Source organism: Lactuca serriola, chromosome 9, assembly GCF_051521515.1.
Source record: "Lactuca serriola cultivar US96UC23 chromosome 9, Lser_US96UC23_V15, whole genome shotgun sequence".
Lineage (NCBI taxonomy): Eukaryota > Viridiplantae > Streptophyta > Magnoliopsida > Asterales > Asteraceae > Lactuca > Lactuca serriola.
The window spans coordinates 216,712,545-216,784,164 of record NC_136416.1 but is presented as its reverse complement, the minus strand read 5'-3'; the positions used below and the strand labels follow the sequence as shown (position 1 = coordinate 216,784,164).

Here is a 71,620-nt window from a genome sequence, read left to right as displayed (position 1 = left end):
ATATGTAAAATTTTGGGAAAATATATATACCTTCTTTTGAATCTTTATATTTACCAAGTTCTTTTCTAGCAGTTGAACGCCTTGAGTATGCTTTAATATATCGATCATCTAGATTTAAGGCTTCTGTACAATCCACCTCAGCTTCCTGGAATCTAATGAAATTGAAAATTAAAGAGACAAAAATAAAAATAGTATATTAAAAAGAAAATAAGAAGTAAACAAATAATAATAAAAAAAAAAAAAGTTGCCTTTTGAGTTTAATGTAAGCCATTGCTCTGTTTGCATAAGCTACTGCAGTTGGTGATAATGCAAGACTTCTAGAATAGCAGTCTATTGCTTCTTTATATTTTCTTTGCTTGAAATACTCATTACCCTGTAAAAAAGGAATAAGAGTATATTACAATTTGCAAAAACCACCCGTAGACTATTCTGCTAGTTGCAGTTTCAGTCCTTTGATTCCCATTTTGTAACAGGTCCAGAAACAAGTAGTCTCACTCTCACATATATGTTTGTGAGAGTGATAATTGCTACATTTTTCACTAGAGATAGAAGGACTGGAATTGTAGTTGGTGAATAGTTCAGGGACCAATAATGTAAATTTCTAAAACCACAATCCATACCAATTCTTTCTCTGAATTAGCATCTATGGAACAGTCATCTTTTATAAAGCTTGATATACTGCTAACATCTTCATATTTTTTAAGGTAATCTTCTCCTCTTGTAGTACTTGGATTATTTACAGATGTTGATTTACTTGTTTGTCTTTTCTCCACTCCAATCTTCTGAGATGTAAATCAAGTCAGTATGAGATGATCAAATAGGGCTAAATGCAATAAATAGCAATGTACTTTCAGTTATTTGTTTATTAAATGCAATAACTGGGTAGAATTTTCAAAGTACAATGTTCTAATAGGAAGAAAATGAAAAGAACATGCTATAATAAAACAAATAAATAAAAGTTTGTTGCTATTGCTTGCATTTAATTTAACCCTGTTCAAATACATCATTTATGTAAACTAGTTGCATACATGTTTTACAATGACTATTTAATCCACTTACCTTTAAACTTCCACTTCCAGGCTCTTTTGATTCACGTGATCTTCCATTAGTTCCAAGATTGGATGAATTACCAAAAGCATTTTTCAGATTTAAAGGTTCCTAGTAATAGATCAAAAAACAAGGTGGATGAAAAATCAACAAAGAGATGAGATTATGCAAGTGTGCTAAGTTACCATCTTTTCCACATCAGATTGTGATTTCAGCTTCTTGTCTTTATCCTTGAGTGAAAGTTCCCAATCCTGCAAGTTATTCAAAAATCCCTCGAAATCCTGGTAGAACAACCAAGCTATTCAAATTACAAACATTATAGATGTTGAAGAACTGTGTGACTGCGGGATTCTAAACAACCTGACAACAGTATACAAGTAACTAAGATTCAAAGCTTGTGGGGACTTCAAACAGCCAAACTAAACAAGAAGCATTGGGAAGTGTACAAGAAGTATCAAATGTAAGTCCTCCGTGTGTGTATGCGTGTGTTCTATTAGGTATAAAGCTCAGTGGAAGTTTTAGACTATCTGTCTATGAAATATGAGCCTAATATATCCCGCATTCTAACGCGTCATATCTTATCGTTTGAACTGAAGGAAAGTTACCATCAATCCGACAGAATAAGGATCAAAATGAACTAAAGAAAAACAAGAAAAGTTGAGCATTGTTTCAACTCAAAGCTGACTTTTTCCAGTTAACCGCTCCATAGCCACGTACGAGTGTCACAAAAACGCAATAAAATCCTCTCTTACAGGTAAATCGCACGGAAGTTCGAAGTTTACGAATAATCGATCCTAATTTTCAATTCAGTGCACACTGCAAGTAGAGCGGACGAAGAAGAAAGAAAATGGAAACAGAAACTGATTACCAGGGGATTATCTCGATCGTGCTTGCTTGGAACCCTAGCCATGGCTTGGCGAGAGAGAGAAAGAGAGTCTGATCAGTATAGCTGGGTGCTTTTCTTCTCGATGTTTCTGGCGTCAAGTTTTCTTCGGGTGTCAAAGAAAGGGGTTTAAGTTTAACAGCTACAGAAGAATGTGTATTTTCATCCCTCTTCTTTCATTGTACACACTTTCATCCCTTTTGTTTGGTTTCTTACACATCCATTTTCACATACATTGATTTATCATTTATGTAGTGATTTATGTAGGGCTGCGACGAAACCGATTAGTGGTATTCCATATGGTTCTGGTTCTCTCAATCCATTATTTTTGGTTTTTGGTTATTTAGATTATGGTTTGGTTTCGTACACATTTTTAGATAGCATGCTTTCTAATAGAACTAAACCGGAACCAATTAGTGGTATTCAGTCTGATTTTTTGTTCTTATTTCACTTCTTACTCGGTCTTCGGTTATTTTGGTTTTGGTATGCCGGTTACATCCCTATTTTATAGCATCTAGCTTTTCTGATATGTTTTTTGGTGTTAAGCATATCGCCATATATATAAACCAAAAGGTTTAACAAAAGTCAACTAAGGAATTGTTTGATAGTTTCTAACTGGATTAGAGCTGACTGAGTTAGAAAATTTAACTAAGTAAACTTCTGACTAAAACTTGTTGTTTGATTTTGCATCGGACTAATAGTACAAAATAACTATATTACCATCTGACAACATTTTTTTATGATTGTTATTAAAAATTGTCCTATAAATATTATATCAAGTCAGACACCTTTATCCTGTAATTCAATCAAATAATAAACCGAATGAGAGGCAAATGGCTTTAAAACAAATTGAACCTTTAAGCTGTATTTCGATTTTTTAATCTTCCGCTCTAATAAATGGAGGTTTTTTACCACATGTCACACTCTCATTCAATTAACTCGGACCGTCCCTCGTTTGATTAAAAGTTTCATGTTTCATCACTCGTTAGTTTAAATTTGCACGTTTCATCCCTTGCGAGACATGAAATGACTATAATACCCTTTTCAATTTATTTTTCGTTTATTTTTTATATTTTTGATTATCTCCTTAATAAATGAAGGTTTTTTTTACCACTTGTCAATCTCTCATGAGTTTTGACACTTGTCATTTTGTGGTAATTTTAAAATAAATATTATCTACTTGTTAATTTTTGGTTTGTTTTCATTTTTAGTTAAAGTCATATACTTATATATGTAAATGTAAAGTATTAAATATCATATATATGATATTAAATTGTAATAAATACGTTTCTTTTTTTTCTTATTTTAAAGTTGTACATTAAAAAATATTTCATTTTATACTTTAAGTTTAATCATTTTTAAATCAACACGTATAATATACGAGTCTCACACCTAGTTTTTAATAATTAATTTTTTTAAATTAAATTTAATATATATTTCTTTTTTGCTTTGCTAAAGAAAGCTTAAACACTACCACCAGAAAAATGGACCACCACCGGAAATCCTCTTGACTACCACCACTGACCACCACCACATTTCCTTTCATTTTTTCACGTCCGAAAAGTACCACCTCCGTCGGAGATGTGGAATACCGTCGGAAAAACACAGACACAAAACACAAAGCAGAGAAACACATTTCTCTCCCTCTCACCTGATTTTCTCCTGAAACCCTTGAGCATTCATTACCATCAGTTTCCTCAATCTTTTTCCCAAACATAGCAGAGAAACACAAAACACACAGACACATACACCTTGTGTGTTTCTGCTAATACTATACAGAGAGAGAGAGAGAGAGCAAACGAGAGGTCACCATCACCATCTGTGCACTAGGGTGTTGAGAAAGAGGGGAGATGTAATTACGAAATTATATCAACAGGAGATGTGTGGTTTTAGATCTAGCATTTTGGGGGTTTCATGATGGATTTCACTTTGGTGCTTTTAAATTGAGCATACCACCACTAGTAATCAGAGATGGTGAGATGAGTTTGGAATCTATAAATCCGATGGTGGTGATGAATAAGAGCCTCCGTTGAGTAGCGGTGATGAATTGGAACAAATTCACCTCCTCTTAATCTTCTTTTGTAATGGGAGAATCAATCACCAGAAAGATATGGAGAACACATCTCATATCTTTCATTCTTCTCTCGAATCCTTCAAGAACTTGTTGAGATTTGCAAATCTGAAACTGTTTTTGAAGTTCATGAAGTTGAAGTTGAAAACTTTCTTGAAGTTAAAAGCTGAAATTGTTGCACTTTTGAAGACCTAAGATGGTGGAGATAGTATTGTCGGAGAAGCATAAGGGGGTCACCAATTTTGTTCTGGGTGGAGTTCGAAGAAATGGGGGGAAGGAGACAAAGTGCTTAGGGAGTTAGGGTTTACAATATATTTCTTTTATTAAAGATAATAAATAATTATTTTATATAATAAACAAATCAAAAAATAATAAATAAATAGAAAAGAAATTGAAAAAGAAATAAATAAGGGCAAAATTGTCTTTTTATGTCCGGAGGGATGAAACTTGCAACTTTTAACGAAACAAAGGAGAGTCCGAGTTAATTTTTAAAAATAGGGACTGAACGTGTATTTTGACACCTACACAAGGGCCGATTCGTGTAATTTACTCTCAATTTTATTTAATATTTAAGAAATATCAATATCTAATAATTAATATTTAATTATGTTGTCTTTAATTGCCGTTGTATTTTTTTTTTTCAAACTTGACAATCATTAAATTTTTCCTTTTTGTTTAATTGGGATGCAATTTCAACCCATTTAATAAATAGATTGGGTTCGGTTGAGAATTATTAGTTAAACACTTGGGTTGAGATTTTCAACCTGAAAATAACCCAACCTGACTCATTGCCACAATTGGCCTACTAATCCATGTTGCAAAAATGGCTAAATGATACTAGGTCAAGTCTAGTGTGGCCTATAGACTAGTAGGGGTATACAGGGACCCAAATTGTAAAACAGTTAAAAAAAGAATTTTAAAAATGACTAATATCATAAGAAAATAGGCAAATATGACTAATGGTCATATATCAATGATTATTCCACAAAAAGTTTCTATTGAACTTGTTTGAAATATTACTAATCAATAAACAGCCCCTTGTACTGCCTTGTAGCATTGGAGACTGCACAACGGGAGTTTTGACCTTGAATCTCTGTACTTAAATGGCTTTGAACAAGATGGGCCCGCACACTTTTCCCGTGGAGGAGGGTAACTGCAATAATTCAACTTACAAAATTATAGCAACCTACTTCTATTTCTTTATCTGATTAATAGTTAAAGAAGGTTTTCCCTTTAACTTTTTCCTTCAAAATGCTTCGCCATTTCTCAAATATATTTTAAACATCATACAGCATTTTATCTAGAATTTAATGGGAAATAAAAAGTAAATAATATACCTGCAAGGCCTGGATTCAAAAATGTTTGGCAATCCAATATCATCAGAAAATGTGACAACTGTTCCAGTGGGACGAATCATCAATCTAACAGTGTTGGATGGGAGTGTTGCAGAATTTGAAGTTCTCTCCTACACCAATATAACTCCAATCAGAAAAAGAAAAAGAAAAAAAATCCACCCAATTATAAAAGAAAAACAATTGCTTAACAGTTGGTAGATCTTTTTAAAGTATAATGATGTTATAATATGTAGACAGGTATAAGATAGTAATGGTAGGCAGCAACCTGGGCTAACTCCTCTTGCCTCTGCTTCTGTTTCATTTCTCGCTTCTTTCTGCTAGAATCTTGACCCAATATTTTCCTAATGGCCTCAGCCTGTTATAATTATAAATAAATCAAAGAGAAACAAAATATGATGAGAAACAATAAGCAAATTAATTTAAAAATAAAAATGTGAATAATATAAAGAAAAGACAAACCTCGGACTCACGTGCTGCCTTTGCAGCCTGTATTTTCCTACGCTGAGCAGCCTCAGCTTTTTTAAGTTGATGTTCTACTTCAGATAGTTTTTCTTTTTGCTCTATAACAATAATATAAATAAATAAGCATTAATAACCGAATATCCCATGAAATAGAACTTGTTACATTGTACTGTGTTTAGTGTGCATTGTATTGGGACCAGGACTCCTGTCAATTAGACAAAAAGTAATATTTTTTCTCTCACCCAAAAAAGTGGGACAGAAACTCATTCTTGATCTTCCACTTTGCAAAAGACATAAATGCCCTTCTCATCCTCAAAATGTTCATCCAATCCAAATCCAGTCTTGTCCCGTGTTGTTACACGGGGCAGAAGCAGACAAGAAAAGGACAGGACAAGCTTTCCAAGGCTATTTTCCATAAAGAGGATAAGAAGGGCATTTACGTCTTTTGCAAAGACGAAAGATCGAACGGGCGTCCTTGTCTCCCCTTTTTGAGTGGGAGAAAAAATTACAACTTTTGTCCAATTGACATCAGTCCCAGTCCAACGCATACCAATAAGGGCATTCAACGTCATTTTGGATGGGATAAAAATTTGCTATTGACATTGGTCTCAGTTATAAAAAATAAAAAAAAATAAAAAAAATAAAAAAAAAAAATCTATGCTTACTTCTAGGTGGTGCAGGCGGTAAACCATTGGGGAACTCAACCACACTGGCGGCAAAGTCGCCGGAGACATCTCTGCCGGATTGAAGGGCTTTCCGGCGAGTGGTGACAGTCATTTCTCTACCAGAGTCTTCACCAGCAGACGCACGTTCTTCCCCTGTGTAATCAGTATCTTCAGATTTCAACTTTTTCTTTTCTTTTTCTACTTTTGATGACCCAAGACTTTCCATTTTAAGAACACTTGAAATCTTTCTATGCTTCTTGCTACCACCTTCGTCTTCTTCATTGACTTTTGTGGATTTCAGCTTCATCTTTGCAAGGTAACGCAACTCAGCATCATCATCATCTTCATCATTGGTATCATCTAATACGCGCTTTTTGGACACACGTTTTGTGTTGTTAACTGAATTGTGGTTTTTAGATATGCTTTCTTCTGTTGAGGGGCGTTTTGATGAAGAGGTTTTTCCAACAGAAAAACCACTTCTAGAGAAATCCTTCCATGGAATCCCTCGTAACCCACTACCTGTATCTTGAGGATTTGGATTTTCCTGTTTTCATAAAATAATCCAAGTTAATGTGTTAGGATAACATAGTGTGTGTTGAAAAGAGAACTTGTGGACTAAATGTCTAAATATTCCAAATTTATCCGATTCTTGAAGAGTGAGGTTTCATGGAATGAATTGATAATATATAAGTAGCAGTGATATAGGAACAGGGAAAGATTGAATTGAAGTCCATAAGCTTATTGAAGTAAAGTCGAATTCCATCTTGGAATTCAATTCCATAATCATTTGTAACCAAATGTGGGATTGGAATGGAATTGAATTCCAACACCAACCAAATCCCACAAAATATGGTTAGCCAAACATGTCCTTAGGATTCTAGAAAACAGAAACACACACACGAACACATACACACATACACATATACACATATAAATGAAACATTGAACAGGAATATGTGATAATTCTATAGTTAAGACACATGAATATATAAGAAGCTGTAGCATAATACCTGAGAATTCTGTTTCTGCTTTGGGCGATGCGGAGGCTTCAAACTAGAAGGTTTTGCATGTATAGTTCGTATGACACCCCCAACTTTAAGCTTTACTTTCTTCACTACATTATCAACTCCCTTTGCATCTGAATCCACATCCAATGATCCGGAATTATGACCATCATCAAACTTTGTTTCTTTATAGTTTGATGCAAAAACTTCACTAGTATCCACACCAGTGTCCTTATCATCACTACTAGTCTGCGTTTCAAGTTCAGAATTGGTGTATGAAGCCCTTGAATTGCACTGGTTCAGATTAAGTATCTTCCTATGATAACTAGTGTCGTGACCACCACTATCATCGCTTGGTCGTTTGCTTCCATTGTTTGAAGGTGGAGAAGATGACAACGGTGAGTTGTTATTCTCTGGTTGAATATCATTCCGAGGGCGTCGATCACTCCTTTTCTTCCTCATGGTTTGATTCATATCATTGAAGCTAAAACCTCCAGAACTTTCCATGGTAATAGCAAACGCTTAACGGATTCCAACTGCAGGCACACCCCAAAGTTACACGAGCAATATTAATTCATGAGCAAAAGGTGTGAAAGATATCAATAATCATACAGCTAATAGCATTACGCCTGGCCTTTTTCACTGATCAATCGTTACTCGGACAAAGGAGTTTGGTAAATTATGAAGATACACACAAAAATTGCGCAGTAATTCGTACGATTTGGGAAAAAAGATAAGATCGAAAAAAGCCCAATTCTAATAGATTCTATAAAATCAACAAGAGTGCAGCAGACATCGTGGAGCTTGATTGATTACCTTGAAAGCAGAAGACAACGGACGTCGAACGAGAGAGATAGGGTTACAGTTAGGGTTAGGGTTAGAAGGGTCTTAGAGAAAAGTTGGGCATCTGCGAAATAAGGTGTATAACTAGTAGCATCGACATAACCCGTCATCTCTTCCAATTATACGATTATACCGCCATTACCACCACCATCCCATGGATCATGGATGCCTCCGTTAACGGTGATTTTACCCATTAAGGGGTGTTTGGCAATTATATATTTAAATTTGCGTTTATGATATCTTTGTTTGTTTTTTTTTTATAAAAGGAAGAATTTTATATATGTTATTACTAAACAACAAAATATTGTATTTGTTGGGTTTAATTTTGAAATATCATATATATTTTTTAATATCATATATATTTTTCATAATTTTTTAAAATTTCTGTCCAAATCTTATTTTTTTAATATTTTCAAACATTTTATAATCTTATTTTGTAACTTAAAATCATTATAATTGTAAAAAAGAATTAAATGAACAATATTATCTGTGCTTCTTTTAATTCTTGGAAAGCCTTGAATCAGATCAAACTCACAACTGTTTATATCGTCTATCTTCGGCCATGGAAAGACCATTGTCCACCGGTTTACTTGTGACCGCCATCTCCGATGACTTCATGCGTCATCGTTCAATTGAACTCCACATGTTAGTGTCGTTCACTATTTCTACTAATTCAAGATTTTAGTTTCTCGAATCAATTCGAAATTGACGACTCTTATTCCGGTGTTAGTGATGCATTAGGATAATTGAAATTGATTATACCAAAACTCAAAGGAAAATTGCACAAATTCTCTCTGTTGGAGGTTACATTGTCATAGTGAAAAGTTGATTACTTCCTCACGATCCATTTCCTTTAGAAAAACATTTAAAAAAAAAAAAAGTTGATTATCATAGAACTAAATGGAACTTTGAAGAAGTCATCATTATATTAGATTTGATGTCATTTCATAGAACTAAATGAAACTTTGAAGTCATTTCTTGTTCGGAAAATTTCTTTTCCATAATAAGAAGGAAAAAATGGAAACATTTATGTTTCAAATAGTTGACAATAGAAAGATAAAAAAAAGGTAAAACTACTAGTTGTTTCAAGTCAAATAGATCATGCACGGCTAGAGGGATGACTATTGTACCAAATCCATGCATTTGGAAGATCGCATTATCAAATCACCGAACATTAAAAAATACCATTAAATCTACCGATAGTTGCAGAAATAATAACTTTAGTTCTTGATTCACAAACATCAACAGTTCTACGGTCCTCTCTGAAAATCCAAACCGGAAAATTTGTTTCAATTTGCTAAATAACAAGAATATCATGCGACCTTTAAATAAGTAACCGACTAAAATTGTGTTGTTTTTCTTTGAACTTTGTTACAACCAATTTTAATTCTTTTAATGCATCGCCAACGCCTGACTAAAAATCATCAATCTCGAATGAATGTGAGAAACTAAGATCTTGAGTCCGTAAAAATAATGAGAGGCGCTAAATTGTGGACTTCAGTTTGATTGGTGAATATGGGACCGAAAGAGTCATTGTAGATGGTGAACACAAGTAAACCGACCTTTACAAAGCTTCAAGATAGGCAACGTTAAGCGTGTGTTTGTTTGATCTGATTCAAGGCTTTCCAAGAGTTAAAAAAACAAGGGCAATATTGTCTGTTTAATTCTTTTTAACAATTATAATGATTTTAAGTTATAAAAAACCATTATAAAATGTTTGAAAATATATAAAAAAAAAATTGGATCTGGAAAAATATGATATTTTGAAATATTATAAAGAGTATATATGATATTTAGATATTTAGTAGGGAAAATACGATATTTAATCATTTAATAATGGTATATATGGAATTCCTCCTTTGTAAAGTATGTGTATAGACCATTGGGTATTGGGTTAGTGTTATAACACCGCAAAATTATCACCTTACATGTCACAGTATTTGGAAGTATTTTTTTTCCAATATTTTTACCGAACGAGTGCTCCATGATTTTAAATTCATTACCAGAATATTGAAAAGATCCCCTACTAATTTGATCCTCATGAAATCGTTTACCACCAAAACGAGGAGGTTTTGAAAAACTCAAACTATTCCTTCCAAGCTCCTCGTTTTGAACTTGATCCGTTGAGGGAAATAACAAAATAAGTTATTGACCAAGTCAAATCGGACTAATTTTTTATATTTTAATCTCACTCAAATGAATGGAACAAAAATGAGAATGACAAAAACTCTCTTGCCCTCATTAACCTTTTTATCGCAAACATATATAGATTATAAATTTACTAAGGTTGTCGATGAGTTTTCATTTTATCAAACATATTGTTAATATCTTGATTAGCAACATCCGCAAAAACCACTTTTTCCATATAAGCAACCAAGTTATTGTTACAAAATATAAGAAATATGTATATTAAAAGGGAAAATAGTTGTTAGTGTCTCCTTTTATTATTGCAACAAAACAAACAAATGGGTGGGACTGTTACATCTCTTCCTCACAATCTTAGCAAACTAAATATTAGGATTCTAAGACAAAAGATTTGGGGACAAACAAAGGGGTGGGGCACTAGGGCTACTACATCCTTGCCAACATATGGCTTAGAAGTTAGAATAATACAAAATATAATACAGTAAACAATAACCTGATTGCTTTGCTCAAATCTCAATTGCTCTTGATATCCCACTCCCGCTGCCAACCGCCAGGTTCAATTAAGAGAATTAGAAATTAGAAGACGACGATATTGAATCCCTTCTAATTTGGCGTTGATTTGAGCGAAAGGAATTTTGGGTTTCCGACTTCTTCAATTGGTTTGAAAAATGTGGGCTTGGGCCAGTAGAAAAACAAATTCTTTTTTTGAGAATTTGAGGGTATGGTAAGCTGTATCACATCCTCCCAATATGGATTCCAACAAATATCTCTTTCTATTTGTTGTGACATTACTACAAAGCGGCAAGTTTTCCTTTTTCGAAAGTCAAAAGATATGTAGAAAAAGAATAAGAGGATAAACACACATGGCGGGTTTGGAGCGAATCGACCTTGATCCAAACCCTTTTAACAAATTTCAAAATCTGATTCAAAACCCACTCCGTAACCCGCAAGGTTTTGGATAATCAAATTCATACATTTATCCACCAAATCAACGGATATCTAAACGCGCCCCGTAACCCATAAGCTTTTTGAATTATCAAACATAGTTTACTTAATTCATAAAATAATATTTCTTAAATAAAACAAATGTTGATTTCGAAAACACATTACGTACTCGAGGACTTCCGATTGGAATTAAAAATCACTATTGTAGTAACTTCTGATGTATTTTTTACTGTCAATTGTAGTGATAGAGAATAACAATGACAAACTATCTTTCAGTCGATGAATGAATTTATTGATTTATGAATGAAATATGATGATTACTTGATGAAATATAAATAAAATGGCATCATAATTCTTAGTAGAAGACTGGAAGTCTAGAAGTTGACTGCTTGATTCTTATGTATAAACAGTTTGGACATTGGCATTTTCCCTTTGGACTTTCGATTGGAATTAAAATTAAACTTTAAGCAATATAAAATATAAACCAATAATTCAAAAATTATACGGGGCGGGTTATAATCGGAGCGGATCAGTGATGATCCATACCCGACCCTTTTAATAAAAGAGTTAGTGGGTATGGGTCGTTAACTGGTAAACGAATCAAAAACTATGCTCCAAACTCATATAATTCTTAAGGATTTGGATCGGATCAAGGTTAAAATTCGCTCCATTGTCAGGCCTACACATATTTAAATAACCTTGGCTGGGGGCTTTAGCTTCTAAGACCAAGTCCAACGGACCGGTAAAATGGTTATATGTCGGTCTAAAAAATCTGCAACCGGCGGCTATATTTAACACCAATTTGGTGAGAATGAACAGTATCCCACCAAAATGGTGATACATTATTTATGGCCGGCAAATATATTACCTAATATAATACAGATTATATATATAAATAGTTTATTTTATCAATTAAAATTGAATGGTATAAAGACTTTTTCATCGTCGCTTCTTTCCTCTGCATGTTGAAGATGGATTACGCTTGTAGTGTGTGTATGTGTATTTGTTCTTTCAATCTTCTTCATTTTTAAGATGAAAAACATAAACGTGAATAGGAATGCTGAAATTCAAAAATGGAATTGGTGGTTTTAGTTTCTTTTTTCGTTCGTCGAACCGAAGTGTGTGTATTTGTTCTTTCATTCAGCTTGAAGAGTTGAAGTAAATGAAAATGAAATTGTGGTTTAAAAGGAATATCAAACAGCGGATGGAACTATTTCAAGAAAGACAATGATATCTATAATAATTTGATAAATAAATTATAAATAAACATAAAAAGTATTACTTTGCTGTTATTATATTGAATATATGTTTTTAATGAGATTTTTTAGTGTGTGGTTGGAGGGGAAAAAAGATTGGTGTGAAAATTATACCATTTTAGTGTTTTTTATAGTGTTAAGGTTGGAGTTGCTCTAACATGAGAGCATTATCTTACCAAATATTATTTAGATGATTAAATCAAAATAGTTTAAATAATATGCCACTATCTTATATAATTATCATTTCATGGTTAAAAGGTACTAGAAACAAATCATATGAAAATAATTATCAAGGATAATATGGTAATTTAAATATCAAAGTATATGTTCTAATTTTACCAAACATTATATAAAAACGAGTCTAATTTTGTTCGGTCATGTTACATCTAATGTTTTAATTTTACCAAACATTATATAAAAACGAATCTAATTTTTTTCTCACGTTACATCTAATGTTTTCCAGTATTATGCTCCGAACGCTACCTTATATAAATATATATTTATCTTTTCCTTGTTACAATATTTTATTTTTTATTAATAACCTTCACTGTAAAAATCTAGCCAATAATAAGAATATGGTTTTAATATCTCTTTTATAAAATATATTTATAAAATATATTTATAAAATATACGTCTAGATATAACCCAAAATTTAGTTTATTTGGATAACAAAACTACTATCAAACTGTAATTTTTTATAAAAAATAAAAAAATTTAATTAAAAAAATACATTATACCTTATTTTTCATTTCATCTTTACAATGATTAACACATATACTTTATATTAATAAATTAAGATGGTGGGTATGGACATGTGTTGACGAACCTCACTCACCAAAAATGTTGTCTAACTCATATTTCTCATTCTTGATCTCACTTTACCATCATTTTTTACCATATATCAGGATCGGAGAAAATGGAAGAAAGAGAGGAGAAAGAAGAAAGGAAGAAGGGAGAGATAAAGGGGAGAGAGAAAGAACTCGACAAGAAATAGTTGAGCTCGACTCTACCATGATGGGAACCGCGAACCAAGGGTGGTGTTCCTGTACTTGTACTTGAGGTGGCGAACCGTATGGGCTACCGCACTTCAACGCCAATGTAGCGCTTCGTCAGCCCCCCAACAATGTCATTGTGTTGTGTCATATGTATAGCAACCGGGTATCCTGCTAGAAGGACAAAATCGTAAAATTTTACCCAAATTTGCGGCTTTAATGAACTCAAAACACATTAAAGGAAAATCGAATATTTTTTGAAAACTTAATAACTTTTTTGACATTAGCCCGAGAATTAACCTCTCAACTATTTACTTGAGAACCACATTTTCAACACAACTACAAAATATACCTTGTCTTTTACTATATATAATCTTTAAATAGATATATAAAGTATGAACGCAATAATTGGTTCACCCATTTCACAAAAGATTATTTTTAAAGTAGGCTCCCATTACATCCACTTCAGCAACGGCCATACGACTAGAAAAAAGCTTCTCAAAATTTGAATTTATAACCTGCTCAACGGACAAACTTCAATCAATCCTATCTCTCCAAATTCATCTCTACCATGAAAGTCATGAAAACCCTAAAAACCCTCAAGTTCTGGTCCAAAAAGAAGAAAAAGAAAAAGATCACCAATCTCCACCACCAATCTCCGCCACCATGCTGCTGCTGCCACCACCCAGTTCAGCCTTCAGCTCCGCCCTTACCCACCTGGATAGATTACGAGGAGCAGACCTACAATCAACATCTCTTGGAATATGAGGTAAACTTCTCTGAATTTTCAGGATTGCCAGTTTCATATCAAGCTCACATTGATCCACAAGAGGATATCATCGGCAATGTTCCACCTGAACCTGTGAATCCACCATTGTCATCAGAATCTAGTGGTGGTGGAATCGGTTGTTCTTATCAGCAGTATTTGATTGAGAATCCGGTTAATATAGTTCCTGTGTTGAAATCGAGAAAAACAGAGAGATCTGCTGGTGGCGTTGGATGTGTGTTTAATATTGGTGCACATCTGTTCAGGTGCTTCTTCCCATGTTTTCGGATTAGAGATGTCTAAATTATGCATTTATTCATAGAGGTGGGTGGTTACATAAGCTTTTTTGGATCGCTATTTCAAAAAAATAAGTCTTTTTTATTATTATTATTATTATTATTATGAAGGTTGTGTTATAGATGATTAGATGTATATGCATACAAGTATAAAACCAAAAAAATAAAATTAAAAAAAATTCAAGACAGACTCAAACTCTCAACTATTGGCTTGGGCTATAAACCATTAGTAGTCTTATCTATCTTTAATTTGTTTGTTACAAATAAAATACTTGTGTGGAATGGCCTTTTTTGCTTTGACATTGCTATTCATTAGATGTGCACTCATGTTTAATATATATTTAATAACACAGTATAAAAAAACCAAAATCGAACACGTACTCAAAACCTATATATGCGTTTTGAAAAATCAACCACTTTGTTTTAAAATATTTTAGAAAAACTTTAAGGTTTCATTCAGTTTTTGTTTTAAATCCCATGATTATTGAGCAGTTTGTTGGTGAAAGATTGCATTAAGGATGTGTTCAACAAAACTAGTTGGTAGCGGATAGCGAGTACCAAGTAGCTGGTAGCGGGTAGCTTTTAATCTATCAAACAAGTAACAAAACAGTTATGGATTTTGTAAATCAAATAACTTGAATGATCTCCCTAATTTAGATGGCCAACGTGAATCAAAATTAAAATCTAACTTTTACGAAACCAAATTCACCAGATAGACTACAAATTCAACATCAAATCATAAAATCAACTACATAAAAAGGAACTTGAAACTACGAAATCAGATCTGTTAACTAAAATACAATAAATAAATACTATAAAATACTAACTAGTTGATGATTGAATTAGCATCAAAAAACTGATTTAAACTTGTGATTGAATTAGCATCAAAAAACTGCTTTAGACTTGTGATCATGGATTGTTATGTGCGATGATTTTTTTACAATTCCTAGTTTGGTCGCGGTTGTCAACAAACTCTGATAACCCGTTTCGCAAAACACTCAATTAAAACAACCTCTTTAACCAAGTTGCGAACTTATCTAACTAAAACAAGTGCTTCAATTAGAATTGACTCACTACAAAATTATCAAACGAGCAATTTGTAATTAGGTGGGAGCCGTATTAAAGCACAAACGAAACAATAAACACAATGAACCCTCACGTAAGTTTGCGGAATTTACATTATACCAACATGATTTCATAATAAAAGTTAAAACTCTATGTGGATAGCTAAAGTCCAACTAAAATTGTAACAAAGAAATTAATAAAAATTTGAAATCATACGGATAGGAGTGTATTAAATCCAAATAACAATCTCACACAACGATTTAAATAATTAAACTAATTCAAACATCAAACCCAGTAGTTTAGCCGTCTTAGGTTTAGACGTTTAAGACGGCTAAACCCCGGAAACTATATAATCGCCAAAAATAATAAACTTCCAAACCAAAATAAAATTGTTTGATGCAAAGAACCAAAAAGAAGCTTCCGGTCGTCGATCCTCCTTGCTGCTATCGTGTGTCAAGATTAACCCCTAAAAAATACGTGAGTCGTCCTCTTTATTTCTAAAAGGTCACAAGTCCCCAATTACCAATTTGGGCTTCAATCCCATGTAAATCAAAATTATAGACTTAAGGGGTTGCCATATTGCTGTGTAGGTTTAAATGGTCTTTTGGGCTGGTTTTAACGGCTAAATTGGGCTGCCAAAACAGATTTTGGGCTTAACTTAATCCACAGTGGGCTGCCAATTTATGATGTTGGGCAGAATTTTTGATGACGTTCGCCCAAAGGTGCAACAAACATAGTCCAAATCCGATCTCCGCTGTTCATATTAAAGAACTACGAGTTAGCTGGACATTGGTAAAACTTAAGCTCGATCGAACCACATTTACCCCTCGATCCTATCTCTTTACGAAGACAACACATTGCTGCCAAATTTCCAAAAAATATTTAAATCGTTTCGTTTTATTGTTTTATCGTGGATGTTGTTACGAGACTTCAAAAGTGCTTGCAAGGTCTTCTATGTGACTTCTATTGGTCCTCAAAGATGTCATTGTCCACTTATATAAGTCTGCACAAACTAAGTTTAAACGAGGAAAATAGCTCCAAACAAACAATGTAATAAAATTTATGAAATGCATGCTAAATATACACAACATATCATGAATATAATTAAGAAAATATATTAAAATGATACATGAAATCAACCTAACAAATCTCCCCAAACTTAAACATTTCTTGTCCTCAAAAAAATAACAAGTCGGGAATGAACCGTAAAGAATAAATAAATAAATAAAACTAATAATTAAATGTTTCAAAACTATGCATGGAAAACAAAACATGATCCAAATCCACAACCTCGCCCATATCAAACAGTTAAGAATATGCAAATACACCAAATGCATTGAACCAACTTAGCTTTGCTACAAATATATACATTACAAAAAATTAAGACTTAATTATTCATTATCACAACCCAACAAAATCAAAAGTTAACGACACTTCTTCGAGGTCACCAATATTGAATTAGCAATTGGAACAACATATGGTCTTACTTTCGTGAAAACATATGTGATGAAAAATATGCCCAATCATCTTCATTTTGCAAATCATAACAATGAACGAATCTAGCTATTTGTTGATCAACAACAAGTCAACAATCTTTTTCTAAAAATTATTTTCTAAAAAGTCCTTATGATTTACCCAGATTGGTTACCTGTTTTGCACCACTTACACCAGCTCAAGTCAATAACAATCAGTCCCAATGTCATAAATTCAAGTTTAAGTCCAACGATGTAACACCTGATTCAAGGTACTTTTCATTTTTTATCCTTGGTGTGTAAATAGTTTGCAAATTTGGTCCCGAGGGGGCATTTTTTCCATTTTAGGAAAAGTGGGAGTACACTGGGTGTCTCGTATGCTGCACCCAGGGGGACAAACCCTAAATTTTAGGGTTTAGACCCTATTTAAGCAACATTATGACCCATGATCCCCTCATTTCTCAGCCTCCATTACCCTTTGAGCCTCATTTCAGAACCCTAACCCCTCTAGAGAAGATTTGACCCTCTTTGTGTGTGTTTAATTGTGTGTTAGTGAGCTTTGAGGAAGAAGGGTTTTGAAGAAGGAGCTTTAACCAAAGGAGATCTTGTAGATCCATATTCTACTCATCATTTCCAGCTTCAATGAGGTATAAAGCTTGGAACTTGCTCATTGTATGCTTAGATCTAGTCTTTATGTTGTTTTGGTCACTTTTGGTCCCATGAATGAGATCTAGTGTGAATTTGTAACGCTCTAAAAATTTCAACAAATTTAAACTTTTCAAAAACAACCCAATTTCATTAAGTTGTTACAAAAGGTTTTCAATACATTTATTATCAGAGTATTCCCAGAACCATATCATAAAACATGAACATGAGGAGCGGTACGATCATACATTTGCCTTGCCACGGTCCCTGAAGTACCTGAAACATTAAACCATAACGGTAAGCCCGAAAGCTTAGTGAAATACCCCCAAAATACCAACCACATATACCATACACATAACATATCATATCATAACAGAACAGCCATGCACTTCGGGTCTACTGTGTGACTGGTCCGCCGCACCGGGCCTTCAGTCCACCTGGTCTGCCCTCCGAGTCTAGCCATATACATCAAGTCTGCAGTATGGTTGGTCCGCCTGCGTCGGGCCTTCAACCCACCTGGTCCACTCTCTGAGTCTACAGTATGACTGGTCCGCCCGCACCGGGCCTTCAGTCGGCCTGGTCCACTCCCCGAGCCTCGGCACGTCTGGTCCGCCCTCCGGGGCCTACAGCCTATCCAGACCGCTCGCTGGGCCTTCGGAATATCCGGTCCGCCCAGGGTATGTTAGCCTACAGCACAAAGCAGGACCCGCCTCAACCCAACACCAGTCAACCAACCATGTGCACATAAACATATAATCATATAGCAATTCATCACTAATCAACCGATCTAGCAGATCAAATACATAGCACACTCTAACCAGGATACCGACCTAACCGGTCACTAACATAATATCATCCTATATATCCCAGGATTCGGACCTTAACCAGGTCTCTAACATACATCATCCTAACTACCAGGATGCAAACATATAGCGAAGCAATAACATAACAACTACCCAGATTTCCATCCGATAAAGGGTCGGCCTTGGTGCCTTAGACCCTGTTGATATAGTGAGGATAACTCACCTCGCAACTGCTGACTGAAAAGATAAGATCACGCTGCTCCAACCTCCGACACGAACTCCACCACTGCTCAATACCAAATGACTGAACTCAATAAATACCAATAATTACCAAAATACCCTTGGAATTCAACTAGTCAACTCTTAGTCAAAGTCAAAGTCCTCAGTCAAAGTCAACCTTCCAATGTGACTCTACTCGCCGAGTCACCCCATCGACTCGCCGAGTCCCTATACTCAGAAACTCCCAATACACGACTCAACTCGCCGAGTCGCCCCAAGACTCGCCGAGTCCAACAAACTCTGAGTCCCTTCATGCTCAACTCACCGAGTCATCCTTCGACTCACCGATTCACAGCTCAACCAGAAAAGATTAGGACTCCACGACCAGACTCGCCGAGTTCAAGAACAGACTCGCCGAGTCCAAGGCAATCTTCAACAGACTCGCCGAGTTGTTCTTTCAACTCGTCGAGTTCCTGCCTATCTTCATCCAACTCGCCGAGTCCACCCATGCGACTCGCCGAGTATCTCCAGTTCTTAACCCATGCAGTGGCTTTTCGAGCCATGCAGGGGTTCCAATCCATATATCTACTCCTCTTCAGACCCTCCATCACGTAAAGTGGCAACCTTTACGTGAATCCAAAGAGATCTAAGCCTAAAACGCTCTAGGGCTAGGGTTTGGGACAAAGGAACTTCACCAAAAACTCTTGGGCATAGACTTTATGGCTTCTTGGATCATTACCAGCCTAGATATGAGATAGCATCCTCAGATCTAACTCCAAACTCGAGATGGACCTTATTTATGGCCCAAAACCCCACAAATGATAGATCTAGGTGCACAAAAGCTTCAAGAACAGATTATTACCTCCAATACAAGCTTCCACTGGATTAGATCTCGGATCTAAGTCCCTCCTTTGCTGTAATCCCTTTGCTCTTCAAGTTCTCTTTCAAGATCCACCTTCCAAAGCTTCAATCTCTCTATCAATAGTGATCCACTCGATTTCTAGGGCTATAGGCTCTCAAGGGTGGTAAGGAGGCTGAAGAAGGAATGTTATGTTCTTTATATAGGGGCACAACCCCCGTATTAGGGTTTTTCTCATCCCAGCACCAACTCGCCGAGTCCACCCATGCGACTCGCCGAGTTGGTCACTTTATACGTGACCCGGATCGCGACTCGACTCGCCGAGTCTATCCATCGACTCGTCGAGTCGACCTTCCTTATTTACACTAAGAACCCTGAACTTGCACTTTTGAACTCGGGGTGTTACAAAATTATTCAACTCCATAAGTTAGGAATTGTTTCTCTTGATGTTTCTGAGGTCCATAGTCCATAAAGTTGGCATCTTGATGGTTGAGGATCAACCATGCAAGTGTTTATGTCCATTTGGTGAAAGTAGGGTGCTGAATCTAAGGTTTGAGTTCATTTAAGCCATGCAAAGGTTCCAAGTTAATGACTTTATGGATTAAGACATTCTCCAGGGCTTGGATCTGAAGTTTGGACGTCTGGTTGTAAGCATTAAGTTCTTAAGGGAAAAAGAGCTAGTACGTCAGGCGTACATTGTGTGTACACATTTGAGTCTCCGATCAGGCATGCGACCTAGTATGTCAGGCGTACTTCTGGTATGTGCAAGCCTTGGGCTTTGCAGTTTGGGCCATTTTTGGATTATTAGGGTTTTGGGCCTTGGTGGGCTACTAGCCTTTATGACTTTGGGCCATTGTTAGGCTTTGGTCTTCTTGGATTTAGGTCCATATTGGGATTTAGGTAACCTTTAGGAATTGGGCCACTATTGGGCTTTTAGTGCCATTGAGTTTGGGCCTCGGATATTGGGCCAAGTGAGGAAAGGGTAAAAAGGTATTTTGCCCTGGGTGTTAGACCAATGAACTATATTCCCAGTTATGGTTTATGACCCAATTATTAATTGGGATTTTATTTGGTTGGTTAGTGCGAGGATTCTCCGGTTCAGCAGCCCAAGCATCTATTGACTAACAGCAGACTGAGGTGAAACGTTAACATAGTGTCAAAATAAAAACCAATTCACCATTGAAACAAACTAGACCATATCAAAATTTAAAACCAAAACCAAAATCGAATTGGATTTCTACATATTGCTCCTCTTGATGCAGATCTAATACATGTCGACGGAAGTGAAGAACGAAGGTGTTCGGTGGTGGCTCCGGATTGCCAGCGGCAGTGGGTAGAGGGAATCACAGAGAGTGAAACTGAGGGCTAGGTTTAGAGTGAATAGTTGATTGATGGTGGCGTTTAGGTCAGTGGCGATGGAATCGCATGTTACATGTAGAACAACATCAACCCATTGGAGGGAATCATGATGGTGGTGGAGTCTGATATCTCACCGGAAAATAGGTCATACAACTTCCTCGTCACGTAAGATGTCGTGATAAAAACCTAAAGAAAACATTCATAAGTACTGAATGTATACAAAAACAAAATTGAATTATTTTGAAACAAAAAAATATTAAGGACTAAATGTGTACAAAAATATTAAGGACTAAATGTGTACAAAATGAGAAATATATTACCCTATTAAATTATTTTTCTCGACTAATCTGGAGTAACCGGTCATAAGGACTGAATGCGTACAGTTCAACAAGTTGAAGGGGTAAATGTGGACGAAAAAAAAACTCAGTGACCAAATGTGTACAAATCAAAAAATATATTACCCTTTTAAGTCATTATCCCTTTCTAAAGATGTTTATTGGACTTGAAACTGGTGTGGCTGATAAGTAATTTCTTTTGGATAACATGGTAGTGGAGGGACCATGGGGAGCTTCCCGCCCGGCGGAACACCACACCGTCGGTGCGGGGAAGGGTGGTGCGGGAATGGGTGAGGGGAGCCTCTCCCGCGTTCTCTCTTCAGCTGTGATTGGGTGTGATTTTTTTTATTTTTTGAAATTCAACCGTTATTCAACGGTAAAAAAAAATATATATATTTTTTTTGCTGCAACGGCTAAATGGATTTAAATCCTTTTTTTTTTCTAAACCTTTTTACACACCTATAATTTTTAGGTTTAATGTAAGTTTTATTTTAATTAACGAAATGCTTTTTATTTTTAATTAAATTTTATGTTTAGTATTAATTTAAAAATTATAAATCATAAAAAAAAATTATTTAATAAAAAAAAATGAGGGAAGAGCTTCCCACCCACTCATTGGGTTTTAGGTGAGGGAAATGAGGTATGGCCCACAAAAAGTGATGGAAGCTTCCCTCTCATACCCTCCGGTCTTAGAAGAAACGGGAACCTTCTTACCCAGATCATGACCCGTATTTCTCCCCGGAAGTATATAAACAAACAGAGAAGACAATGAGCTCGTAATCATTCTTTTCTATTCTCTCATACTTCATATCAGCTAGAGTTTCTGTCTCAAGAACTAGTCCATTTAGTTTTTTTTAACAGTATGGAGAGATTTTTATAAGCACAAAACTAGCAAAAAGCTAGGAAAGAGTTAAAAGTGGAAAAAAGTTAACCAATCATTCCAAAATATGTTTTTTGACCTTCTAAATTTGAACAAGAAAAAGAATATATATGAAATGCTATCAAAAATACTAAATGCCATCCTTCCTCAACGAGCATGAAATAAAGACAATATTATTTCTGAACTTCCAAATCATCCAACAGGTCATATCACCACCACTTCAAATCTTTTTTTTTTTTTATATTAACTGCCAAGTCATTGATCCATGACATCCATTCAAATATCGAAATGGAGTTGGGAAAAGCTATATTGCACCATTTGGAAACTAAACTCCAGACGCTACTTTACAAGAAAAGAAAAAGATGCTCAATGGTTTCCACTCCGGAGTTATAAACTGGATGGATATTAGAATTCATTCTAACTTTAGTTTTTTTTAAAACTAAGTTTTTACATAGAAAATATAAGATTTTTTATATGAAAATATGTTTTTTTTCTATACATATGATTTTATAAAGAAAAAACATATTTGAAACAAATTTTTGAGAAAAAAAGTTGTAAAAAAAAAAACTAAAGTAAGGATAAATTCATAACAAAATTTTAAAATTGGACCAAAAGGGTTAATTTTGAACCAAATTTGTAATAAAACTTAAAATCTGAGCCAAAAGTGTATATTTTGGACTAATTTGTAATCTATGCCAAAAATTAATTTTTGAAAGTTGGATGATCTGTTGACCGGATAAAAGGGTTAAATTGAATACAATTACCGGTTCTTAAGACTTAATTGAATAAAAAAAATATATAATGACTAAATTGATTATGAGGTCAATATGTAAACACTTTATTGCAATTTTCCCGTTTATTTATGTATATTATTGGTGTTTACTTAGGTTGAATAGCTTGATTTATGTGACAATTGAAGAGTTTTGAACTTGGTAATTGTATCTGTATTATTGGTGTTTACTTAGGTTGAATAGTTTAGTTCCTGTTACAATTGAAGAGTTTTGAACTTGGTAATTGTGTTTGTATTATTGGTGTTTACTTAGGTTGAATAGCTTGATTCCTGTTACAGTTGAAGAGTGTTGAACTTGGTCATTGTGTCTTGATTTGTTATAATAAAGTTGGACGTCTAAAGTGTAGTTGTGAGATTCTAAAGGGCTTTAGTTGTAAAGAAGTTGTTTGAGGGTACTGAGTGAAGTTACCAGAAACCTTGAGGGCTCATCATGTACATGCTGAAGTATAGTTAGGAGATCTATCGGTCAGAATCCATGACAATTAAAAGTACAATGCTTGCAAGATTGCATGATGAAGCCCTGCGCAATGTTTTAAAAACCGGTTTTTTAGTTGAACCGGTATGGTGACCGGTTCCCGGTTCAACCGGCTTAACCGGTTCGACCGCCGGGTTAACCGGTTTCTATAATTTTCATTTTTTTTCTTATTTTTCTACCCATACATACATACATATGTCATGAATTTGACGTCTACAAGTTCAAACATTAAAAATAAAAATAAAAATAAGTTGTAGATCAATATAAATACATTAAAACAACACATAACTATAAGTTTTATATCAATTCATATACGTCCAAAAGAAAATAAAGTATAATACCGAAACAAAATATAATTTTAAATAAATATAAATGCATCAAAAAACATCATAACATTTACCATATGTTTTTATTTAGAGAAATCTAAATAAATATGAAAAAATTCACGTTTATTGTTGAAAATATTTTTTACATGTATTTTTATTTAGTTTAACCGGTTCAACCGGTTTATATTGACCGGTTCAACCGGTTTTTTCTAAAAACCGGCCGGTTCAATCCGGTTCAGAAATCGGTGTAAAATCGGAGATAGTTCAACCGCTCTCTTCTCCGGTTCCCGGTCCAACCGGTTCGACCGGCCGGTTCAAACCGGTTTTTAAAACACTAGCCCTACGTCGTACACTTTTTTTTTTTAAATCGTGAAACCATGTAATTAAATAGTAACCGGGTCACATTTAGCTCTTTTTGAAAAGATTTTACCACTTAAATTTTTTGCATCATTTATATGAAAAAAATATATATGTTATAACTTGTTTACATTAATATTTGATTTGGCATTGACAAGGCAAATGAGTAACCAATGACCACTTATCTTAAATAGTTTATGTAAACGGTTGTTAGGATTAATAATTTGGAACCCGATTCAAAGTGGTTCTTGAAGGAGAATAATTTGGAATCTATCAAAGAACACATAGAAGTAAACGTTTCAAGCCGTGTATTCCTTTTCTGTGCTAATACATATAAAGCAAGTTCTCTAAGGCAAACACTTTATGCTAATTTCAAGGTTAAAGGAATCCCCATTTTGTTCCATCGACATGAGTCTCAAATCCAATACATATGTCAAACACAATCTCAGTCTCTGTCATTTCTTAGATGCTTCTCAAATTCTCTTCCTCTTCTCCCTCATCTTATCATCACAATCACGACTTCTCCGGTTCTCTCCATGACTACTTTTACCATCACCTTCCGAATTTTTCAATTCATCGGGAGAACCTTCGGGCTCCCAACGGTCACCCATCTCAATTTTCTCTGAGAGACACCCACCACCACCCTCACGTGACCTACTCCTCCCATTCCACCGCCGCTCCACCTCGCCGGATTCTCCGTCAATCTCACCGGAGCCACCATCACGACCACGCCTTCTCGACCTCCGACGATCGGTTTTCCGTTCTTTACGTCTTTTTAACTCGGCATCATCCGATTCTTCATCGTTAGATGATTCCGAGACATTTTTCGCATGTTGTGACCTACTTTTCGTGTTTAAATGTCGTTTTTTGGTGTAAAAGTCTTCATCGCAACTACTACTACTACTACTACTACCATGAGTTCTTCTCTTGCTTTTACGATAATTACTCTCTTTGCTCCTACTATGCCTTGAGTGAGTTTGTGAACCTTCATGATGTCTCCTCAACCGATCTCCATCAGAATCGGAATTTTCGTGTTCATAATTTTTATCGCGTTCATGTTTTCTGCTCTTTCGAACGTGGTTTTCATCATGGTGTTTTCTACTTGAATTTCCATTGTGTTGATTTTTTTCAATAGACCGATACCTTTTTTCGCGATAACTGCAAACAAAAAACAAACATCAAAACCGAAACTAATTCTGTTAGAATCCACAAACGAGATATGGTTGTGGGCCCCGGTTTTCTCAAATATTTTTTAAACACTATTTATCGAGGAAGTACTTAACAAGGAAAAAGGCAAACCTGACTCTATCTGATGTAAATATGCGATGTTGGTCCCTGGGAGTTGGTTGGTGCCAGGTGTCGTCTTCTGAATAACCAAATAAAGCAATCATCTTTGTGACCCAAAATCTTGGAGGTGGTTTATCACAATCAGCCCATTCATAGTCTCCACCAGGGTTGGTGAAACAATGTAAAAAATTACAAGCAGACCCTCGAGAACATGTCTGGTAAGTAATAATAGGAAGAAAAAATGTCAACAAAAAGTAGTGATTGGTATGCTGAACAAAAGACATCAACATATTGATTAATGGAGATACCTTAAGCCTTGATTTCATGTACTCCCCACATATAGCAACCTTCCATCTTGTTAGGCTAACAAACTCACATTTAACCTATCAAAAAATCATCAATTCCAAATCAAGAAAGCAGTTGTTAAAGCAAATAAGAACTAAAACTCTAGGGCTCCATTTGTTACATGATACACAATTGGACAAGTTTTTGTAGGTCTATTTTCAAAACTAAGTGAAAGTAATTCTGACAACAAAATATGAAAAATCTGAAAAATAAAAAAATAAAAAAAAAAACCTGTTTGCTTGCAAAATAACGACCATGTACAGAATTGTAAGCCATCACAGCTGAATCCAATGACTTATATTGGATGTAAACATTTCCTCTCAAATGAAAAGAACCATTTCTACACACCTGATCACAAATAATATTTCTCATTATCAAACACTCACAAACTAAAAATCAACAATAACACTGCCTATTATCAACAAAAAGAAAAAGAATAAATAAAATCTGAAAACTATTAATATGGCGTGTAGTGTTTTCAAAAGGAAATGAATGTATAACTTATACAACAGACCTTAAAATTTATTATTTCCCCAAACTTCAAAAACTCTGTATGTACATCCTCATAAAACTCTTCATAACTGCGCCCAACCTCTTCCTCTGTATACTGTAGAGGTCAGAAAATCAATAGAGTCAATTATTCAAAATGATTAAATGTAAAAAAAAAAAAAAAATGCATACAAACACACATATAGATTAATATGCATACATACATATATGTGCATGTGTACGAGATATATATGACATGTGTGTGCAGGCATATGCATATTTTAAAAAATGAATATGCATGTGTGAATATGTATATACAGGTGTGTATAATTTCTATGCACAACGGTATATCCATCTAATATATTGGTGTATATCTATAATGTATTCATGTCTGTATACACATATAGACATTCAGACATATACATGCATGTATTCGAGATGTATGTTTGTATACATATGTAAAAGACTTATATCCTATCTACATTTGTGTATCTATATGCATATGTGTGTGGACTTTAATGGCACACATGTTTTAGCCTAATCATACTGGATTCTAAAAATCATAAGTTATTTCTTTCTAAAATGCCCTCATTCTCATCAGCTAACTCAATTTTACAATAAAATTCCATATAACTGAGAAGAGTACAGTTGAAAAGCTTAGGCACAGGAACTAAGTAGAGTCAAGAATGGCAGATAGGAAATTTGACTTCATCAAACAAACTATGGCCTGCATAACTGTTCTAAAACTAAGAAACCATAATTGTCCTTTTGGCCACAAATCTTTCTAATTGATTTGCTTAGGAAACTTGTAAGTTGTTACCTGAAAGCTATTGAAAGGATACATATACTAAAAATAGATGGCAATGTTGAAGTCATTTGTTAGCTCAAGCTTGTAGAGTACAAAATCTTCAATTGCATGACAAATATGACACCTAAAGGGGTTAAGGAGCTAGAATCCAAAGGTGCAAACAACTACACAAAATGATCTTTTCTCAAACCCCTAGAGACACTAGTTGTCAGAATATCTAAAAATTTATTATATAAGCAATTACTTGTATAATAACGTTATTACAATTAAGATATTACCATGGAAAACATATTAAAGACAAGAAAGTTTGAGAGATTGTAGGATACAAATCGCTAATAACGTTTATCTCCAATCCTCAAAAAGCCAAATTCATGAACTTCCAGTGTGGATCTTGGGAAAGATTCTGATTACATAGAGTCAAGAACAACAAGAAGAGCGGATAAAATTAAACCATAGTTTTTTTTCTAGAGGATTTCTACACCACATAATCACACACAAGTTAGTTTAGTTTTATTGGTCAATGGTTAAATGAAATCCAAATTAATAAAGCATTAATACTATCAAAATATTCATCAGGATACACGAATCACAGGCTGAACCCAACAACAGACCTCAAGTCCCTCATCTTGTTCCCAAGCAAGCCCAGGTCCATTGTACATGTTCTTGATAAGCAATGTGGTTGATTTATCAGGGTAATAATGAACCCTATTGCAACGCATACCAAACCTACATGCTCCAGTTTTAATATGAAATGGACAATGAGCTTTATCCTGCAATATTAACAAGCAAAAACTAGTTGAGTACACTATAAAAAAAAAAAAGGTAACAAAATGAAGCAACCAAAGACTGACCTGCTCTGTTCCAAAGTTTGGAACTTGCTGGGCAACAGTGTCCAGCAACTCTGTTGGAGTCATGGGTGCATTCTTGAAAGCAGCATAAGCTTCAGATTGTGGAGGAAGTGGATTTGATGTAGGTCTATCAGGATCCTGCAAAATGAAATGAGAAATTACTTAAAGAGGTTGTGTGATTGTGTGCTGTGAGAAACACTGAAAAGGCTATTAACTTGTGTACCTCTTTTTGGATAGATTGATTGGCCTCTTTCTTTTTCACCTTGACTTTGTTCTTCTTCACTATTATTTCGTTTCCTTGCCATATGATTTCAGGAGGCCCTTCCTCTATGTATTCCCATTCATCATCATCTTCATTTGAGACTTCCTCTGTTCCTTCCTGCAAAATAATGCGGGACTTTTAACAGTTGTTCACTTCAATTGGCAAGTAAATAGCAAACCAGAATTCAATTCGAAACCTTCAAATCAATTCGTTAATTTCTAACCTAAATTGGGTAGAATCAATAGATTCAAAAAAGAAGAGAGTTTAGGTAGTGTAGAGACGAACCTGTTTCAGCTTTGATTCACTTTCAACAGCATTCCTTCGCTCTTCTTCTTCTTCCTCTTCCTTCTTCTTTTGTAACTCTTCGAGAAAAATCCGCTCTCTCTCCTCAAACTCCTTTCTTTCCTTCTCTAATCTCTCTTTCTCCCTCTCTTCTTCCAGTTCAATCTTTCGTTTCACTTCGGGATCATTGAGCCGAGCTTCCTCCTCGGTGCGAGCTTTCTCCGCTAGCTCCTTCCTTATTTGCTTCCTCTTGTCTTTCTTCAACGCCTTCCGCTTCTCCTTACGGCTAACAGCTTTCGGGGATGGATTACTCTCCTCCATGTTATCCGGCGTTCCTACTTCTTGATCGTCTGTTTGGCCGGTGGTGACCGGTTCCGTCATCTTCCGAGTGTTTTTGGTTATCAATAGGGTTAACTTTCTCTTTTACCCTCGCCGGAGAGAAGGGGATAATACGACGTTTATTATTCAGATTTAAAGCTTTTTTTTTTTTTTTTCTTTTTTGATTCAGATTTAAAGCTTTTTTTTTATTCAGATTTAAAGCTTTTTTTTTATTCAGATTTAAAGCTTTTTTTTTAGGATCGGATTTGAATTTGTGGTCCTGCAACTTTTTTTTTTTTTTTTTGAGTAAATTACATGGATGGTCCTTATGGTTTGGAGTAATTTGCGCGTTTAGTCCCTAACTTATTTTTTTAACTCAGAAAGTCCCTTATATTTGTTTTTGTTACGTGTTTGGTCTCTATTGTTTGTTTTTGTTACACATTTGGTCTCTGTCTTACCTAAAAAGATTATTAATTAAATATGAAAAGATGATGGGATAGGTAAGGTAAGGTGAGGGGTGGGGTTGGGGGTGTGTTTATTTAAATAAATTAAAAATCAAGGGCAAAATAGCTTTTATAGATAAGACAGGGACCAAGCGCATAACAAAAACAAACATGTACATTAGGGACCTTCCGAGTTAAAAAAATAAGTTAGGGACCAAACGTGCAAATTATCCTAAACCATAAGGACCATTCGTGTAATTTACTTTTTTTTTTCTCGGACAATCTTGTATATTTGTTACGATTTTGGTCCTTATTTGACTTAAAACGTACAAAATACCCTTAATGATTTCTTTTCAAGAAAATTACAAAAATAATCATTTTACCTAATCTAGTTTATCTAATGAACATGCAATTGAATATCCAAAGCTATAAACCCTAGATCTAGCATACAATTAATCATATTAACATAAAATAGGGTTTAGATCTGACCTTAGATTGTTATATAGCAATAACAATCAATCCTTAGCTTCAGAAAGCTCAGTGCCTCAAGTGTTGCACCTCTAATGGAGTCACAAACACCACTAAGCAACAAGAATGAAAAGGAAAGAGAGGGGAGGCACCAAAAACAGCTGGAAACCCTAATCCAAGTGTTAGCCACGTTTTTTGGTGCCTAAGGGCTCCTTATATACTTAGGCAATTAGGGTTATCTAACAAGGAAACCCTAATTTGATTGCTTAAGCCCTAAGCATCCCATAGACTCCTTCTTTAGAAGCCTTGGACGACTTCTAATGGGTTTCCCCCATAGAATTCGTCCACTCCACCTTCTATGGAGTCCATAAGTCCATCTATGTAATTATCTTATAATTACACAATAAGTCCCTTAAGTTTAATTAATCTCTTTTAGCCACAAAATTAATTCTTAATTAATTCTTGACTAATATTAATTAAACATTATGATTTCTCCTTTAATATATTATTCTTGTAATATATCAATAAATCATAATTAAACCTTTCTATCCTTAATTCATCCTACATATTGCTATGGTGAAGGCAACCCAAAAGGACCATACTCATAATCGGGTCAAGTACATACTAAAATAGTTATGGACTTAGACATTAATCCAACAGAAAATAACCAAAGAAAACCCAATATTACAAAAATAGCCACTAAAATCGTAGATGGATTAGGATCATCTCTGATTTTGTCTTCTCATTTGTGAACGTGCAAATTGTTAAAGCGGTGTTTATAAATGAGTTGTATATTTGCAGATGTATATATCCATCTGTGATTTTATCTTTTTTAGAGTGTAAGTACCTTAATTTTTTTTGGAACACTAATTTTTCTGGATTTATGTTGAGGAAAAGTCTATCGGATGGAGCTATGTGATAGAAATGTGATAATAATATGATTTGTGTTAAAAAAACGGATTTCTAATGCATCTTGAACTTGTACATTTGCATTTGTGAGGTTGGACATTCGGTTTCCATACATTATATTTGTAGCCTACCGATTTTTGACGCAAATATTATATAAATATGTTAGACAATTATGATATAAATATGATTTGTGTTATAAAACTAATTTATGTTCAAGTTGTACCTTTATATTGTACTTTAACAATTTTTTTCACTTGGAAAAGTCCGTTCGAGAGACTTTTTCCCAACAAAAATCAAGAAAAATGAGTGCTAAAAAAAATTAAGGTATTTATACCCTGAAAAAGCTAAAATCATAGATGGTCTTTCATGTGCACAGATGGACATATCCATCTGTAAACGTACAACTCCCTATTGCATGATATTTACATGGGTCGCAACTACGCCCAGCGTAGTGACCGAGTACGTGGGTGTACTCAGTCTGCTTTGACTTCCCTTGACTTTTTGGCTTTCTGACTTTAACCTTTGACCAGGGGTTTGACTAAGTTTAACTTAGGGGCATTTTGGGTATTTTTGAGTGGTAGATTGAGTTTAGGTCACTGTTTATTGTATAGGTGACCAATAGAGCCAACAGTTGGAGTTATGATCTATTTAACTACATTTTCGGACTGTGAAGTGAGTTTTTCTCATTGTACTTATGGGTCGAAGGCACCAATGTCGGCCTACTAGATTATGTATCCTGATATAATGGATTAATGTTATGTTGAGTATGTGTTAGATTGGTAGATCTGTATAATTACATGTGTTCACTGAGTATGCGTTAGACTGGTAGATCTGTATGATTATATGTACTTGTTGGTTATTGGTTGCTATTATATATGTCGACATGTTATGGTTTATTGGGTTGAGTTAGTCTTTCTTTGTGCTAAAGGCCAAGATACACGAGGCGGTCAGGATAGACTGAAGGCTCGACAATGGGTCCAGTCAGGCTGAAGCCCGAAGAACGGTTCAGATAGGTTGTAGGCCTTGCGAGTCGGTCCATTCAGGCTAAATGCTCATATATACATGATGTTATTTGTAAGGTTATGTGTGGTACTTTGGGGAAACTGACTAAACTTTTGCTTACATTTTAATTGTTGTGGTTTCAGGTACTTCAAAGGATAGGGGCAAGACAAAGGTTTGATCGTACACATCCTTCGGATTTTATGAGATTTGATTTTCGGAAACTCTGATATATGATTTTGACATTTGATAATTATATTTTGTAAACATTTATGGTTGTGGGTTGGTTTTGAAATTGAAAATTTTTACCTTGATTTTTGAAATGTTACATTGTAAGTGTTCAAGGCTTTACCTTTTTTATAAGAGATTGGTAGACCTTAAGTTTTGTCCCACTTTCTTCTAGATCTTGTTAGTTGGGATGATGAGATTCATAAATGTTGCAACTTTATGATTCTTTGGATCATTCGGAGTAATTCATGGGTTAGATCTAAAGTTTGGTTGGTTGTTTGAACCATGTATAAAATTTTGGTCATAATCCGCATTTTTGACCTAATATAAGTCTAAAACATGCATTAGACATGCATGTCTAAAAAACACCAACCTTTCACTGGAGTGAATGGGTTAATGACTTAATGGATTAAGTGCTTCTTGGATGAGCCCATTCCATGTTTTTGCCTTTTTGACCTAAGACTTGAGATCTAGACCTCTTAGAGAGTCTTGAGGTTTGAGATTCGAAACCTTTGGAATCGGAGGATTCGGCTTAACCCATTAAGATGTTTTGAACCCAATGCCCACGACGTGGCCCTAGGTTGACACGACATGGCAACTCGGTGAAATCGCGTCTGTTTTTTTGTTTGAGGGCCACGACGTGGCCAAGGATGGCCACGACGCGGAGAGTCAACTTTAACCGATGACATTGACCATTGACTTTTGATCAAACCCCTAGTTTTGGAAGGAAAGTTAAGGGTGTACCTTGTATGGATGTACAGGTAGTGTATAGCATCTGTACTCTCGATAGTAGGAGTGGTAGCAGTTGAGCATTGTCTAATATGTGAGTTTCTTCATTGTACTCGTGGGTTGAAGGCACCACTACCGACCCACTGGATTATGTTTGTAGGATAGTAGTTCTATTTGTGACATTTGCCGACATGTTTGTAGGTGTCTTTTGTCTTTGTGAGTCTTGCTTTTATGATTATATGCTTAGTTGTATGGGGGTGAAATAAACCCATACCGATTGAAAGATACCGAGGGAGTCGAAAGGGACTCGGAGAGTCGGAATGGACTCACGGATGAAATAGACCCGTTACAATTTTAGGCCGATATGTAGGGATGATCATTGGAACCGGGTACCCGCTTTTGGAACCGGAACCGCCTCGGAACTGCCGGTTTTGGAACCGGAACCGCTTAAAGCGGTTCCGGTTTCGGTTCTCGTTTTTCGGAACCGCTACCCGCTGGGTACCCACCGAAACCGGTTTATATATAAAGGTGTCTTACTTAGACCGGTTTAGAATATATTGGTCCGATTTTGTCCGTCTTTGGTCCGAATTGATTTGATTTGGATTCAACTAAATTGCGGTTTTGTCGAAAAAGGTTAACAAAATTAATGCGACCGGGTTACCCGCTCCCGGAACCGGAACCGCCGGTTCCTAGAAAGTTAGAATCGGAACCGGAACCACTCTAGGCAGTTCTTAAATGTTTGGAACCAGTTCCTGGAACCACTATAGGCAGTTCTTAAATGTTTGGAACCAGTCTCGGAACCGCCGGTTCCGGTTCCGGTTCTCGCCAAATGAGGCGGGTACTCGCCTATGCTCATCCCTAACGATATGTATATATGGTATGCGATATTTTGGGGAACTCACTAAGTTTTGTGCTCATGGTTTCACGTTTATGGTTTCAGGTACTTCCGGCACGAGATGGAAGGGCCCGGTGTGACTGCATAGCATCCCCCACTGTTTTCCACATTGATTATTTACGAATTTTATTCTGATGTTAAATGATATCATCACTTTGGTTTGTTTTGAAACAACTCATTTGTATGTTTAAGTGCTTTTAAAATGAAAAATTTTATTTGAATTTTTAGGACGTTACAGTTTCTGATATGTGTTTTTTGATTGTTTGGATTGTTGAAAAACATCTTGAAAGTTTTTGAAAAAAATATGTTGAGAGATAAAAGAAATTTGAGTGGTTTGGTAAAAAAAAAATGATACGTTATATATAGGAAAAAATATTTAAAAAAAAATAAAAATAAAAAATTGAATTTTAAAAATTTTAACCGTTCAAATGGTCAAATCATTGATCACCGATCAGAAAACACGGCAATTTACTACCGAGGTGCAGCTAAACTACACCCAAAACTGTACAAGAACGGTGTTTCCTGCCATGGTGGCAAAGGACGGCCAAATCAACTGAAGGACGCGGCCGAATCGAGCCTTACCACTCCCAATTCCCACCTTCTGAATCCATAGAAATTTTCTATGCTATGTGATATCCACGTCAAAAATTATTTGTTTTAGATAAAAACCAAATAAACATGATATAAAAGTAAGGGATAATGTCACTGTAGCACATGGAACTTTTAACATTTGGCTAATTTGGTCCTTAAAGTTTTTTTTGGTACATTAGACCAGTAAACTCGTAATTGACCTTTTAATTACACCATTTTAGCAACTTTTAGAAGGTTTCCCGGTTATACGATGCCATTTTGTCAATTAATATATATTTTTTGTCTAATCCGATGTCACGTGAGATATGCCACATCAATTAATGAAATACTACGCTTAAAGCCTTTCGTCTTCAGCTATCGAACTTCACTAGTCTTCTTCTTCATTATTCAGCTGTAAAAGAAACTGATTTAGGGTTTGTGAAGCATTCCTGTGATCGAGCTGAAAGAAACAAAGAACTCGCAGCAATGGCACAATCGGAACCTAATGGACTGTTTGCGATGGTGGAACTCAACTACCAAGGGGTATTTAATCGAAATCCTTTCTCTTACACTGGTGGTGTTAAAACCATCTTCAATGATGTTGACTTTTCTTCTATGACTTATTCTGAGTTTGTGACCTTCTGCGAACGTTTCATGCATGAAGAGTGTAAAAAGTTTTACTACTGTGAACCAGACATGTCCTTCATGGAAGGGCTTAATCCCATTTCAGATGATGTGGAATATTCTGCTTTTCTTTTTGATGCTTATGGAACAGATGGTGTAATTTCGGTTTATGTGGATCATATTGGGGTTGGTGTTGATGGGTGGCATGATGATGAAGATAATGATGATGATGAACATGAGTCTTGTATTGATGGTGAAAATGAAGACAACATAGATAAACTTAGAAATGTTGCCTTTGAATTTAATGAGGATGTAGTGCATATGAATAGGACATCAAATGATCCTTTCTTGAGTAAGCTATGTGTTGATGATGAGGATGCAAACAACATTGTAGATGATGACAATGGGAGAGAAGTTGAAGTTAACATACAAGCTCATTCCATATTTAATGAGCTATTACACTGGAAAAACCAAAAACCAATTCTAGGGATGAGATTTAAGGGTCCAGGGCAAGTAAAATCAATGTTGTGTAACTATGTTGTAGCTAATGGATATCAATTGTGTTTTGAAAAAAAATGATAGGACAAGACTTTTGGTGAGGTGTAGCAAAGGTGCTTGCACATTTAGATTATGGGCTTCCTGGATGAGTGATGAAGAGAGTTTCCAAATCAAGTCACTAAAAGCTGATCATAATTGTGCTAGGAACTTCAAGTTTGGATCATTGGTGACATATGCAGGGATTGGGAGTTACTATACCAAAGAGATTGTAGAAAGTCAGAAAATAAGTGTTAGGAAGCTTAGGTTAAAGGTAATGGTCAAGTTTGGTATCCAAGTTAGTATGGGGCAATGTAGAAGAGCAAAGAAGTATGCACTGAAACTTGTTGAAGGAAACCTTGTTGAACATTATGGTAAGCTATGGTCATATGGTCATGAGATTTTAAGGACAAATCCTGGGTCAACTGTGAAACTAGATATGGAGGATGGTCCAGATGGAAAGAAATATTTTAGCAAGTTCTATTGTTGTTTTCAAGGAGTTAAACAAGGTTGGATTGAAGGGTGTAGAAGGGTAATTGGTCTTGATGGATGTTTTCTTAAAGGTGTTTGTAAGGGAGAATTGCTTTGTGCTATTGGGAGGGATGCAAATGACAAGATATATCATATTGCTTGGGCAGTGGTTAATGTGGAGAACAAGCAGAATTGGAAGTGGTTTCTAGAGCTTCTTATTGATGATCTACACTTGAATTTAGGCAATGGTTTCAGTTTAATGTCAGACCAACATAAGGTTAGTATTTTACATAGTAATGCATTTATGTTAATTTTAGACTATCTGAATTAAACCTTTTTACTACTACAGGGTTTGATAGAGGCTGTTAAAGAGTTGCTGCCATATGTAGAGCACAGGCAGTGTGCTAGACATATTTGCCAGAATTTGCAGAAGAGATTTACTGGTGCCATATATCACACCTTGTTTTGGAGAGCATCTAAAGCCACAACTGAGCATGCTTTTAAAGTTGTGATGAAAGAAATTGAGACATTGAACCCAGATGCCCATCAATATCTCATGGAGAAAGATCCTAAAACATGGTCTAGAGCTTTCTTTCAAACTGGAAGGTGTTGTGATGCAGTTGAAAATGGGTTCTCAAAAAGTTTTAATGTTGTAATAGTAGATGCTAGGAAGAAGCCCATAATAACCATGTTAGAGGAGATAAGATTATACATGATGGACAAAATCTACAACATGAAATTAAAGGGACAACAATGGGGAAATCATATTTTCCCAGAGATAAGGGATAAGGTGAATTTGCTTAAAAAAGCTCAAAGGCATTATCAGGTACTACCAAGTGGATTAAACCAGTTTGAGGTAAGGGGAGCAATAGATGCATATAAGGTGGACTTAGAAAGAAAAACATGCTCATGTAGGTTGTGGCAATTGAATGGATATGGATGTGCTCATTCTGTAGCTAGCATATCCTTTCTTAATAGGGATGTAGAAGCCTATGTAGACAACATGTTTAGCACAACCACATTTAGAAAGGCATACAGTTACAGAATTGCTCCCATGAATAGCAGTGACATGTGGCCAGAGACAAACTATACTCCACCATTGCCTCCTACTAATAGAAGGATGCCTGGTAGGCCAACTACTAAGATGAAGAAATCCACTACAGAGAATACAGGAACACACAAGGTTTCTAAGGCTGGAAAGAAAATCAGACGTAGTATTTGCAAGGAGATAGGTCACAACAAGGCCACTTGTCCACAGAGAAGGCCCCAAAAGTTAAATGTGAAGAAACAGAAGAAACAAAAAGTGTGTGTGAACCAAAATGCAGGACAGGTAAAACAATTTAAAATATAAGATTAATTACATATAATTTGTTACTAACATAATTATATCATGCCATGTAGGGTAGTACAAGTGAACCACAACAACATGAAGAGGTTGAAATGACTCCAATTGAGATGGATACTACTCAAAATGATATGCAAGTTGCTCCTACTGATGTTGAATCTAGTAGTGCAGGGGATTTTAGTCATTATATGCAATTTACTCCACCTAGATGTTATGAAGGTGATGAGGGTGTTATGGGTGAGGAAGCTGATGTGGTTGAGGAAGTTGTTGTGGTTGAGCAAGTTGTTCAAGATGAGGAGGCTGAGGAGGTTGATCCTGTTATCCAAGTTGATAATGTAAATGTTCAGGAGGTTGATGAGGTTAATCCTAATGCCCAAGTGGATAATGGTAATGTTCAGGAGGTTGCTCCTGTTAACCAAGTTCAACAGGTTTGTGTTAGGCCAATTTCAGATATTTTGAAGAGGATAAGGAGAAGAAAGTCAGAGAGAATACTGAAGCTGAAATTAGGCAAAACAATTGGTGGTGTTGATGATCCAGGAAATTCGAAGGGAAAAGCTCTTGTAATTGATTAATGTTTATTGTAATTTGTGTTTAAAGTTTATGTAATGGGATGATGGTAAACTGGATTTAAAGTTTATGTAATAGGATGATGGTAATTTATATTTAAAGTTTATGTAATAGGATGTTGGTAATTTATATTTAAGTATGTGTGACATTAAAGGGTATTTTGGTCATTTAAGTATGTATGAAAGAAAAAGGGTAATTTGGTCATTTAAGTATTTATGACAGAAAAGGGTAATTTGGTCATTTATTTATTGATGACAGATAAGGGTATGTAGGTCATTCATTTATGTATGCAAGAAAAGGGTAATTTGGTCATTTAAGTATGTATGACAGAAAAAGGTAATTTGGTCATTTAAATATGTATGACAGAAAAGGGTAATTTGGTCATTTAAGTATGTATGACAGAAAAGGGTATGTTGGTCATTTATTTATGTATGACCGAAAAGGGTATGTTGGTCATTTATTTATGTATGACATGAAGTATGAAAGCATGCATGGGGATGTTTTATATGGCCCCGGATATGGTTTTTTTAATGGCTTCACAGGTCCCATTTTTTCATTATTAAAATGGTCCCCATATACATAGTGTACTAACACATGGACCACTTCCTAATTAAATATATTTGTTGGGAATATAGACCATGCATATGTTTGATAAACATCATCTGATTATACAAAATGCCCTACAATTGGGACTTTGAATATTTTTTTACATTACTTATCATATGCCCTTTCATTAGGGACTTACCACCTTACAACATCAACACATTAAGGTTGATAACCCCAACTTATAACTAAAACCAGCTTCAATACATACAAAATGCCCCTTATGGAACTGACTTTCTAGTCTGCCTTTACAAAAAATACAAGGGATCCCAAAAAAACAAAAGCTTACACTAACCAACCAAACTAACTACATTGACCCCCTAACTTCAAAACACATAGGGCCAAGCAAGCAAACAACAGGGCAACTATCATCCTGTACCTGCCTATTGCCTTCCTTGCATCATGAACTTCTTTCTCACTCTTTGCCACCTTATACTGCTCCTGTGACAGCAGAAACTCCACTTCAGCAATCCTTCTCCTCAATTTGTTCATCTTTGGCATCCAGTTTCTGCTTCAGAGAATATAGCAGGTTTTTGTAGTACCCGTCTGCCTGTTCTTCATCTTTCCATTCAAAGAAGCTACATTTCCTCAACCTAGTCTATAAAAAGCCAATAAAATTAGGGTTTGACTGACAATCACAAATCAACTACCTTTAATGTACCAGCGAAATGGGTTTTATTCACAGTGATCGTCAAGAAGGAAATAAAATTAGGGTTTTTAACAGATGAAACAAAATACAAATACACCATTATCGTCTTTACAGAAAGAAACAACACATCAAACCATAAAATACTAACTTATCAAAATCAAGAGAATCGGGACCTACCATACTGTTTTGACAATTCCAGAATCGCCTCCCAGGGTTTGTTATCTTCCAACATGTTCGTTCTTTAGCTGGAACGACACAATCACAAACCTTTACCCCTTCTTGCGACTGAACATGAGTGACTTGTAGCTGATTCCTTGACGTCGATGAGCTCGAAGACATTCTTGTTCAGGATGGAAATAGTCGGGGAGGGAGAAGTCTTTGACTTTTCAGAGAAGGGTAAGTAAAGATTGAAAGGAGGTCCGAATGAGGGTTTCAATTAATAAGCCTATATCGACAACTGGACTACTTCGACACATAAGCTTCCCACGTAAGCTTATTGGACACATCAGCGTGCCACATAAGCATTGTAACCGGGAAACTTTCTAAAATGGTGTAATTAAAAGGTCAATTACGAGTTTACTGGTCTAATGTACCAAAAAAAAACTTTAAGGACCAAATTAGCCAAATGTTAAAAGTTCCATGTGCTACAGTGACATTATCCCTAAAAGTAATGCTATAGAGTAAATTACTGAAATCGTCCATGTGGTTTGGTCAAAATTACACGTTTGGTCCCTAACTTTTTTTTTGCACTCGGATCGTCCATGTGGTTTGATTTTGTTGCTTTTTTCATCCCTGTGGTTTGATTTTGTTGCATTTTTCGTCCCTTACATACATAAAGTTAAGGACCAAACATGCAACTTTTACCAAACCATATGGACGAAAAACACAACAAAAGCAAACCACAGGGACGATCCGAATGCAAAAAAAAGTTAGGGACCAAACGTGCAATTTTAACCAAACCACAGGGACGATTTCAGTAATTTACTCAAGGCTATATTCTAAAGAGTTTAGTAGTATAATATAATATAAAATAAAATTAATAACATCTTTAAACAAAATCGATTTTACTATTCGCATGAAAAATCAATATTTTATTGTACACCAAATAACGAACACCTCTAGTTGTAAGAAAACCAGTCGGTGTGGAAAATCGGGGATGACGGCGGCGTTGAACGCTGTAATGAACGGCGGATTAACAGGTGGTGGTGCAGTCGCTGCCCAAAAGACGGTGCTGATAACAGGCGTCAGCAGAGGTCTAGGCAAAGCCCTAGCCGTAGAAATCGCGAAGAGAGGCCATTCCGTCATTGGCTGCTCTCGTTCTCAAGAGAAACTCGATTCTCTCCAATCGGAGCTCTGTTCTGGACCTTCTTCTTCTTCCTCCTCCTCTGAAAAACACCTATTCTTGAACGCTGATGTGGTTCGTCTTCTCTGTTACATACAACTCATACGAATTTGCATTTTCACTGTGCTCATGGACACTGATTAGTGTCTAAGGTCCAGAAGTTCCTCTTTTTACGCTCCAAATTAAACCTAGAAATTCTTCATGAGGAATTAGGACAGATGCTGTGAAATCAATGTTCATTTCCAGAGTTCAGTAAGGATGCATGTAACGCTGAGGGGAAATCTAGGGTTTACACTGGGTTTTCACTTTGGGATAAATAAATCTCACAAATTGGACTCAAATTTAGAGAAGTAACCGGAAAAAAACGATATCAACTATGCTTAAATTTCTGTAAGTTCAAATCACTTGGTCGGATGTTGATGATTATCTTTCACTGTTTCTTTTCAGTGCTCAAATAGCGGAGTTCAAGAGCTTGCACGAGTTGTGATGGAGAAGAAAGGTGTACCTGATATAATTGGTAATGAAATATTGAAATCGTCAACCGCCATTGTTCCAATTGAATTCTGATTACCATCTTTAGCTAACAGAAGCTTATTTGCAGTAAATAATGCAGGCACCATTAACAAAAACAACAGACTATGGGAGGTTCCAGAAGAGGAATTCAATGCTGTGATAGATACTAATCTGAAAGGAATAGCAAATATGTTACGCCACTTCATTCCTCTTATGATTGAGAAAAAACAAGGGATTCTTGTTAATATGTCGTCTGGGTGGGGAAGATCTGCTGCAGCACAGGTAAAATGTTGTATACATAAAGTCTGTTTCTTTTCTAGACTGAATAAACCATATGAATCAGACTAAATGACCATTTTATCCTTGAATTCCAAAAGCAAGATTCACAATATTCATCAATAAATTTTAACATGAGAGGAGTTTGTAGGAAAAGAGTTAGTGTCTCAATACATCAATTCGGTTTTTTTTTTATTTTTTTTTATACATATATAATGACAAGGGCATTTACGTCTTTTTGCAACAGGTGGCCCCTTATTGTGCTTCAAAATGGGCGGTTGAAGGGTTGACCAAGTCAGTGGCAAAAGAGCTGCCAGCTGGCATGGCAATTGTTGCACTTAATCCAGGGGTAATAAACACTGAGATGCTTCAATCTTGCTTTGGTAGTTCATCTGGCATGTATCAGGCACCTGATTCATGGTAAGTTTTTATTTATTTATTTATTTTTTGGAAAATTACAGTATGTTGCTATATCTTGCATTGGTGTGAAAAAAAAATTGTTTTTTCAATTATGTGATTGATTGTATTTGTGTTGTAATTTGTTGATGACAGGGCTCCAAAGGCAGCTGATATGATATTAAATCTTACAGTGGCTGACAATGGTGCTTCTCTTTCAGTATAAATATATGTCAACTTTATAAATTAATATAGATAAGCATAGCTGTTTTACTTTTATTAAGGACCAGATTATTAATTTTTTAACTTTGGTTTAAGATCCTTCTAATTTAGCTCTTCTCTATATCCAGTTTTTGTTTTTTCTCTTCAATTTTCTTTATGTTTTTTAAATGAGATCATCTCCCATGGTAGTTTTTTTAAAGCTTTTTACTATTTGAAAAAGCTTACCACTGGAGAAATGTTCCCTAACCTTTTATTTGTCTTTTAGGCTCTGTCACATTTGATATTTACATTTACTAACCCTTTATTATATACACCAACTATATTTAGATATTAGATTTATTTTAGGCTTTGTATTTAGTTAATTAATTGATTTAATAAACAAAATAGAAATTATGCAGTTACATAATCTTTTATCGTTTTTTCATTATAATGTTGAATAATGTTTTTTCTTTCAATTTTAATAATAAATGTCATGTAAGGTTTTTTTTTTCTCCGAGAATACTACATATGTTGGTAATATTATAAGTTGTATGAGTGGATTTAATAGAACATTTAAGATAGATAAAAAGATAAATTGATTAACTTTTGAGAAAAGCTTTTTAAAAGGTTTACCATTGAAAAGGTTGTTTGATAAAAGGTTTTTGCCAAATAAAAATATAAAAATTAATAATATGACAAAAGTAAAAAAGCTTTTGTTTAATCGCTGAGATGACATTATATTTCTAAGATGTAAATGGGTTTATATGCTTTCATAAACAAAAATATCATTTTGTCCATCGTTTTGTATTTTCTAAAAACTTCGTGTATTATTTTACTAATAATCATAATGATACTATAGATATATTAAGACTGAAAATTTGGTGCGAAAGAGTCTTTTTGCATACGCTTACCACCTTACCAGATCTCAAATATGGAACAGAATACAAAAACTTAATAAAGGTCCACCATTGGATATAAGGTTTATACATTTAGTCACTCAAGTATTTTTTGTGCTAAACTGATCTTTAACGTTAGGAAATACTCAAGTATCCAGTTTACGGGTGACATGCTGATGTGGTTTGACATACGTGGGTTCATTTTTTGTACTGTAGCACAACAAAGTTTGGCGAATTACACATTTAGTCACTCAAGTAACCGGCAGTTGCAAGACATATAATTGTGTAATTAATAGGTAAAATTCAACTTTAATGGTCTATTAAACACAAAAAATACTTTAGTGACTAAATATGTAAATTCGTCAAACTTTGTTGTGTTACAGTACCAAAAACCTTCGACATATGCTTGAGTTTTAAAAGTATTATTAGAAAAAGAACAATTTTAATTTAGATGAAGATTACAACTTACAAGGGTGGAGGGATCTACCATTCGACACACATGTCATTTAGATGTTATATTAGCTTTTATGTCTTTTTTTACTTCCATCTTTTGTGGTACCATATGTCGGGGAGTGGTGTTCTCAAAGGTACCGGCGGTACCTCATCCAACTTTCGCATCTTCCCCCACAAATCTATCCACTCTTAAAAGAGTGTCATGCCAGTTTGGACCGGCTCGAAGGCGTTATAGCCGATACATGATTCCCCCGGTGTGCGGCACTGAAAAAACGTTGGAGGAGCGGCTTCCACACGAGGGGAATGGGAGATTATAAAATTACATGTGAAATGGTTAACTGTCGAATTAATACGTGAGAATGCCCCTCCTCTGTCCAAACGGACCAAAACATGCCTCCAACACGTACACAACCTCTTCGGATGCACAATTTTCATCTGAATTCAACGTAGAGAATTAATCGTTGTTGAAACACCACAACTGAGCCAACGAAAATGGAAGCAAACGACATCCACATCCTCACAGACTCCCAAAATAACAGAACTGGTCATTGAAATCGTTGGCCTCGCCTATACAAACAATGAAGAGGCGGAGGACAAAAAACCATACTGAGCTGATAAATTGCATATTATAGAATCTACCGAGCAAAAGAAAATGGCACTATCGCGGTACGATTTGACGTCGTTCAAAGAAAAACAAGAGCAAAAGAAAGCTAATAAGGAAAAACAAGAGGAAAATATGTGGTTTTTTCTTTAACAACATGACCATTTGACTGAAGTGGTCGGGAGTGCAATGCTCGCTCGCAAACGTCAACTTGGAACGATTTATAGTCGGCAGTTGTAGAATTTCATTTTTAAGATTTTACTTATCATTTTAGGAAATGTTTTTACTTATCATGGGTTGAGATGATGGAAGTGAGACTATGAAAGGAAAGAAAAAAAGAAACACAATGCCTAAGAGCTTCTAGAACCAAAATTTATTTTTCTACTCTTATCTTTGGAGTGAAATAGAATATAGAGTAGTTCATCTCCAATCCCACTCTAAATTTTACATTACACTCTAAAAATAAAAAATTAAAGGGTTGTTTGTTAGCATCTGTATTATTCATATCTGGATGATGTAGAGGCCTGGATGATATAGAGGCTCTTTATGAATCTGTATCTGAATGATTAATTGATGTTTGGTTAAACATTTAAATGTCTGTCTCTGAATGATGAAAATGATCATTTTAACCCTCCGAACTATTTGTTACTATTTAGTTGGACATCTGAATGACTATGCTGAATAATACTGAATTTGTAAGTAATTATAACTAAAATACAAAACGTTATATAAAATCAAAATTAAACATAGAACAAAATCCAAATTAAAATTCATACAACACCCAAATTAAACATCATACAACATCCAAATTAAGTGTAATCCTAAACATACAACTTTAAAGTAATTGATTCGTAATCTGGTTACACAAATTAGTCATATATTCAGTGTCTTGGTTACCCCTCTGAATGTCGTGTACGTTTTGGTCATCACTTTCTCCACCTTCTACTTCAGCAATAAACAGTGTCTTCTTCAAAGTCCATAAATAATTAATCACAAATATTACACTTCCTTATAAATATATGGTCTGCAAAACAAGCAAGCACTATGTCTCTATGTATTGGAAAAGGATAAGGAGTCATTTACTTTAGGATTGAGAATCTGGCCTTCAAAACTCCATAAGCACGCTCAGTAACATTTCTGAGTTGTGTGTGAGCATGGTTGAACTTGTCCTCCTTAGTTAATGCACGATGCCTTTGGAAATTGGCTAACAATACCTCGTATTGCGGTAGGGAGTCATAACTCCACGAGTGTTGGTGGATGTGGCATCACAAATGTAATATTCATCTGTAATGTGTATTTTTCAATTGTCATATGAAAAATAGATAAAGTATTTAATAAAGTTAAAAAAAAAAAAGATTACAAACCTGGTGGAGGAATTGGAAAACCGGAAGTTGGATTAAATACTTCTTTTAGAACTCGTGAATTATATGTTATACCCTCCCAACCGGCTCATACAAACGTGAATATCATATCAAAATTACAAATTTCAATAACATTTTGATAGCATTCATCCTTTTCTCTTCCCCTAATAACAAGTTTGTTGACTACCACACAAGTAGACCAACAACATAACATAAAAAATTAAACAAGAAAATAGCATATATCATATTTCAACAACATAGAGAAGAAAAATCACAGCAAGAAGATATAAGATTTCAACAACATCTATTATTATTATCCCTAATTTGTTTTCATCAAATTTTCGGACATTTCAACAACATAATACCTCAGTTCAATGCATATTGAGCAGCAAAATCAAGCAAGAATAAAGATCAAACACAAACAACCCCGATATTCAAACAAAAAAAACACAATCCAACATCACAACAATCCATCAAAGACGCAACAAAAAAACATACATAAAACTGACAGTTGGTGGTTGAAGGTTGATGGAGAGAACAAGAACATAGATAAAACCCAACACCAAAATCGAGCATAAAGAAATCGAGTATCACTTACCAGCGTGAAGGAGGAGGCAAGGAAGCCGGAGAAGACGAAGCCGGAGGATGGAGGTGTAGAGGTGATGTCGGAGGTCGATGAAGGGAAAAATCAAACACAGTAGCTCATTGGAGGAGGGGTAAAGAAAAAAAAAAGCCGACATTTTTTCTTTTAGGGCAAAGGGTATCAACGGAATGTTTTCATCCTAATCCCTCACCAAATCTGACCGATTAAGGGCGTTTTTTTTTCTTTTTACGGAATAAGAGATTAAAAAGGCTTCAACCAAACGCTCTGAATCTGAATAAAAACGATTCAGAGCCAACTTAAGAGGCTAAACAAACAGCCCCTAAATGTGTTGGAAATGTTATAATTTACGTTAAGCCTAGTGTAATTAAAATTCAAGCATAACAAACATTTCTCAGCATTAAAAATAAACAAATAAATAATAATAATAATAATTCCAAAAGAACAGCTACGTGACAGTGACAGAATCCGATATCGGTTTCTCAAAATTATGAGCATTACATGTATGAGGCCAGGCCTGTCTTACGTTTATGTTTATGTATACAAAAACAAAAACAAACACACACACACACACATATGACACCTCAATCCAGAAACTAATACATGATAAACCAAAGTACAAAACATCTGTCTGTCTGTCAGTCATATATCTACAAAACACGTGTACCAACTCTACAAGACATACCAATACCAAAACAACAATTGCCTCCAATTTCAATTTCAATTTCCATTTCATTTTTTTTTAACTAATATTCAAAAGCTAAAACCTATAACCGGAGCCAGGTGGCGCTGGTGGCAACCGGTTCGGGGTGCGGCGGCTCCCGGAGTTGGACCCAGAGTCAACATCACCGTTCTGGCTTGGGTCACTGTTCCTGCGACTGTGACCATTGGACCCGAACCTGGACAGGTCAGTGGGCCCATTGGCAGCAGAATCAAAAGCAGATCTCCAGTCATCACCTGTCGATGGCCCACTGGTTCTTGGACTCTCTGAATAAATCATGTTCAAAAAAATATTTGAGAAAATGACACTACACAAATAAATAACTATATATATATATATATATATATATATATATATATATATATATATATATATATATATATATATATATATATCTGTTTGGTTATTACCTGCAGGACTACCGTTTGACATGTTGGAGGCTGCAGCAGCTCGGTTGTCATGAATGCTGAGTTGTCTGGTGAGTTTGGAGAGGAGAGAGGATTGCTTTTGAATTTTCTCCCTTTTGCGCTTCACGTTTCCATCTTCTTGAAGAAGCTCTTCTATCCTTGGTGTAGTCTGCGAGCTATTATTAACCAACAAAAATTTCAATCATCTTTTTATTCTTTTATACACATGTCAATAATGTCAATGACAAAAAATTCTACTTTTTAACTCAACTGACATCTGTCCACCAGTTTGGGCGGGGTAATATTTGTCCCATTGACATGAGTCAAATGGTGGTCAAACACACTATAATATAACTTGTTGCAAATAGAGGAGCTAACCTTATGGAACTGTAGAGCTTATTGAGCATGTCTTCTTTGGCTTTTTCTACTTGGCAAAGAACAACTGCCTGCACAAAAACCAAAAAAAAAAAAAAATGAACTTATTGCGAGACAAATGAGAGAGACTATGGAAGTAGATGTAGAGGATGATTGATTGATTGATTACCTTTGGGACATTTGCTGCAAGGCTGTTCAAAACAGCTTCAACATAACCACGTACTTCCTGAGCCATCCAACGAAGTTCTTCCTCTGGATCTGCTGGTTTTCTCACCATTGAATCCTAAAATTTAACAACTACTCAGTTAAATAAATAGATAGCAACCAACTTTCATTTCTGTTTTGTAGTTCCAATTTTTTTCTCATTAAGACATTGTACTTTGCAAAATCTACCCAGCTATAATTGGTAGATTTTTCAAAAGTACAAATGAAAAAACGATGCATTAATAAACAAATACATTGCTATTTGTTGATAAAATTCTAACTCACAAGAGAACCCTCTGATTGACTATGGCGAATGGGAGGGCCATCAGCTTTCATAATCACTTGACCACCTTTGGCTCCAACAACAACTCTTAATTTGTTTAACCACTCAACTTTTTCTGCAACATTCTCAGCCTTTAACACAACAGCACTGTGAGCTGTGATGTGGAATCATTTAAACTTGAGGTTAGCATAAGTAGAATCCTTTTTTTAATTTTTAAAATAAAAAAACAATTGTGGAATGGATCACCTTTTAAAACAGTCTTGTATGCAACCTTGCTTGTTATCTTGAATGCTAGGCTGGGTGCCTTTTCTTCCACCACCTTTGATTTTTTATCCTTCTTGGATGGGGCTGGGGGTTCTTCCTCTTCCATTTCTTCTATATTGCATTCCTGAAATATCACAGGTTGAACGAGGACATTTTCGGAATTTAACATAATGTGAAATTCAACCGTGTTATATTTGCTCATAAGTCATGCCAAATGTAATATCATTACTTAACAAGCCACAGTTATCTGTTAAATAATCCGGAGAGACAGTTCTATAAATCGAGGGTTAAATGGAAGAAATAACAATACACTTTCATGGAATTGTTTATTATTTATAGCATCTTATTTTGCATATCTTCCTATTACATCGTTGTATTGTGAAAATCTACCCAAGAATATCAAAGTTATTTAAATACAAAACAATTTTTGTTGCCATAATAGGCTTCTGTTTTTTTTAAGTGTGAAGTGTTGGTAAGAAAAAAAAGTTTCAAGTATAAACAGGTAAAAAATTTTAAACTAGAATGCCTTAATAAGAAAACAAATGAAAGTAGAATGCATAATGGATAGAAATGGAAGTAGGATGCTATAACACGCAAATAAAAATGAAAGTGCATTGCTATTTCTTGATAGCCCTAAAATCTAAGCAAGTTTTGAAATATAATTATATAACAAGCAAAAAAAATTAAGGGTTATTACGTTCGAAACCACTGATATTCAAATTTCAAAGTGTCTTCATATTTGATCTTTTTTTTTTTTGGTATGGACTCGATGTGGAATAAAGATTATAAAACCATTTAAAATATAAATATTAATTCTCGGATTATGAATGCTAATACATACCTCCAAAGTAATCACCCCACGGAAATTTCTCTCTTCTTGTTTTTTAGTGTATCCAAGCTGCAAAAAAAGGTCTAAAGATTAAACCATATCCAATAGAAAGCATCTTGAAACCAACTACAAATCATAGTTTGATTAAAGTATAAAATATATAAGTAACATCCCAAAACAAGAATTTATAATTTGGAAGTAGTTCACGTCCTTCAAATTTTCAAAAAGTCCCAGTCGAATATTAGAGGAATTTTAAAATTTCAACGAGTGATTTAACAATTAAAAAAAAACATATAATCTTTGGTACACTATAAATTTCTACTAAAATTCCCATATCATATTACTAACCTTCCCAGTTTTCTCATTTAAAACAAACCACTTTCTACTCCATCCATTAGATTTTGCACTTTTCTTCAACAAATATCCTGTCCACAGAGAGCACAAAAGTTACAGATATAACAGTGACATGTCCAATAACTTTTCAAAGAAAACCAAAGCCACACATTCATAGAAAAAGAAAAAATATTAGATTTTTTGTTGTCAAATTTAAACATCTTTATCTCAATTTCATTATGATGAAACAAAAAAAACACACCCAAACATTATTAGGATAGATATTATTTGTCATATATATAAAAAAATGGAATAAACTGAAGCTATGGTTAAAGTAGCTTCAAATACAACAAACCTGCAGTTATCTCCCCCTCAGGTCCTGCAGTCTTTAAGGCGGGCCCCTCTTGTGCATCCTTGTCTTGCTTGCCATCCTTCATTGATTTTAAGTTGCCTCCTGTTTGAGGACTACTTGCCTAAATAAAAACATAAAAAAATAGACAGATCCAATAAGCACACAAAAACCCACAATAGAAAAAGATGTCCCCATGTGAATTGCCAGAAAAAACATTTTGTGAAAATTAAGGATCCAAAAATGCTTACCCTATTTAGTAAGGACTGTTCAGCATCCACAGCCTTCTTGGAAGATCTGTTCTTGATCTCTTCTTCTCGTCGCTGTCTATCCATCCTGTTAAGAAATTGAAAAAAAGAAATTATATTCAACATAAGAAAAAAAAAATAGATATCATTTTCATTCATAAATATAATAAAATAATCCTTTGCACAAAACATAAAAGTGAGAGTACAATGTCTTAATAAAAAAAACTGAAAATACAAAGTTGTAACGGAAAGTCATAGAAGTAAGATGCTATAATACAAAAAATAATAAAATAAAAAGATTATGAAAAATGTTGAGCATACCTTCTCTGGACCAAACGAATGAAATGCTGAGGTGGAACAAAAACCCTCTCCATGTCAACAAGTGCAACCACCATCTTCTTTGCATCGTTCTTAAAACCCTCCAAAGCAGTAGTAGCAATTGCAATGACCTAATTAAACAATATATAAATAAATTACTTTAAAAAAAGTAAATGTCAAAAGTAAGAAAATTCTAAGCACCTCTCTCTTAAAAGGAGGATATCTTCCAAGCCCAGGTGTGGCATTTGCTGATGCAGAAACTATATCCACAAGCACACGATGAACCTGTAATCATTGAAACAGATTACATAGTGGCATAAAATCATGTAATTATGAGAAAAGAAAAAAGGGTAAAAATTGTTATTACCTCATCAACACAAAGACGTGATGGCTCTTTGGCAAGCTCTAATACTATTTTTATTAAAGATCGCAGTCCTTTTTCAGGAGATATAAGATAAGGTTGATAACCATCTGCCTCCAACACAATCTGATACAAACCAATTCCGTTGTCATCATAGAGGAATAAGAGATAAATTAATGAATTAAAAAATTAACAAACTATATTTCATACCCTCTTGACATTATTTATATCAAAATGTTTGTCTAGAGGAAGTTGCTTGATCCTGTTAGGAAAGTTACCCTCAAAACTTGCCACCACTTTCCAACCACTACCCTGAAAAATTTTATATACACACAAATTAGCTGATTTATCATATTTACTTTTATTAATATTCTTACTATATCTAAAACTACAATTCACAAATGAACAGTATACTTTTGTCTTTCAAACTTTCGCCACAACATTTATGTATATTGACAGGTTTGGTCCTTGTGTAGAAAATAAATTATAAAAACTGTCACTGTAATTGTGTAGATTTGTTTTTACAGAAATGGTCCATGTGTTTAAGACTTCTGTAAGTTGGCAGGTTTGGTCCCTGTGTAGAAAATAAATTACAAAAATTGTCTCTGTAATTTATAGAAAAGGTACATGTGCAGATTTTATTACAGAAACAGTCCATGTGTTTAAAAAAATTACAAGATGATCCCTGCTAATAGAAAATTTACAGACTACGACCCCCGCATTGCGGGGGTAATATCACCCTAGTTATATGTAAATACAATGTAAAATTTTAACCCTGGCCCATACATTATTTAAATTGTAATTAAAATATATTTATTTACGAAAAGTAAATATAATAAAAGCATATTAAAACCAAAATATGGTATACATATATTAAAATCGTTTAGTTATTTTCAAAAAATGTTAAATTGCTATTTAATTAAATTAATGAAAATTCCCAAAAGATGTGTCACTAAAAAGTTGCATGAACAAAATTGGGTTATATTGCAAATTTTCATTCAACTCCACAGACTAAGGAATGAAAATTAACAAAATGGAAGGAATCAAATTCTTTCAAGAATTGTTCATTCCATTCCGCTAGGCAAAACAAACAGAGTTTTTTAATTACAATGGAATGAACCATTCCAATCCTTGCTCGATTCAAGTTTTGATTTGAATAATTTAATTTAAGTATACTCCAAGATCTTGATTATAAATAAATCATTTATTACCTCTCCAGTCATAATGTGTTGAAGAAACTTGTCTTCAAATTCACGACAAAGTTCCAAAGCCAAAGCTCGTGTACCTTCAGAGCTACTAACCATTGATTCTCCAAGCCTTACCAATTCATCTTGCACAATTTGAGATTTACTCTGAAGCCTGCACGTGTTTTAAGAAAGAAATTCACTTAAAGGCCTAATACAAAAGCACAGAGCTCAGTATCTAAGTTAGAAAAGAAATTGTTGCTAATTATTATGTTCGTATCAAATTATCAAAAGCAACAAGAAAGATATCAATGTAATATCTAGAAACGAAGCTAGTGTTTTGTAAGATGGAGTGCTGGAAGTTTGGAAGGAATGGAATGGTTCATTCCATTGAAAGTTGAAACCAAGAAAAAAAAAAGTTGTTTGTATTGTCCGATTGAATGAAATGGACCATTCTTGAAAGAATGTAATTCCTTTCATTCCATCATGGGCTGGAATGAAAAACTTCATTACAACCATTTTTATTTATGTAATTTCAGTGACATTACATATTTGTTTTCTAAAGTTAACTAGGAAAAAAAAAATTGTACTATAATCTTACTGGGTTTTACTTTTATTTAAGGGAACTTCCTTTTCTTAAAAGTTTTAAGATTTTAGATCATTACATTTTTTGTTTTCTAAAGTTAACTAGAAAAAAAAAATTGTACCAAAATCTTACTGGGTTTTACTTTTAATGAGCTTTTATTCTGTTCAAACTTTGTATTGTTATAAATAAAAAATTCATTAATTATATTTAAATGATGTATAAAATAGAGTTACAACTATTAATTGTATCTACGTACAACTAAATGATTGTATTTATAAGAAAACTCATTCCAATCCTATGGATCAAACAAACAAGATCATGGAATGTAATGACTCATCCCATTTCCTGGCTTATTCCATCATCCCATCCATTCCATTCCATTCATCTGTCATTCAATTCCATTCCAAACCCACATGATCCCGATTATCCCATGGTAGAAACCAGTAATTAGAAAATACATACAAATCTTTGTTTATTATTTTAGTAGCATACTACTCGATAAGACGATAACCCAATTTTCTTTTGGTGTCGTATGTTAAAAAGTACACACATTGCATTTAAGTTCTTGATCTAATAGAGAACCGACAGAACTGTAATAGAAAATTACAAAAGTGGCCCCTGTGTTTTCTGATTTTTACCATTTGTAGTGCAAAGTTGAATACTTTTTTCAATTGTTGTCCTTATTTCAAGCTTTCATATCTATTTTTGTCCCTGGAGACTTGAACTACAATCAAAATCGATACGAAACCTTGAAATAAGAACCAAAACAGAAAAAAGACTTCAATTTTGGACTAGACAGGGTAAAAACAAGATAAGATGGGGATCCTTTCTAAAAGAATATCTTACCCTGTTAAAAGATTTGGAAGCCTGATCTTCATACGGCTACGGATTTGATGAGCTAATGTCTCAACCAAAGCTATTCTACCAAGCTTGCTCTGAGGGGCTCCAGTCAAAATAGATTTCAAACTTTCACTTTCAGCCCTCCAAGCAGTTTCTAATGAGTTATCAGAACCCACACTTCCGGATTGTGCTGAAGCAATGGAAACTGATTGACCAATGAGAGCAACCCATGGAATATCAGCTGCACTTCTTGGCCCTTGACCCAATAAAAGTGCTTGAGCTGCAGCAAGAACTTTCGGATCTGCAGATGCTTGGTCTACTTTGCTAATAACACCAATCGTTCTTGTACCTTATATCAAACAAACAAAAAATCATTTTCCCTCTAAACGGGTTTTTTTACCACTTAGAAAGGCTTTTATAAAGCTCTATTGATTCTTTTATAAAAAGAAATCAACAGCTTACTGCAGATTGACCGCTTATTGCATTTATTTATTTATTTTCACTTTACCTCCTTCACTATATTAAAATTTTCGTGCTTCATAGTTTGTTTGATTAATTAATCTATTTTATTAGGTATGCAAAATGAAAATGAACATTTTACTAAATATACGAGATTGTTATTATTTTTTGACTAATTAATCTAATTTACCATATATACAAAATTACAAATTAAATAAACATTTCCATCAAAAATACAAAACCTCTATCAATTTTTTGACCAATTAATCTATTTTATTACACATAAAAAATAAGAACAAACATTTGATCAGATATACACTAATACAAAGTAAAAATTAATCTATTTTAACTATACCCTCCCAATCATATTATATTTAGACCTACATTTTCAAATATCATGCATGTAATGTTTTTTTTATTTAAATGGAAGCATGAAGTGATTTTTGTTTTCAAAAATATGATGTGTGCATAAAACAACAAATTAAATGAAAGAGTTGTACCAACATTTCAGATAGATGAGGATAAAATACTAACTTTAAAAAAAATTGAAAGGGTGTATGCATTGGAAAAGGTTTGTGACAATAGGTTTTAGTTAACTAAAGTTAGTTGAAAGCTGATGTGGCAAAAGTAAAAATTCTTTGAATGGGTTAAGCATTGTGAATGCCCTAAGGAAGGTGACAAATAAGCTGATGTGGCAAAAGTATATATGAAATGACATTAGGAGAGTAAGAACTCACATTCTCCATCATATTCCTTTGCGATTCTGAGGGCTTTAGCAGATGCAACTTCAGGTGCCTGGGCAGCAGGTATTACAACCAATAGAATCGCATCATTGTGCTGAGCATATTCGCTCTGCAAGAATACTAAGGTATTAGATCTGATTCAAAAAAAAGTACTACAAAAAACATGATAATTGCAAGAGATTAATAAAATACTAAAAGTCTGAAAGAAAAAAATAAAAAATTGACAGCAACGCACCAATGAATCATCAAGATTCCCTTTCTCAACACCAGGCAAATCAATCAACTTCAGAGGAGGAGCTACAAATCAATAAGATACTGTTAGGGGATATCACAGAAAAGAGAACATACAAAAATATTTTTTAATGGTACTTTTTAGCTCAAAGAAAAAGCTGAAGATGAATATGTATTGTAAATGAGATGGAAAACAAGACCTATTATAGCTGTTCAATATGGTTACAAATTATATAAAATATAAAGTTGTCAAAATATGACATATACAATGAACAGATTATATTAAGTACTCCAAATATGATGAGGATATGAACTGCAAATTCAACAAATAAATGGGTTGAAAAAATAGACTGATTTTTAGAATGCACAGTGTTCCTCTATTTAATAGGTAACACCATATCATCAAGTAATTAGCAATGAAAGAACTTACCATGATCAGTCATATCATCTATGTCAAGATACATTTGTTTAAATTTACAATTTTATATCACTAGAATTCCTACATTTAGAGGGTTACTACACCATTAGATATGTCCACCAAAGATCTATTTCCATAACTCAATCACAAGGCTAAGTAGCAAATAAATGCAAACAATGTCAGAGTACTTAACAAATCAAAATATTAGTCTTTATAAGTTATAATTTTGTTCACTTTAGATAGAAAAAAAAACATTTTCAAACTAACCTGTACTCGTTTTAAGCTTCAAATATATTTCATCACGACTCTTGCTTGATATCTTACTAAGTCTATCCTGTAAAGAATGGCGCAGAGCACCTACAATGGGACAAAAAGAGAGGATTTAAAATTAGTGTAAAAGGAATACCAATTCATGAACTTATAGGAGATACAATTCTTATGAAGCTCCTTAAAGCAATAAAAAAGGATTTGAAATTAGGGCTCACTTGCAGACACTGGTTGGGATTTACTATCGATCTGCAGTACAATTGACTTGTTGCTTAAGTTTTCATCTCTCTTTAAGTCGATGCATATAGGTGCACGAGTTGCACCACCTTCACCAGTTGGCTGTATAACAAGTAAAGATTAGAAAGTAATTGTTGACATGATACAATTCAAGTTTTAAATAATAACGTTTGAGATAATACAAATATTAGAAAGTACATAAAAAAAAGAAGAAGAAAGTTCTTACTAAAGCAGGATGTCCGATCAAACTGTTCAACACTGCTGATTTACCTGCACCCTGAACAAAGTTTAGTCAATGATTAGAAACTAGTCAGGATTAGAGTTGAATCGTATATGAAAATGGCATTCCACTTTATATGATTCAAAAGGAATCCTTCAATTACTTCAGATATTTTTAGTGTGAATCCAGACCAAGAGTTAGGGTTCTTCAATAGAAGATGCATATGATTCTTTTGTTGAAACAAGAACAATTTGTTTAATTACAGATTTCCAAGAATCTGGGAGAAGAAATAATTTGACCATTTATGTACTATAATGCAATACGTGTACAGGTAATTTAACGTCCAGTACGATATATTCCAGATAAAATCTTATTGATGTTTGAATTTTAATTGATTTGAATGAGAGGTTTGACAAATACATTCTAAATTGAAACATCAACACCATTGAAAACACCTAATATCTTTTATGTATTTTTCAATTTACATGGCATGGTTCTTGCCACTCTTATTTTCCATTTGCTCAACACCTTCATAAAGAACACGGACAAAAATGGGACAAAAAGGGATGATGATGATGATGGCAAGCACACCGAAGACACTAAAGAAAACTGATCAACACAATCACACCACAAACATGGATCATGATGCATGTATTAAATCAGGTATGCTGGAATAAATTCTTCAACCAATCAGAAGTCTATTTTGATCTCCACTTGATTCATAAGTTCACTATCAGACTAAAGAACCAACAATAAGAAACTACATAGCGAGTTTGTCAAATGAGTGACCATATATAATCAGGCTTTTCCATTTCCAAAATTCCTTGCAGATTGTTTAAGCTTAAAAGATTAGGCATTAGCCTCCAAAACAAACCTTCCCATTAAGGTTCATGAAAACAGAATATCTAAGATAGTTTAGTGAACACCTGCGCCTATAATGCATCCACTTTCATGAATACAAGTGTCTTGCGTTATCTAATGTATACTCCATCATAACCCAAAATCAACTTCAATGGATATGTGGACATGTACCAATGGGGAAGATAGCCTCAACAGTTGGAATACACAAAAGCTGCTCCTAATTGGTTTCTCGTGCTACATAAATTTGAACAAAAATGATGGCCAACTGGGGAGCAACAAACAAATTGTTCCAAGCGAGCCTAAATCGTTAAAGTATAGTGCAAATCCAGACTATATACTAAAGTAGGCAGCTGGTAAAAAAAAAATCTGTAATAACTACCGTCTACCGACCAACATGCCAAACCCAACTGGGAGGAGCCAGGGTTCAGAAATGATTTCCAATTACATCAACCTAACATGGATAGAATTGGGGATCTTAACGCAATCAGATCGCAGATCCAGGCCGTGAATCGATTCACACAATTAAACAACTACCGACTGTTCAAAACTCAAAAGAGAAAAACCTTGGGTTTTGCAGGGATTCAATCATAATTCTCCTACAAAATGAACTTACCGTATTGCCAAGAGCAACAACGTTTAGAAATGTGGAACCACGCCTTGAGGACGACGAAGAATTTTCGTCAACATCTTCATCATTAAGTAAAGCCGCCGCCTGCCGCATCGAATCCGACAGCTGAACCAATTCTTCGATCGCTTCCATTTTTGATCTGTCAGGTCTAACAAGCTAAATTCTGGAAGAGATCGAAGCCAAGTAAAAGTAGAACCGAGTAGATAAAGCAGTCCAACAAAGAATCTGGAGATGGTGGGAAGAAAAAGTTGGTAAAAAAAGTGTGCAAAACCCTAGATAGTCGATCGAGAAGAATGATAGATCCAACAATCAGTGATGATTTTTCTAGGGTTTCAGTTGAGATTTGAAAAAGGAGAAGAGGTTGTGAAGAAGGATGAGAGAGAGGAGGATGCAAATTGGTAAAAACAGAGGAAGGACACGATCTGCCCTTTTTGATTGCGGTTTTGTACCATCAAAATTACAAATTAGTTCGAGTTTCATTCCACTTTTTGGCACCGGATTTTGCTAATTTTCATTTCTTACCTTTTCTTTCTAAAAAAATGTAGGTATTAACTTCATTGGAATTATATACATTCAATTTTATTCTAACTTTAATTTTTTATTTTATGATGGATTTAAATTATCTCCGACCATCTTATTTCTACTCCAAGTTCAAACATGAAATTATATCATCAATTTCTAGTTTGTTTTAATTGACTAATAATGATTTAAATGATATTTAAACATCTGTTTGACGTATTAGGGTTCAATGCAGTGTTGCTCTGGTACACTCTGATAGCCAAGTTGGAACATAAATCGGTGATATTGTGTGTGACTACGTTTCATCGCCCTATGAAAGAGTGCCATGAGCTAATAATGTAAAAATCAGAACATACGATGACGAAAAGAGTGGTGACATACAAGGATCTAACCTCTACTGATGACAGTGTAGCTGTTTGACCTCTTGCATATGTCAGACATAGGCATATATATATCAGTTTCTTCACCTCTATATAGTGTTATATATTGTTGGTTCCATGACTAGGCAAAGATCGAAGACTAAACACGATTCTTTAAAGCTTTCTCTTTCTATCCTAGCTAAGAAGAATATCGTTCAATAATGGTGATGAAATGATACTTATCTGTTTAAGATTTTGAGTCCCTTATAAAATTTAAAATTTATTATTTATGTATCAAATTCATATGAAAATTAATATATAAAAAAAAAACTAATAACTTGAAAGGTCTTTTTGACAATCTTTATAAGTTAAATAAAATACCTTAGTACTTTTTGGAGTAAAATGTGAAGTTAAAATCAAAATAGGTTAGAGATGATCTTAATATTACTTTATAACTATAACTATAACTATAACTATAACTATAACTATAACTATATATATATATATATATATATATATATATATATATATATATATTAATTCTCAAAATTATGAAAGTGATCCTTGTGTAATAATAAAAGTAAAAAACTATCCAAAAACTAAAATTTACAAAAATGCTTCCTATCTGATAGTAAATTTACATAAATTAGTCTTTTGTGTAATAGTGTAAAACAAAATATAGAAATCGTTCCTTGTATAATAGTAAGACTACAAATAGTCCAATGTGTCGACCAAATGCAAATATTACGACAATGAACCTTATGTTTTTAATTTGCATAATTACATAAAAATAGTCTTTGTGTAATAGCATGAAGTGTAAAAATTATAGAAATGATCCATATATAATAGTAAAATAATACAAAATGCTCATATATAATAGTGTAAAAGAAAATTACAAAAATGGTTATTGTTTAATAGTAAAAACATAGAAGGGTCAATGTGTTCTTACATTTGCAAGAAATAACCTTTTTGTTATTACCTTAACCAATAACATCATTTAATCTACCTTTGTCCCAAAATTTATAGAATATCAATGTACTTTGGATTTTTTTACCCATTACATACAATTTGATCATTTCCACACAAGCTTTCTTTGGAACAGAATGTTTAACTACAAAGTTCTGATAAGATCCGATGCATTAGATTTAAAAACAAGTTGATCAGTATTATAGATTTAAAATTGTATTTCATGGTTAACACATATTGTATGCCGCTTAAAATCTTGACCCAATGTACATTTTCCTCATATGTTCAATAATTCTCATTTTTGGCGTTATACTTTAAGATTTGTTTATATTAGTATTATTTCAATGGTTTTAAGTTTAGTTGGGGCATAAACATACTTTTAACATGAAACTTCATCACAATCTCACTATTAGTTAATATAGGTGCTCTCAAAATGAATATCTACTTCTTAGTTGACGACAACTCACGTACAATGTTAGTAGCCCGAACACCTCTATATAAGTTTTTGATGAACTAAGAATTATTTACTCGTTTCAGGATCTATATAGTATTGGTACCTACATAGTCACGATGAAACTCTCATTCTTCTTATTTGCATCCATCTAAAGTTGTGGGGGCCTCCATGCACCACATTGTCCATTCATACTCACTTTATATGTATGTGGACTTATAACAATAGCCTCCGTACAAACTATTGTCGTGTTTGCCTTCTTTATTTGATTGCAAACTACCAACAATGATCATGATACCCTATGTTGGATGAAGGAATGTGAATTTAAAACTCATCCACACAAACACATAGAGTGTTTTCAAGCCTTCCAACAGTGAGACTCCTTCGATGTTTGCATTTTAGATTGTTTAGCATGCATGATGCAATATTGGTTCAAAACACAAATGCTTTTTTAATGCTAATTTTATGAAATATATGGATATTGGACTTTGTATATAAGAATTGAAAAATAAGATTTTTAGTATTATTATTATTTAATAAATTTGAACATATGTTAAAATAATAAAAAAAAAAAAAATAGATAAAAGAAATTTACAATCCTACCAGATGGACAAACTGTGGGTTGTGACGTCATGATCTTAAGGAACTTTGTTTTACAAATATAACAAATAATTCTTATATATTACAAATATAGATCTAGAACTCTTATTTGTATGCTACGGATTTTGAAACCATATCGGAGTTTGGGATTGTGGTTGAGCGAGATTTCAAAAAGCATGTAGTCGTAAAGTGAATGAATAAGGTGTTTGGCAAAACAATTTATTAGCTTGTTAGCGGGTGTACAGTGCTATAAGAATAAATCATTTTTTCATAAGTTAACACATTCTAACTTATTAGCTTATAAATCAATAAGCTATAAACTAATAAGTAATAAGCTTTTTTTGTCAAACACCCCCAAAATATCAAAATATGGCTTCAAAATATGGCTTAATGGTTTGGCCATTTAGCATTTCAATTTGGTCGTGCTGTATTTTACTAAACATGATAAAATTCGGGTTAATTTTTTGGTAAATCATCAAAGGAAAACAACTATTTAATTCTTTTTTTGAAATAACTTTCCCAACTTGTCATTCTGATTCAACTTTTGACTGGGTCAATTAAACACATAACAAAGAAACCAAATGTTTGAATAGAAGTGGAAGGTTCGAAAGTACTTTCTATATAACTATTGGTTTTGTAGCATATATGTCAAAGTTTAATCATTACAAAATATTAGAAAAAGGCCAAATAAAAAACCCAACATATGAAAGTTACAACTTACAAGAAGACACTTTGCATAACATATTAACATATAAATAAGATCAAGTTTCTGTTCATTTCATAATATTACAGCAAATACAACCTCAAAGAATACTTTACACTTCTCCTTTCCTTTCCTCCCTCAAAAACACTTTCACAAAAGAAAATAAAATACAAACGAACAAAGAAACTGCCAAACATGCTTATTTTTGCACTCCACTAAAGAATCACAACATCCTCGGACCATAAATACATTTTTAACCTCAGCATTTGCTGAAATTCATAATCCACAATATCACCTTTGTATGGTGGTAGGGTAGCTCATGATTTGACTATATTGCCCTTTTCATCTATTTGTGTGGGTCGATGTGTGGGTAGAGTCCCAAAATGTGCTCCGGCATGAAATCATGTCGTGTCAAGATACCAACTATCGGTGGCCTCTGCAAACATCATCACACCGTATTTATTATTATTAGTCCCAAAGTAAAGCTGATTTTTGCAAATTTGATCCTAAAAAATGCTCTCTTACAATTCCGATCTTTATTTGACGTTCTTGTAATGTTTTTGGTCTCATTACAAGTAAAATGACTATTTTTTGGTTCCTGAGTTTAGTTTATCTTTGCAATTTTGATCCAAAACGAAACATACTCAAGGGACAAAAAATGTAATTTACGCTTAAAAAAAATAAGAAAGCTTACCCCGGGAGTTTTTGGCACTACACACAAATGTCGAAGCCCGAGTTCTCTAAAAGCAACCGCAGCTTTAGCCAAAGACATAGTCTCCACAACCGTATACGGAGATGTATTTGTAATCGGATGCAAATCAACATACATCTCCATTTCTTCCGGACTAATCTCCAAATCCTCAAGCTTAAGCCCTTTCCCGGACCCCGCTTTTGCAAAATCAAACGCATGATACCTTTTCAACGTCTCGGCCCCACTCAACCGCCTATGTTTCGTAAACAACTTCCCGCTAAGCAAAACAAGCAAATGAGACCGCAACACAAGCCCGCACAACTCCGGTGCATCGGTCAACGGCGGTTCATCGATAACCGGGAAACCGTTATGTGACGTCATCCTTAACGAATGGACTACGTTTTCAACCTTTTCAACCCCGGAAAACGTGATTAACGGGCCGGAAACAACGTCTCCCGCGACTAAATGCCGCATGTAGGGTTCCGCGTGAGCTTCGAGAAACGGTAAGCCTTTCATTATCACGATTTGGTCGTATACGCCTTTGTTGAAACAGTCGGCTACGGTTTTTGAAATGAGAAGCACGAGCATCATTAACGGAAGCATTAGCAGATTGTTGGTGAGTTCTAGAAGGATCACACATAACGAGACAGTCATTCTCATGGTCCCGCCTAAGAACGAAGCGGCACCGAGCAAAGCGAAGAGGCCAACGTCGAGGTTCGCAATGGGGGAGAGGAGGCGGCCGACGAGGCGGCCGTATGAAGCTCCGGCGAGGATGACCGGAATGAAGAGACCGGACGGAATCGCGATTCCGTAGGTTATGATTCCGAGGAAGTACATTGCAACGAAGAAGAGTAGAAGGCTTGTGAGGCGGAATTCGTTTGTATTAAGAGAACTAAAGAGATTACGAATGGCATCATCGTTTGTTGTGAGTAGTAATGAAGCGAGATCATTGTAGTGACCCGCGGGACATTGGAAGCTTTTGTAGCTTCCGGTTCGTCCTTTTGTCGGACATTCTTCGCCTACATTAGGGGGACACGGGATGCATTTTGCAAGCCATGGGATACCAAATGCACAACAAGAAGTCAAAATTGAAATGATAATTACCAAAAGCACCCTGAAAGCCGGACCTTTCCTGCAATTTACATCATGAATCAAGTATCAAGATCATAAAAATGTATGATATTACTTATATTAATTAAAAAGAAAAGAAAATGATAAGGGAGTTACTCGTTGATGATGCTATAAGTACGCAAGACCTTGTCGACCAGATAATTGTAGATACTTCCGAAAATGCCCCCGATGACTCCAAGTAGAATAATGGCTAAAAGATCGATAGTGTTGTAAGCAGGAACCGAATTATTGATATTGAACATGATGAGACCTCCATCACCGAATAATCCACACTCTTCGTTTTTACAGTATTCTATTAAAGACTTCAAAACCACAGCTACTACAGCAGTAGTGAAAAAAGTTCTCCATAGAAGAGCACTCCTCCACCTACAAGATAATTATAAATAAGATTTAAATATTCCATAAGCAAAAAAATAAAGGGTACTTTCTTTTTTACTTAATGAGCTTAATGGATGTAAACAGGTATACATGGTTGTTTCTTTTTTACTTAATCTATATATAGAATGACTATTGTGAAATCTGTTTTTTGGAAAATAAGGGTAAATTGGTCATTTAGTCTCATTCAAACGGTTTATTCAGACATATATCATTACTCATTCAGCTACTTTAGGGGTAAAGGACTTAATAGAAAATAAAAGAAACAACCAAAAATGATTTAATACCATGAGGCGGCTTCTTCAAGGGCAAAGAGGACACCACCAACTGGGGCCCGGAAAGCAGCAGCTACACCCGCAGCAGCACCACAGGTGATTAAATCCCTTCGGTCTCTATCATTTTTGAAGTATCTGAGCCATTTCCATGTTAAATGGTACTTTCGTGAACCTCCTTGACCTAATAAGTTGGCTATGCAAGCCCCAGTGTGAACCATGGGCCCTTCTTTCCCCACAACAAATCCAGCAGCAACTCCAAAGATTGATCCAAATATCTGATCAAACATATCAAAACAATCTTATTATATCATTCTACCTTTGAAAAATTTTCTTTCTATAACTAAAGAAAATGAAAGAGAGGGAGAGAGAAACCATATTATTGTGCATATGATACAAACCTTTACAAAGAGGGTGCTTGGAGCAAGAATAGAATGAGCATCAACACCATTGAGATAAGCTTTAACCTCAGGTATACCAGAACCAGCTGCTGCAGGGGCAACATAGGCACAAAGAACACCAGCACAAGTTGCAAGCACCACGTTACAACCAGCTAATGCAGCAAATGCCTGATAATAACTGTATTTACAATATAGTCAAATTCATAAGTGAATCAATTATAAAAAGACTATAGAAAGTTAATAAAAATATAACAGCAAAAGGTTGACAAAAGTTCAGGCTTACTTTTGCTTAAGCATAAGATTGCCAGTGAGAAGAAGCTTGAAACCAGCAATGTTCTCCACTGCGATGTTATTGAAAAAGGCAACAAGCCCTGTAGCTATTCCTATAAGAAGTACAAGTGTCCACTTCAACACAACATATTGAAATATCTGCACCTTCTTCCTGGATCTCCAATCTTGCTTAAACAGATCATTTTCCACAATCCTGCAGAAATTGTAGATCAAGTTTATTGGTTAAACAGTTACAGTTATCTTATTCAAAAAAATCTTGATTGATTTGACTAAGATCACGAGATTTAGTGTTTATATTTATAATTCACTCATGTTCTTTTCATAACATGTTCAATCAATTAAAAAAGAAGGTGAATTTCAAGGTCAACCTAATGAACATGCTAATCATATAACTTATAATCGCCTTTTTCCCAAAAGCAATCCTTCACTTCTGAAATCGAAAGTCCAAAAAGCAAAACAAAACGATGAGGGAAAAAGCTTACAACTCTGAAAAGTAGCTTTACTTTGTTATCGCTTTTTAATATTCTTTTCCTTTTTTGGTGAAAGGATTACCATATCCACACACGTATACGAAGGATCACAATCCATAAAATGTATAGGACTTGGTTATGAATAAAAATCAGTAATACGAACAGTGAGAGTAAAGAATTACTCGTAATCAAGAGACTCGATTGGACAAACGTTAGCACCAACGATGGCAATCTGCGATGTCGTATTGACTCTGCTCTTCAAAAGCAATGGCTCTCGTATCATATCCCTATCCTCAAAAATCGATCCATTTGTCTCCAACTTCTCTCCTCCTTCACTTTCGATATCAACATTATTCTCAACATTATTCTCCATGAATCTCCGAAATCAGCACTATTCAAGCAAAAACAGTAGTTTAAACTTCAAATCACTTGAAATCAGAAGAAAATTAATACACACCGAAATTAAATAAGCATATACTTACATAATTACACTCTTTAATGAACCTATCCCTCTTTTGACCGCTTAAGATTCATATAAATTAAACAGAATCTTTAAACTTTCTTAATGATGCATTCTTCTTTCTCCTCTGCAACTTCGATCTTCGAAAGTTCTTGTATGTTAGCCAGCATGTGAAGCAAAACGCTGTGATTCGTCAATCTTTTGAATCATGAACCAAACAAAATAATTTAAAAGACAGATATTTCTAGAGAGAGGAAGTAAGATAGGGAGGGGAGAGGAGAGGGAGAGAGATGATTAATTGATTTGAGACTTTGATGAGCAGCTAATTAGCACACGAATTTTATAAGAGACGTGAATGATCGATTCTCTGTTGTTATCCGCACTAAACGGCATTAGTCCATTTTAAAAAAGATAATTACGAAAATAACACAGATACAGTAAATCGTCTTAATTTTTATTTATATATATATATATATATATATATATATATATATATATATATATATATATATATATATATATATATATATATATATATATATATATAAATAAAGGTAGGTTCAATTGAGAAAATAAAAAAGATTAAGAATGGGGGAATCATTCTCAGCCAATCATTTATCTAACATATTCAAATTAAAAAAAAAATGTGTGTGTCCATTTTCATTAAGGGTATCTTTGTAAATTAGCAACTTTTTTACATAGAACTTACCTGTTCGTGTTATCAGTTTCCAATTTGATGATATATTTATCTCGTTTGAATTGGATATGAGGAATTCATTATCAAGATTATTTTCTTTATATAACTCGTTAGCAATTATATGTTTTCATTCCATTAATCGTGAAGTTTCGCATATGTGTTTCAGTTTTATACTTCATTTTCAGTTTCCGATTTGATCAGGTATGTATATCGTTTGAATCGGATAGATCGGAGTTCATTATCAAGATTATTGTTTTTTATAATTTGTTTGGAATTACGCTTATTATATTCGTTTTGGAGTTGTTTCATCGGAGTTCATTGTCAAGATTATCAAGTTTCGAATATGTATTGGAGTTATTTCATCGGATTTTTGTTAAGTAGTTTGAGATATTTATTTCATCAGTTATATCGTTGTAGTTTTTACGCTATATACTGAGAGAGATTGCTTAATTACATCATATGATCATATATGATTTAAGTTTCTTTCAGATATTTTGTACGTTGAGGTGAGATATATTTGAAATTAACCAGGTTTTCATCTTTACGACTTTTTTTGTGAGATATATTCGATATATTCGATATTAAGATTGTTTTTGTTTATTTATATAGATCATTTGGTGTATTATGTCGAATTCTAGTGTTATTGATGGTGATTTGTATTCTTTTATGAGTGAGAGTGAAGAAGAAGATGTTGAGAACTCATTTTTTGAAGGTATCAGTTATTGAATTATTTTGTTGTTTTTTATTTTGTTCATTATCATTTATTTACATATGAATATGTTAATATGAATAAATTGTTGTCTTATTCATATATGAATAAACGTGTGATAATTGTAATTTCGAATTTATTATTTTGTTCGTTTTATTCATATATGAATAAGTTATGTTTTGGATTTTGTTTGAAAAGAATTTTACAAGGAGGGACTAGTTATGTTATTATGGGAATATGTTTGAGAACTAGGTATAAAAGGCATGTCATTCCCGTCACTTGGAACCCTAACCCTAAATCTAATGTAGCCGCCACCCTCCTCACCTTCGACCGCCACCACCATATTCCCTCACGATTTTCCGGCCAGGCCAAGCACCAAACGACTGCCATGGTCCAGTCGTTAACTGGAGTCGCCATTCCACTCCGTTGTTGTCCAGCTGCTGACGAGAGACCAGAAAGAGACGTCACCTGTTGGAGATCGGAGACCAACTACTGTGGAGGCTGTTGCGGTTCGTGGTCGGTTTGCGCCCCCTCCCTTCTCTAGTTTTCTGTCGTCACTGCCGGATGTTGTGAATAGTGAGGAGCTTCCGACGGAATGCCAGAGACCTTGAGACGAAAGCTGCTATGGAGCGCTGGCAGTTGACGACCAAAAGAGACCCTTGGGAGGTCGTCGTCGCTGCCTTGCTGCTAGTCATTCCGTCAACTATGACGACCGGAAGAGACCTATGCTGAGGACTCGTGAGTATTCCAGACATGATCTGAGGGCCAGGTTAGGCATTCCAGACTCATGCTGAGGACTCGTGAGCATTCCAGATGCGAGCTGAGAGCCTGGTATGCATTCCAAACTCGTACCAAGGGCTCGATGGTATTCCAGTTTGCAAAGCTGTGGACCCGTTGCGTGCTGTTATTTGTTCATGTGTGTATTGGACTACACGTGTATCGATATTTTGGGGGTAACTCACTAAGCTTCCGGACTTACAGTTTCAGTTTATTGTTTCAGGTACATCAGGGGATCGTGGCAAGACAAATGCGTGATCGTACAACTCCTCACTTTTTATGACTTTGTTTTTTGGATACTCTGATATGATACATTTTGAAAACAAGTTTGTAATAGTTAATGAATTTGAAATGTTTTTAAAAGTTTAAATTGGCTTGATTTTTTTTATGGGTGTTACACCTCTTGGATGAAGCTATGACTCGAGATTTAGGGTTTAAGACACTAGAGGATGAAAGAGAGGCGCACACCCTAGACTTAAGGTGCTTAAATAGTGAGTCAACCCTTAAAATTAGGGTTTTGGGATCCTGAACGTACACTGGGCGTACGTCTCCCAACCCGCATTTCACTGATCCAGCACTACGTTGGGCGCAGGGGCGGAACACGAGTCTTAGAAGGAGAGGGGCCGAAATCAAAACTTTGTAACATAACCATATAAACAAGTATAATTTGTTCATTATTATATGATATATCAAAATTGTATATTAAAAGTGGGTATGTTTTCATCCAAAAAAATCTCTAATAACTTTTGTCATCCAAAACAATTATAGCGATTTTTTAGGATCAATAACTTGTATAAGCTTTCTTTTAACAAATCAATCAAGATTGGATCGTTTTTCATGTTGATATATACTACATAACTAGTTAATTAAAATTAACAAATAACAAAGTAAAATAATAATTAATAAATACTAACAAAACTACTTTTTTTTAACAAAATATATAGTTTTTACTAATAATTTAAATAATTAATTAATTGATAAATATAATTTTCACTATATAATTTTTTATATTGGTTACCTATTTTACACTTTTACATGTTCTTTTTTTTTTTTAATAATTAATTGACACTCTAAAATGGATATTATAAATACATCATGATTGTAATAATTTTCATTCTGTACTCATTCGTACATATAATACATTTTAATGTTTATAAGTTTCTTTGCCATTTTACTAGTAACTAAAGTAAGAAGATAAAAAATATCAATAAGTAAAATAACTTTTTTATTGAGTAAAATATCATTATAGTTGGCACAATTTTTAGAGTGCAATCGTGTCAATTTTTCTTCACAAAGCTGATTGACTATTTGTTATTAATAATGACAAAATTAGAGAGAAAGAAATAAAAAACGATAAAGAGTACCTACAATATACTCCATCCGGCAGAGAGGAGACCGGAGATGGAGATCGGCAACCGGAAAGTGTGTACGGCGGAGTAATCCGACGAGGTCACGGCGGGAGGAGAGGAGAGAGGAGGCTAATACTCCGGCAACGGCGTTATTTGTCTGGTTAGTTTTGAGATTTTTTAGGCAGCGGTTTTTAGATCATCGGCTTCGAGATTTGAAGGGTATAAGTTTTAGAGGGTTACGGTTTTTTCAACTCGAAGCTAAATTGTAAATAGTAAAGTGTAAATCGGAATAGATTTTCAGTTTCTTTATTAAGGGTTTCCTGGTTTATTTGTGTCTAATAAAACAAGATTTGTTTTGATTTTTTTTCCAGTGATTTTTGGAAGTTTAGTTGATTCTTTATCTAATTTCTAAATTTTAAAAATTATATTATATAGAAACAAGAAGCAGAAAAATGAGGGGGAAAATTAGTCGTTTCATAATTATTTCATAACTAAAATATACGTACATATCCATACATTAAGAACCTCAAAATCAGGGGGGCCATAGCCACCCCTGACCCCTAAGAGAATCCGCCACTGGCTGGGCGACGCCCATGCATCCTTGCATGCATGGGACCGCTTTGCCAATTATTTCCAGTAGGGACTAAAACTGCCAATAACTTCAAAATACCATAACTCCCTCATCCTAGGCCCATTCCAACGAATCTTATATCTACGAAAAAAGGTGGCGAGAAACCCTACGCTCCTAATAACACAACCAAACCTTAAAATCTCCCGAACAAAACCCTAATTCATAAAAGACCGCGATATCAAATTATGATTATACCCTTGGCTTCCGAAGACACCATCGAATAATTGGATCACTTATACCATGACACCCACATCCGAAATGGGTCAAATAATTTCTTTCCCGAAGCCCTAAGCCTTACGACGACTAATGACTGGGCCGCAGCCCCAAACAACGGAGCAAATCCGAAACCGAGTGTTACAAGCAATCTCAAAACAAATAACTTTCCGAAAATTATCAAAATTTCGCAATTAATTACAAAAATATCATATCATCTCGCGATATTTTGACGATAAGTAAAATCAAATCCTAACCATTTATATATATATATATATATATATATATATATATATATATATATAACATATTCATTTTAAAAAGTATAAGTTATAAAATATTTTTAAAAATTTGTAGAAATGTAAAGACAAGAATAAAAAATTATTAATAAATTCAAATTGTATCAAAATAACAATTTCAAAATATTAAAATAATATATATATATATATATATATATATATATATATTAATTTATACTTTCTAAACTATAAATTATTATTAGCTATTTGTACAAATTAATTATACATAAATGTATCATTAATATTTGTCAAATATGTAAAAACGTGAATAAGGAAAGTTATTAATAAATTCAATTTGTAGCAAAATGTTATTTATAAAAATTAATTTATATTTCTTAAATTACACATCATTGTTAATTAATTTACATCAATTATATAAATATAAGGTCTAAAAAATAAATATTTTATTTAAAAATGATAATTTTTTATTACTTAATTACTAACTAGGGAAGTAACCCCCGCATTGCGGGGATCGGATTTCAATTAAACCATTTGCAATAGGAATCTACGATACATCTTTTATTGATTTATTAATCAGATGTAATTTTAATTATACATTTATAGTTTTCAACCTATTTGTGGATTGATGTGAGCATGAAAGCATTTAGCCTATATATATTACATACATCAAGTAATACACTAAGAAAAGAAGGCGTATACATCTACAGGAAATGAATACACAACAAAACATGCCTGAAATCCAAAAAAGATTAAAAAAATCTTATAATATAAAAGGGACACAAATAGAAATATGTAAGAAAACTCAATTTAACTCGGGCAGGGGTAAATAGGGTCAACTGCTTCAATCTCACATCTATTTTGGCTAATCCCATAGAAGCTTTGTATTTAAAACATCATTGAAGTTGTTTGCCCATATATCACAAGAGATTCCAAAACTGAGTTTCTTAAATTGTAATTATTTTTTAACTTTTAAGTAATGAATGATCTAGTTTAGAAATGTGATATTTAAAATGAAGGACATGATGAATACTTACAGGGAGAAGAGAAATTTTGAGACTTGTTGGTTATTTTTTCTTTAAGGAGCCAAGAGTCCAATAGATAATTTGCTAAGCAAATTCATTGACACGATTACATTACTATAAATCAAAAGTCCAAGAGATAATTTGCTAAGAAAGGTAATAACATGTTACCTCATGCACTTTTCAAGAGAGGTCGAATGGAAAAAAAAAATATAGGGCTTTGTATCCGGAGAAAAATAAAACCAATATCCCTTCAAAAAAAAGATCCATTTAGCAATATTACAAACTTTATTAAAGAGATAAGCCCCACCTAAAAAAGCTCTAAGTTGCAGAATTTTATAAATTGAAGAATGAGATAAAGATATGAAAATTATAAAATAAATCAATAAATCAGAAAAAATAAAATTATTTACATACCTGTAATGAGGGTTCTTTTTTCTCATGAGAAGGCAATTAACCACTTCTTTCATTGTTACTGACCAATATGGTTCTTTTTGTGTCTACCAAATAGATGCTTCATACTCTCTGATAAGCTTTCTTGATCGCATCTAAAAATGAAAAAAATTGAGTTTTAGGACTCATGTTGGAAAATATGTTAATTTACTTAATTTTCCCCTCTCAAATCCATTATCCCACTAATGTTAGAAACAGAAAAAAAAAATTATTTTTTTCTTCATTATTACAGTATTGTTATATTGATTTAAACTGTAACGACAAAATTGCATCAACCAATGAAACCTCTATAAGATATACAACCAATAGAAGTAAAATGGCATACACAAATAGACAAACTCTAAAACGAATGAAACTGTAACATCCCGGAATACCAAGAGTGGAGTTGAAGGGCTAAAAGTGTAATTGTGGAAGGGCAACTCGGCGAGTCCATGGGTGGACTCGACGAGTAGGGTCGCGACTCTAGTCGCGTGTTAAATGGCCAACTCGGCGAGTCGGCGGCTGGACTCGGCGAGTAGGTGTTGAGTGGAGAAAACCCTAATTTCGAGGGTTGAGCCCTATATAAAGAACATTATATCTTCTCCCCAGCCTCCTTACCATTCCTTGAGTTCCAGAAACCCTAAATTCGTGAGGAGACCCCATTGTTGAGTGAATTAGAGCTTGAAGAAGGATCTTTGGTGCTTTAAGCTTGAAGATTGGAGGCTTGTATCAGGGAGCTTGGGGAGATCAGGAATCTACAGTCGGTTGGGCTCATTCCAGGGGTAAGGAACCATTTCCTTAAGCTATTTTCTTCATGGGTTCATATGTGGTGGTTGATATGACATCTAAT

The 71,620-nt window shown here is 34.4% G+C and overlaps 6 protein-coding genes across 8 annotated transcripts in view; 1 reads left to right on the top strand and 5 right to left on the bottom strand.

Moving 5' to 3' along the window:
• TPR5 (Tetratricopeptide repeat (TPR)-like superfamily protein) overlaps window positions 1-2,054 on the bottom strand; it is a 3,745-nt gene extending 1,691 nt beyond the window's left edge. The window contains exons 1-6 of one of the 2 annotated variants that reach the window (XM_079021300.1): window positions 1,916-2,054; window positions 1,233-1,328; window positions 1,060-1,158; window positions 621-782; window positions 249-373; window positions 31-152 (exon numbers count right to left, since the gene is read on the bottom strand). In XM_079021300.1, coding sequence (XP_078877426.1) covers window positions 31-152; window positions 249-373; window positions 621-782; window positions 1,060-1,158; window positions 1,233-1,328; window positions 1,916-1,957 — 646 coding nt within the window. In that variant the 5' untranslated portion in view covers window positions 1,958-2,054. The remainder of the gene's footprint in view (window positions 1-30; window positions 153-248; window positions 374-620; window positions 783-1,059; window positions 1,159-1,232; window positions 1,329-1,915) is intronic. The other variant, XM_079021301.1, reaches the window with a different exon arrangement.
• Window positions 2,055-4,892: 2,838 nt separating this feature from the next.
• LOC145073733 (uncharacterized) lies at window positions 4,893-8,533 on the bottom strand. Its single transcript, XM_079020240.1, has 7 exons — window positions 8,304-8,533; window positions 7,494-8,023; window positions 6,484-7,027; window positions 5,816-5,916; window positions 5,622-5,711; window positions 5,339-5,466; window positions 4,893-5,154 (listed from the first exon to the last, which is right to left on the bottom strand). The coding sequence occupies exons 2-7, from the start codon at window positions 7,992-7,994 to the stop codon at window positions 5,025-5,027; spliced, it is 1,494 nt and encodes a 497-aa protein (XP_078876366.1). The 5' UTR covers window positions 7,995-8,023; window positions 8,304-8,533; the 3' UTR covers window positions 4,893-5,024.
• Window positions 8,534-24,602: 16,069 nt separating this feature from the next.
• Window positions 24,603-29,122, bottom strand: LOC145072674 (Zinc finger C-x8-C-x5-C-x3-H type family protein). The gene is made up of 9 exons (XM_079019139.1): window positions 28,640-29,122; window positions 28,316-28,471; window positions 28,096-28,230; window positions 27,856-28,014; window positions 26,462-26,554; window positions 26,179-26,295; window positions 25,911-25,985; window positions 25,615-25,817; window positions 24,603-25,473 (listed from the first exon to the last, which is right to left on the bottom strand). Exons 1-9 carry the CDS (start codon window positions 29,015-29,017, stop codon window positions 24,789-24,791), a joined length of 2,001 nt encoding a protein of 666 aa, XP_078875265.1. The 5' UTR covers window positions 29,018-29,122; the 3' UTR covers window positions 24,603-24,788.
• Window positions 29,123-40,069: 10,947 nt separating this feature from the next.
• LOC145075129 (NAD(P)-binding Rossmann-fold superfamily protein) lies at window positions 40,070-41,885 on the top strand. 2 transcript variants are annotated; one of them, XM_079021429.1, is made up of 5 exons: window positions 40,070-40,405; window positions 40,778-40,847; window positions 40,944-41,125; window positions 41,367-41,539; window positions 41,672-41,885. In XM_079021429.1, the coding sequence occupies exons 1-5, from the start codon at window positions 40,145-40,147 to the stop codon at window positions 41,739-41,741; spliced, it is 756 nt and encodes a 251-aa protein (XP_078877555.1). In that variant the 5' UTR covers window positions 40,070-40,144; the 3' UTR covers window positions 41,742-41,885. The 2 variants fall into 2 exon arrangements, with proteins under 2 accessions (XP_078877555.1, XP_078877554.1); XM_079021428.1 differs by having other exon boundaries at window positions 40,073-40,405; window positions 40,932-41,125.
• Window positions 41,886-46,205: 4,320 nt separating this feature from the next.
• ADL6 (dynamin-like protein 6) lies at window positions 46,206-57,388 on the bottom strand. The gene is made up of 22 exons (XM_079020410.1): window positions 56,980-57,388; window positions 55,512-55,562; window positions 55,267-55,387; window positions 55,049-55,138; window positions 54,368-54,429; window positions 54,127-54,241; window positions 52,937-53,279; window positions 51,532-51,679; window positions 50,531-50,632; window positions 50,327-50,446; window positions 50,161-50,244; window positions 49,963-50,090; window positions 49,645-49,729; window positions 49,400-49,517; window positions 49,060-49,136; window positions 48,724-48,780; window positions 47,865-48,006; window positions 47,621-47,772; window positions 47,301-47,414; window positions 47,135-47,202; window positions 46,760-46,932; window positions 46,206-46,615 (listed from the first exon to the last, which is right to left on the bottom strand). The coding sequence occupies exons 1-22, from the start codon at window positions 57,124-57,126 to the stop codon at window positions 46,389-46,391; spliced, it is 2,724 nt and encodes a 907-aa protein (XP_078876536.1). The 5' UTR covers window positions 57,127-57,388; the 3' UTR covers window positions 46,206-46,388.
• Window positions 57,389-60,606: 3,218 nt separating this feature from the next.
• LOC145072080 (chloride channel protein CLC-c-like) lies at window positions 60,607-65,011 on the bottom strand. The gene is made up of 8 exons (XM_079018448.1): window positions 64,706-65,011; window positions 64,406-64,614; window positions 63,746-63,946; window positions 63,463-63,640; window positions 63,077-63,339; window positions 62,511-62,780; window positions 61,287-62,415; window positions 60,607-61,028 (listed from the first exon to the last, which is right to left on the bottom strand). The coding sequence occupies exons 2-8, from the start codon at window positions 64,594-64,596 to the stop codon at window positions 60,939-60,941; spliced, it is 2,322 nt and encodes a 773-aa protein (XP_078874574.1). The 5' UTR covers window positions 64,597-64,614; window positions 64,706-65,011; the 3' UTR covers window positions 60,607-60,938.
• Between the last annotated feature and the right edge of the window lie 6,609 nt (window positions 65,012-71,620).

Excerpts from the sequence above, each read along its gene's own strand:
- ADL6 (XM_079020410.1), bottom strand. The coding sequence starts at position 57,126 with ATGGAAGCGATCGAAGAATTGGTTCAGCTGTCGGATTCGATGCGGCAG. Across the intron at positions 55,563-56,979 it reads TTGTTGCTCTTGGCAATACG|GGTGCAGGTAAATCAGCAGT; the intron begins GTAAGTTCATTT and ends AACTTTGTTCAG. Across the intron at positions 48,781-49,059 it reads TAAATGAGAAAACTGGGAAG|CTTGGATACACTAAAAAACA; the intron begins GTTAGTAATATG and ends CTTTTTTTGCAG.
- LOC145073733 (XM_079020240.1), bottom strand. The coding sequence starts at position 7,994 with ATGGAAAGTTCTGGAGGTTTTAGCTTCAATGATATGAATCAAACCATG. Across the intron at positions 7,028-7,493 it reads AGCAGAAACAGAATTCTCAG|GAAAATCCAAATCCTCAAGA; the intron begins GTATTATGCTAC and ends TTATGAAAACAG. Across the intron at positions 5,467-5,621 it reads GGCAAGAGGAGTTAGCCCAG|GAGAGAACTTCAAATTCTGC; the intron begins GTTGCTGCCTAC and ends ATATTGGTGTAG.
- LOC145072674 (XM_079019139.1), bottom strand. The coding sequence starts at position 29,017 with ATGACGGAACCGGTCACCACCGGCCAAACAGACGATCAAGAAGTAGGA. Across the intron at positions 28,015-28,095 it reads CAAACTTTGGAACAGAGCAG|GATAAAGCTCATTGTCCATT; the intron begins GTCAGTCTTTGG and ends TTAATATTGCAG. Across the intron at positions 26,555-27,855 it reads AACAAGATGAGGGACTTGAG|TATACAGAGGAAGAGGTTGG; the intron begins GTCTGTTGTTGG and ends TGACCTCTACAG.
- LOC145075129 (XM_079021428.1), top strand. The coding sequence starts at position 40,145 with ATGACGGCGGCGTTGAACGCTGTAATGAACGGCGGATTAACAGGTGGT. Across the intron at positions 40,406-40,777 it reads TATTCTTGAACGCTGATGTG|TGCTCAAATAGCGGAGTTCA; the intron begins GTTCGTCTTCTC and ends GTTTCTTTTCAG. Across the intron at positions 41,126-41,366 it reads GAAGATCTGCTGCAGCACAG|GTGGCCCCTTATTGTGCTTC; the intron begins GTAAAATGTTGT and ends TTTTTGCAACAG.
- LOC145072080 (XM_079018448.1), bottom strand. The coding sequence starts at position 64,596 with ATGGAGAATAATGTTGAGAATAATGTTGATATCGAAAGTGAAGGAGGA. Across the intron at positions 62,781-63,076 it reads CTTGAAGAAGCCGCCTCATG|GTGGAGGAGTGCTCTTCTAT; the intron begins GTATTAAATCAT and ends ATTATCTTGTAG. Across the intron at positions 62,416-62,510 it reads ACTTATAGCATCATCAACGA|GAAAGGTCCGGCTTTCAGGG; the intron begins GTAACTCCCTTA and ends TGTAAATTGCAG.